This window comes from Ranitomeya imitator, chromosome 10, assembly GCF_032444005.1.
Source record: "Ranitomeya imitator isolate aRanImi1 chromosome 10, aRanImi1.pri, whole genome shotgun sequence".
In the NCBI taxonomy this organism is placed as follows: domain Eukaryota; kingdom Metazoa; phylum Chordata; class Amphibia; order Anura; family Dendrobatidae; genus Ranitomeya; species Ranitomeya imitator.
Window position 1 is genome coordinate 34663242 of NC_091291.1, and position 72089 is coordinate 34735330.

The 72089-nt window shown below is 47.3% G+C and overlaps 1 protein-coding gene across 1 annotated transcript; it reads right to left on the reverse strand.

Moving 5' to 3' along the window:
- Positions 1-1285: 1285 nt before the first annotated feature.
- On the reverse strand, positions 1286-29636 carry SNRNP70 (small nuclear ribonucleoprotein U1 subunit 70). Its single transcript, XM_069741955.1, has 10 exons — positions 29488-29636; positions 18389-18544; positions 18064-18126; positions 17670-17724; positions 17484-17548; positions 17275-17337; positions 16668-16749; positions 9828-9929; positions 9343-9430; positions 1286-2387 (listed from the first exon to the last, which is right to left on the reverse strand). Exons 2-10 carry the CDS (start codon positions 18533-18535, stop codon positions 1622-1624), a joined length of 1431 nt encoding a protein of 476 aa, XP_069598056.1. The 5' UTR covers positions 18536-18544; positions 29488-29636; the 3' UTR covers positions 1286-1621.
- Positions 29637-72089: the final 42453 nt, after the last annotated feature.

Consider the following 72089-nt stretch of genomic DNA (forward strand, 5'->3'; position numbering starts at 1 on the left):
TCAAGAAAACCATATCCTTAAGGGTAGAAACTTGCACCACAGAAGCTATTATTTTTGGCTCTTTTCCAACAGACTAGCTCCTCCTTATCAAATTATTTCTTTTTTCACCTAGGGAAGTAGAATTTCCTATTACATTTATTCATTTTTGGTTTTCCATCCTCCTAAAGCACTCCACCAGACATACCACAGTGGGTGACATGAGACCACCAGTCACCAGGAGGTGAGAGGGATGCATCCATCTGATCAGAAGATGGAAACAAGGGCCATCCAAGACTACAAACTGCTCTTAGAAGAGACTTTTGCTGAACAAGTAAATTCAGTCTGTAACACCTGGTGGATTAGAGGTCTTGTACATCATCCAAAGAGAGCAATTACTGCCGAAGGAGGTTATGGTCAGAAGAATTAAAAGAACTAGGAAGACCAGCAACCTGATGGCTTGATACTATCAAGAGAACATGATTAAACCCTAGAGGAGCTAGGTAGGCTTGCAAAAGATTTTTCTTCATACAGATCGATCATCCATCAAGTCGCCATGACTCAGAATTAAATCAAGCGTGGCTTAGAAAACAAAAAAAGAAAAAACAGGAACTCCTAAAAGAACAAGTTTCTCCAAATTTGTCCACTGACAGGAACTGAGGAGAGTTCCGGGAACAGTCTCCCCTTTAAAAAGATACTGAGGGAAGTTGGGTTCCTGTTTATTGCCCAGATTCACGAACGTTAAGGAACCAAGTCATTTCTGTGGTAGAGATCCTCAGGGCCATTTCTAGGATCGAAATAAAAGGCAAGCCAGAACTACCATGCCGGCCAGAGATGGGCCATAACTAGCGATGAGCGAGTACTCGTTGCTCGGGTGGTTTCCGAGTATTTGATAGTGTTCAGAGATTTAGTTTTAGTCCCCTCAGCTGCCTGATTTGCGACTGTTAGACAGCTTGATTACATGGGTGGATTCCCTAGCAACCAGGCAACCCCCACATGTAATCATGCTGGCTAGTAGCTGTATATCATACAGTTGCGTCAACAAAAACGAAATCTCCGAACACTAACAAATACTCGGGAGATCACCCGAGCAACGAGTATACTCGCTCATTACTAGCCGTAACTTAGACCTAAGCTGCACTGTCAGCCAACTGAGTATAGCGCACGAGGAGAGGTTATGGAAGGAAAAGAACTGGAGTAACCAGAAAGTGACCAGGAGTCACGAGCTATACCACAAAACATCCAGTCCATGACAGAGTATGACCCATTACTGGCAAAATAAATGAAAGCACATATCCCCAAAACAGACCAACATTAAAATGATTTTATTTTTGAGAGGCCGTAAAAAAGGAAATAAAATAAATGCAACTTTACACAAATTCAGGGATGATTGTGTTACATAAACATGTAAAACATACCCACCTACAAGACAAAAAAAAAAAAATTTGCAATGGTGAAGTCCGAAACTGATGGTAAATAGCATTACTGTTTAGTAACTGCACATGTAATCACGGTTGTGGGGGGGATCCAAGTTGTATTCACAAGCGAGAAACAGTGGATGTGGCTTCTTGAATGTACACTACGAAATCTGGCTACAGAAGAAAAAGTTCATTTGAGGATGGAGAGTTCGTCAGGTTAGACAAGGTCACTCCATAGGAGGCTCCATCATAAAGCCATTCTCTGTGGATAAATAGCCATCTCCAGACTGCATGGACTCTTGGTCTAAGTATATATCTTGGCTGGTCTCCTCAGCTTGCTCCTGAATCATACCGTTATCTGGAATTCTCTCCTCCCTTTTCTCACTGCGGTCACCACGGTCTCTATCCCGTTTGTGATCTCGGTCCCTGTCCCTATCTCTGTCCCGCCTGCGATCCCTGTCCCGATCCCTTTCCTTATCTCTATCGCGGTCTCTATGGCTGCGTCTCCTGTCTCGATCCCGGTCTCTATCTTTATCCCTGTCCTTTTCTCTATCCCTCTCTCGGTCACGATCCCTACTTTTCTCTTCTGCTGGCTCTGGCTTGTACTCAATTCCATCCAAGCCTGCATCAACACCCTGTAAGTCTTCAATAGTAACTTCAGCAGCTTCTTGACTTTCCCCTTCAACACGCTCCTCTTTCTTTTCCCGGTCACGATCTCTATCCCGTTTCCGGTCCCTACTACGACTCCTACGTTTGCGATCTCTGTCCTTATCCTTATCTTTGTCCTTATCTTTATCCTTATCCTTGTCCTTATCCTTGTCTTTATCCTTGTCTTTATCCCTACTTCTTTCCCTGCTACGTTTCCTTTCATCCTTTTCACGACTGCGGGACCTTCTCCGACGTTCCCTGGAACGGCTTCTACGCCTCTCACGATCCTTATCGCGCTCCCGACTCCTTTCTCGTCGGTCCCTTTCCCTTTCTCGGTCACGATCCCTGTTAAAAGAAGAGGAGCCTTAAAATCAATAGGTTCACATTGAGAAAAAAATGTATATATTTGGAAATTACTAGTGATGAGCAAATAGCATTGTGCTCGGGTCTCCTCGAGCATGCTCTCCGAGTATTTTGTAGTGCTCGGACATTTAGTTTTGCTCGCCTCAGCTGCATGGTTTACGGCTGCTAGCCAGGCTGAATACATGTGAGGAATGCCTGTTTGTTAGGGAAGTCTCACATGTATTCAGGCTGTCCAGCAGCTGTAAATCATGATGAAAAAAAAAAAAATGTCCGAGCACTGCAAAATACTCGGAGATCACCCGAGCACAATGCTATTCACTAACCACTGGAAATTACAAAAAAGGACAAAAGTGAATTATTTACAATACTAAGAGTGTGCGGAACAGGAAAGGGATTTGAATATTTATATAATCCTGGCCTACATTAAAAGGGGGGTTCCACTACTTTATGACCCCCTTTTCATATGCTAACAATCATTTTTTGTTATACTTTTCTCCTTCGCCTCATTGGGGGACACAGGACCATGGTTATGCTGCTGTCACTAGGAGGCTGACACTAAGCTGAGACAAAAAAGGGTTAGCTCCTCCCCTGCAGTATACACCCTCATGCTGGCATGCAGAGACCCAGTTTAAGCTTAGTGTCCGTAGGAGGCACACTGATTTTTTTCTCTCTTTTTTCATCTATTCCGGACGAAGGGGGCGACGGATTCTTCTAAGGTCCGATCTCCCCCGAACCAACAACAGGCGAGCACGGGAGTTTCACCTCACCGTATCCTCTCCTGCGACGTGGGAGCCACTGCCTGAGCTGTCCTTTTTTTGGGCGACGGTTTCTCCCCTAATGGGCCCCGATCTCCCCTTATACAGACGAGCACTGGTGTTCCTACCTCCAGTATCCTCCTCTGCAGCCAGGCCTTTTTATTGCCGGACATCTGCCCTGTCCACCAGGTTCTACCCTCGGCTGTACAGTGGCTTTATCCCAGTGGCGTCCGTGCAGACCACACTGCATCACCAATGTGACTTGTGACTCAGGTGGTGGACGGTTCCTCTCCACCCCCCATGTGGGGTAGGTGGATAGAAGGCTTCCCAACCCCTGCACCGTTCCTATATATGGCACCATGGTTCCCTCTCACCTCCATCTTCAGGGTAAGTGCCCGGTGGGGGGACTGGGGGGGGTGTCGCCGGCGGTCAGGAGGGCTCCTCATCCCTGGGCTCCATCTGCAGGCTTTTTGGGCGGTCCCTGTCCCTTTCCGGCGCTCGCGACCGCGCGCCGGGCCGAGGCCGCAAATTTAGTCCCCGGCTTCGGCCTAGCCGCTGGTCGCCGCCGCTAAGCTCCGCCCACTCCAGCCAGTGTCTGTGGCGCCGCCCCCCGCTCCTGGCGCTTCTCACAGCCGCCGAGATTTCTCTTCCTGATCTCGGCGGCCATCTTGGTCCCTCTCCTCAGCGCCGCAGCTCCTGCCTGTCGCATCTCTGGCGCGTCAGTGGCCCACGTGCAGCCGGCTTCCTCCTCTCAGAGTGAACACCCCAGCAGTTCGTCTCTCCTGGATAGCGGGACACAGGACCGGGGTAAGGAGACATCGTTAGCTCCCCTCTGCAGCGCCCTCTCAGTCACTGGTCACCTCTATATAGACCCTGTAATTTTGTCTGCATTAGCATCATGTCGCAGTCAAGGTCTAAAAAATCTTCTAAGGTGCATACAACCTTCTTTTCTGCGTGTACCACCTGCCAGGCCCCTCTTCCCAGGCCTCAAAGCTCTCCCCTCTGCTCTGCCTGCGATGCCCCGTGTGCCCAGGAGCCCTCCACCGCCGCCGACCCTGGAGTACCTAGCCCCCCCCCGTGGGTCGCCTCGCTTTCTCAGTCCGTGGATTTTTTAGCTAACGCCATCAAGTCCATTCAAAATCCTCCCGGGGAACGGGGCAATCCGCTACAGGTGCTAAGGGATCCCTCCATAGCAGGGGAATCGTCGGCCAGCAGGGGCCGCTCGCCTCTTAAAGAGGCACGGTCGTCCAGAAAACGGACCCGTACTACCTCTCCGGAGCGTTCTCCTCGTCACTCAGACTCTGGCAGCTCCACCTCTCGCTCACCCTCTTTGGGGGCTCGAAGCGTTCAGGACTCTGAACATGAGTCTGAAATTTCTTTGGATCCGGAGGCTCCGGAGTTCAGAGCCACGGTTGACTCCCTCATCGTAGCAGTCAATCACGCACTAAAGGTGGATGACGATTCTAATTCCGCTCCGGAACATGCGGTCTCCTTTTCCAGAACCAAGCGTTCTCACAAAGCTTTTGCCTCTCATCCAGCCTTCCTGGACATAGTCAGGCGTCACAGGGAACACCCAGACAAGCGCTTCACGGGTAAGAAGGTCTTGGTTTCCAAGTATCCCTTCTCAGCTGATCTCGTGAAAGACTGGACGGATCCCCCCACGGTAGATCCGCCGGTCTCGCGCCTGGCTTCTAAAACTCTTCTCTCAGTCCCGGAGGGCGCTTCAATTAAGAGTCCCACCGAACGCCAGATAGACTCTCTAGCTCGCTCGGTGTACGAAGCCTCTGGCTCGTCCCTGTCTCCCTCCTTCGCCGCGGCCTGGGTGTCCAAGGCTATGGTTTCCTGGGCGGATGCCCTAGCGAAATCCATTAATGAGCAGGACCTCCCCTCGGAGATGGCGGACCTGGCTAAGCAGCTAGCCATGGCCAGCGATTATGTTATGTTCGCATCTCTCGACGCGGCAAATTGCGCTGCTTCGGCGGCTTCCAACGCCATCACTATTAGAAGGGCCCTTTGGCTCAGAGATTGGCGCGCAGACTCTTCCTCTAAAAAATCCCTGATTTCTCTCCCTTTTCAAAGCGGGCGTCTTTTCGGCGAAAAGCTTGACCAGCTTATTTCCGACGCCACAGGGGGAAAGAGCAAGTTTCTTCCCCAACAGAGGCCCAAGGCGGCTTTCCAGCGCCAGCCTTACTTTCGTTTTCGGCCTTTTCGTACCAACTCTGCCTGGTCCAATCCCTCTGGCCTTCCCAGATCGGACCGCTCCGCCCGCGCAGACAGAGACGTTCGTCCATCCTTCAGACCTAATCCCTCCTGGCGCGGGAAACCGAGGCAGCCCCGAACCAGAGGTTCCAGACCTCCCAGATTCCCTTCTCAATGACTCGGGAACAGCGCCAGTCGATCCCAGAAGAGTAGGCGGTCGTCTACTCCTTTTTCAACAAGCCTGGCTCTCCGTCGTTCACGACGAATGGGTCAGAGATCTGGTATCGTCTGGCTACAAGATAGAGTTCTCCTCTCCCCCTCCCACTCGGTTCTTCCCCTCTCGTCTTCCCAGTTCGGGAGCTCAGTCTCGCGCCCTTCTTTGCGCCATCCACTCCCTCCGCCAGAGCGGGGTCATCGTGCCGGTCCCGGAACACGAGAGGTTCAGAGGCTTCTACTCAAACCTCTTCGTCGTGCCAAAGAAGGACGGGACCGTTCGTCCCATTTTGGATCTGAAGCTTCTGAACAGGTGCGTAAGAGTCCGGCACTTCAGGATGGAATCGCTCAGATCAGTCATCTCCTCCATGGAAAGAGGGGAATTTTTGGCCTCGATAGACATCAAGGATGCCTATCTTCACATCCCGATCTTCCCGCCTCATCAGAGGTTCCTTCGCTTTGCCATTCGAGAGGACCATTTTCAGTTCACAGCCTTGCCCTTCGGTCTCGCCACGGCGCCCAGGGTGTTCACCAAGGTCATGGCGGCTGTCATGGCCATTCTTCACTCTCGAGGAGTCGTCGTATTACCTTACTTAGACGATCTCCTCATAAAGGGCCCGTCGTTTCAGGCCTGCGAGTCAAGCGTCCACATTACCCTGGATTCGCTTTCTCGCCTGGGCTGGCTGATCAACTTAGACAAGTCATCTCCCGTTCCTTCCCATCGGATCTCCTTTCTGGGAATGATCCTGGACACTTCAAGGGGGCTGGTTTTGCTTCCTCGGTCCAAGGTCCAAGCGCTCCAGCAGGGAGTCCGTACACTCTGCCATCCTCGCCCGCGAACCATTCGGTTCGCCATGAAGATCTTGGGAAAGATGGTTGCGGCAATCGAAGCTGTTCCCTTCGCTCAACTCCATCTCCGCCCCTTACAACAGGCTCTGCTGGACAACTGGGACAGGAGTCTCTTTTCTCTCGACCTCCCTTGTCCCCTGTCTCCTCGGGTCAGACATTCTCTCATTTGGTGGACCCTGGGACCATCTCTTCTCCAGGGGAAGTCCTTCCTCCCGTTCCGCTGGTTAGTGGTAACCACCGACGCCAGTCTTCTTGGCTGGGGGGCGGTGTTTCTTCACCACTCGGCCCAGGGTCGTTGGACTGCTCGGGAATCCAGCCTCCCCATCAACATTCTGGAGATTCGTGCTATCAGACTTGCTCTGATTCACTTCCACGCTCTGCTTGCGGGTCACCCAATAAGAGTCCAATCGGACAACGTCACGGCGGTGGCTTACATCAACCACCAGGGGGGTACCCGCAGCAGGGCGGCGATGAGGGAAGTCTCTCTCATCCTTCGTTGGGCCGAGACCAACCACTCCATCATCTCGGCGGTGCACATTCCGGGAGTCGAGAACTGGGCAGCGGACTTCCTGAGCCGCCAGGGCCTTGCCTCGGGGGAATGGGAACTTCACCCAGAAGTTTTTCACCAGATCTGTCTTCGCTGGGGGACCCCGGACGTGGATCTGATGGCATCCAGATGGAACGCCAAGGTCCACAACTTCATCGCTCGATCTCGGGATCCCCAGGCCATTGGAGTGGACGCGCTAATTTCGCCGTGGCATCATTTTCAACTCCCATACGTGTTTCCTCCTCTTCCCTTACTGCCGAAGGTCATCCGAAAGATCAGGACGGAGGGAGGACCGGTCATTCTGGTCGCCCCAGACTGGCCTCGTCGCGCTTGGTACGCGGAGCTCGTTCAGCTCGTAGCCGACGTCCCCTTGCGGTTGCCAGACCGCCCAGACCTACTTCGCCAAGGACCGATCTACCATCAGAGCTCAGGGGCCCTACGTTTGACGGCGTGGCTGTTGAAACCTGGATTCTAGCTCGTGCTGGTTTCTCTCAGCAGGTCATTCCTACCATGCTAAGTGCTCGCAAGGCGTCCTCTGCCTCTATCTACCACCGCGTCTGGAAGACCTTCTTTTCTTGGTGCAGGCTCCGAGGGCTCCCTCCGCTCAGCTTCTCCATCCCTTGTATCCTGAATTTCCTTCAGTCCGGTCTGGATTCCGGTTTGGCCCTGAGCTCTCTTAAAGGTCAGATCTCAGCCTTATCCGTGCTGTTCCAGCGTAGGATCGCCACCAACCTTCAGGTCAGACTTTCATTCAGGGAGTCTCCCATGTTGTTCCTCCTTACAGGATGCCTTTGGAGACCTGGGATCTCAATTTGGTCCTGGGGGCTCTCCAGGAACCGCCGTTCGAACCCCTTCAAGACGTTCCGCTCTCTGTTCTCTCTTGGAAGGTTGCCTTCCTGGTAGCGGTGACGTCCATCAGAAGGGTTTCAGAGCTCGCCGCTCTATCCTGTCGGGTACCTTTCCTTGCCTTTCATCAGGACAAGGTAGTCCTACGTCCTTCTCCCGCGTTTCTTCCAAAGGTGGTCTCATCTTTCCACCTTAACGAGGACATCATCCTTCCCTCCTTTTGTCCGCAGCCTAAACATAGGGTCGAGAAGGCTCTCCATACTCTGGACGTGGTACGGGCTCTCAGGAGGTACATTTCCAGAACGGCACACTTCAGAAAATCGGACGCCCTTTTCGTGCTCCCGGAGGGTCACAGAAAGGGTTTGGCGGCGTCTAAATCCACGATAGCTAGATGGATCCGATCTGCTATCCAGGAATCCTATCGGGTCAGGGGCAGTCCTATCCCGGCGGGGATTAGAGCTCACTCCACTCGGTCGATGGGTGCTTCCTGGGCCATCCGGCACCAGGCATCAGCGGAGCAGGTTTGCAAGGCCGCAACGTGGTCCAGCCTGCATACCTTCACAAAGCATTACAATGTGCATATCCAATCCTCTGCGGACGCGGCCCTTGGCAGGCGTATCCTGCAGGCGGCCGTTGCGCATTGGTAGTCAGATGGTACATGAAGTTACGTGGTTGTATTGTTTCCCTCCCAGGGACTGCTTTGGGACGTCCCATGGTCCTGTGTCCCCCAATGAGGCGAAGGAGAAATAGGGATTTTTGTGTGTACTCACCGTAAAATCCTTTTCTCCGAGCCACTCATTGGGGGACACAGCACCCACCCTGGTAGCCTTACGGCTAGTTATCTTTTTTAGTCTTTGACTGTTGTTTGACATGTTATGTTCCAATGTTTTTTGATATATTGTTCTCATTATCCTACTGCTTTTGCACTTAACTGGGTCTCTGCATGCCAGCATGAGGGTGTATACTGCAGGGGAGGAGCTAACCCTTTTTTGTCTCAGCTTAGTGTCAGCCTCCTAGTGACAGCAGCATAACCATGGTCCTGTGTCCCCCAATGAGTGGCTCGGAGAAAAGGATTTTACGGTGAGTACACACAAAAATCCCTATTTTTTAATCTGCACTGTGTTTATGGGCTATGGACTTCAAGAGGCCTAAGTTGAACGGTCAGTCAAAAAAACTGTGTGATCCACATAACCCTTTATCATCACTGAGCCACCGCTTTTTACTCTACTTCCAATCTGGGCACCGAAATCGGACAGAATGAGAAGAGGAGGTCACTAATGGGGGTCAACCCAACCTTTCCATGATGGATACGAGTCTGAGCAGGCAAGCTCAGCTTATTGTTAGGACACATGAAAGGAGGTCATGCAGTAGTGGAAAATCCCTTTAAACTTTGAGGAGGCACTGGACAGTTGACAAATATGGTTAAAAAAAAAAGTTAATCTTAAAAACTTTCTTTTTGTAGGCCCCAATTAGTTTACAGTGGTCGGTTGTACACTTCTGTCATTATACTTATGGATATAATCCTTACCGCTCATCATATCTAGATGTATCATCTCTGCCAGAGTGCCGTATGTTAACATCTGCTCCCCCGCGTCTGGTGCCTCCGAGACCACCACCTAAAACATTCGGCAAGTTTAAAGATCGCAGAACATTTAATAAAAGGCATTCCTTTTACTTGTTACTAGTGAAATTAAAATTGCACCCATCTTAAAATTATGGTGTGTAAAAATGAATATAAAAAAACAATGTCAACGGCTCCACTGCCTTCCGTCGGGCTAGTAGAGAAGCCATTTTCAGATTCTTTGCATTGCTGCTGAGGGCAGTTTCCAAGATTAATAGGGAAATTTGTTAAACGGTAAATTTTGTCACGAGAAGTCTCCAATTTTAGGTGCTCTAGAATTTATAACTACAAAAATGTAAGTATTATACATGTTTGTTTTTTTATGATGCCATCTGTTTACAAACTGCAGCTCCTTCAAGGGACCAGGCAGCGACTGACAACGATGTTCTTACCAAGTCTGCGTGGGCGCCAGCCTTTCACAGTACGTCCTCTCTCAACATCAACCAACACACGCCTTCCATCAATTTTCTTTCCATCTGCATGCTTGTATGCCGCTGTAACACATTGTTTCCAGAAGGGGCAGAACAAAAGAAATTAGCCCGGGTGACCACTACATCTCCCCCTTTTCCCAGTACCTTAAAATTTACACAAGTAAAATAAAACCAGAATACTAAAACGCAGGACATCGAATGGGTTGCTCTTCCGCGCTGTTCGAGGAACGGTTTAGAGCCGGTGGTGCAGCATCTGGTGATCATACTGTCAATGTTCTTCACCGTCTTCAGCAACATACCCATTCTACATACAATACTCTGTACACTTCGACTCTTGATTAAAACCCCAAGCTAACGGGTTGAATTAAGTCGGGAATAAACATGTCTTCTTAAAGAGACCCGCGCCACTACTGGCCATGTCACTGGGATGGCGATGAGCTGCAAGCTATGTTAACCTAATCTCATACAACCCCTTTAAGTGTTTTGCATTTCATAGTAAAACATCCCAATCATAAGCGACTGAAGTTTTGAAAAACTGTGCTTAGGGCTAAAAGTGACCAATGCTTTAAATTTTTAGCTCATAAATCAATATAGGACACATGAATATAAGTAACTTTGTAATGTATTTTATCACAGAAATGTACTTTCTCAGTCAGGATCTTTAATTCTCAAATTTCCCAGGAAAAATCTGTATTTTTTACATTACTGCGATAAGATGACAGTTGGTGCTCTTAAGATTCTATGCAGATAGGAGGAGCCAGAGGCGGCTCCTTTCCTCTACATAAATGACAGTTGAAGCTAGTAAGATTTAATATAAATGGGGAGGAGTTAGACAGAGCTCCTCCCTTCGAAACTCATTTCCTATGTAGAGGGGAAGAGCTCCTCCCTCCATCTGCATAGAATCTTATGAGCACCAACTCATCTATTGCAGCAATTTATCATTTTGTCTTCACCGACACAAATTTTACACAGGAATTGAGAATTTTGAAAATGATCGATCAGTCCCGGCAAGGGAAAAAAAAAAGCAGATTTCTCTATAAGATGAATTACAAAGTTGCTTATTTTGATATGTATTACTAATTAAGGAAATAAAAAATTAAAACATGGTTACTCTAAGCCATAAAACATGTCGCTGTTACACTGCCCAATTTTTTTCTACTCACATTGTTGCAACTATCCAAATAAACGGCCATGTGATGTAGCAGAGGACTGGTATGTTCTTTGTCAGAAAGACATATATGACAGCCAAGGTAGCACTAACCTTAGGGAAGAGTCGGATGGATGGTCATATAACTCCGATGAGGATCGCAACGCAATGCTTGGACTGGCCGTCGGCTCTCATGACCCCGATGGCTTATATTTCTATGCAGCTGTTATGCTCGGGTCAGGAGAGCCGATGGCCGAACATTGCGTTGCGATCCTTGCCCAAGTTTTACAGCCGTCTGACTCTTCCCTTAGGAAAGAGATTCACTAAACGAAAAAAAATTGGATACAGGGAATCGTCTCAACCTTTGAGACATTTTCTTTTTTAACAGACTTCATAATATACCCCACCAGCTGAAAAGGAGAAAGCACATGTTATAAAATAGGTTTCCTATTCTCCAGATAAAAAGAACTTCAATGTATGCCAACTTGTGTGCTTTTATTTGGGTCCCAAAAACAAAACAAAAAAACAAAAAAAAACAACTTTATGTGTAAGGCAGCTACATGTTTACCTTCAATGTTCGCAGGTGTCTACAGAATTAAACACACTGGTAAGTGAAGCGCTACAATAATATATGGCAAGAAGCACTAGACAAGACCACTAAAGTAATTAAAAAAAAAAGTTTACCTGATGAAACTACTTACAAAAACCTTTTCAAATTACCGCCTCAAATTCAACGAATTTCATGACGATATCTTGGGAAATGAGGTTTGAATCTTGGAAGGTCCATTTTATTTTATTTTTTATGCATATGGTCAAAGCTGAGAAAAGCTTACCTGTCTCAGCTGCTCTACTTAGCTCCGGTATAATCATGATTTAAAAGCTGGATCGGCACCCGACAGATAAACGAGGGCTCCAATTAAAAGTCTCTGCTTCGAAAATTGGCAAACAACCTGCCATCTCCTAGTATAAGAGTCCATAGAAATGTCCTTTCTGCGGATTGAACCGCCCGTCGGATGAATTTTTGTTTGGCAGGAATGACCCGTACATACCGGCCAAACTTCCCGGAAAGTTCAGGAGGCTAAACTAAAAAACATGGGTCGACAACACCGAAATCTTCTTTCCTAGTGACAGTTTATGAACCTCTACCAAGATTACCAAGCTTGGTAGATGGAAACCTCAGCGGTAGGATAGTCCTTTACCCTGAGATATTGATCACCATTACCATACCATACAGTTAGAACTTCAGCGCTGGTAAGCTGGTACATATTTTAAATGCAAGCTTAGAAAGATCCCATGTCAACATTTGCAAGGACAGATCTATACCAAAAGTCTACAAAACTTTACGTTAGTGAATTGCATTGTGAGCAATTCCTTAAACAAAAAAAAATGCCTTGTATTGGAGCTGTTCCCTTTAAAAGGGCCAGATGAAATTCGGGTGGCTAGCTAGCAGTAGGGTCAGATGAAATTCAGGTGGCTAGCTAGCAGTAGGCAAATCAAAGGGACTCTCTTTTCAAAGGCAGACATGACATCACCCACTTTCAGATTTCTTTTCCACGCAAAGGAAAAATGTATGCATGCTCTCTTGAAAAGATAATTCCTTTGACGCCCCTACTTCAGTACTATTAGGGAAATTGCCCATATTGCAACTCCCTAACATACAAGTTTATCAAAAGGTGAACCTTCACGTTAAGTGGATGTAGAAACCTGGCCAAAGGACCGTAGTGGAGACAGAACGTTGTTCAGAACAGGTTGGATACAAGAGGGGGAAAAACTGTGAATAAGGGTGGAAGGGAAGGTTGGGGGGAGAGGGCGCATTGGTATTAATTGCATCCATAATCAAGGATGGGATAGAGGCCCAAGGAAGTTACAAACAAGAATACCAGGAACCTGATCAGGTTGTCGTGATTGTAACATCAGAATGAGAGGAGACAGTGCCTTACCACTGACCACAAACCTATTTCCCGCACCTACCCCTCTCCATCCAAGCAGTCTTCGGCTTCATCCTTTTAAAAAAAAGTGAAGATTTACCATTGCTGGTGGGCTGCCGATTCGTTATTGCCTCTATTTGATTGAAGCATCATGCGCCAATGAGAAGGCGAAAGGATGACTCCACGCAGTTCCTGTGGCTTACCTGGGCCCTAGGCCTCGCTTTGCTCAGGCTAACCTTACCTAGACATGCATTAATGCAACCAAAAACTTCTCGCTCTATGTCTAAAACCCTACAGTAATGAGCACGGAGGACTTGTGCTGCAAATTGCAACACTGCATCCCACAAGACACAGACTAACCGGGCTGCACCGTTACACGACTGTCACCACAAAGACAATGGAAACAGTGTGAACATGAACTAAAACCGGGGACTGCAGAACTACCCTAACCCAGGCCGTAACTTCATCCAGAAAATCTAGTTCAACTTTTTTAGTTACTATTTAAATGCATGTGTTTTGGTCTAAAAAAAAAATATAAAAATCATGTTTGATTTCACTTGATCCTTGCCGGTTGCAGAACGAGTATCAGTCGGTGAGTGCTTAACTCTTGTGTGTCGTCTTTGAGCTGAACTCGGTGGTCATGATTCAGCTTATTTTGTGATGACTTGTTCAGCAGCCGGCAATAGACTGTGCAAAACAAACCTAAGTTTGCAAAATACAAAATTTATACTGAAACCTAGTTGACAAAAACCCTCGACTAGATTTCATTACAAATTTAGCCCAAAATGCATTTTTTCTTCCGTAAAGCCCCCCTTAAATGCTCCTTTTTGCAACTATAGCTGGCTACAAGTAGGACATAGACAGACTGATGACTACCAGAACTCAAGCTTGTGATAACTATTGCTCCTACGTCCTCATATGCAAACGAACACATCAGGAAGCCATGTGGCCAAGATCCCAAATATGTTCAGAATGCCTATCTCTTCTATAGGCGTGATCTCAGCCTGTTCCCCCGAATGCTACATGTCGGACCATATTCTACCTCGGAAGCACTTTTTCTTGTGCTCCTAATGAGGGGTTTGTAGTGTTACGTAACAGCACAGAATTACTTTTAGGCTACGTTCCCATGATGAGTTTTTTACGCTACGAATTTTTGAACGAATGTAAGAAAGTAACCTATTTTACGTAATGGGAGCAGAAAATCTGCATCAAAAACTCTCCAAACGTTCATTGTGGGAACGTAGCCTTACTTAGAAATCTTACCTTTCCAAGTAGTATTGTAGGTAAATATTGCAAAGCAGAAGTCTTAGCACAAGTGGAGGCTTACCGGCCAAATCAATGGCCCGATTCTTTCATTGCAATCTAATTTTAGCTATAAAAAAACCCTTTAAAGCTCTACTGTAAGCAAACTAAGGCTCTGTGCACATTGCATTTTAAGCCCCACATTTAGAAAACAAGGTAATAGGGCTCCCAAAAAAAATCTCTATTGGTACAACTTTTTAAACTATGTAAGGAAAGTGCAACAAACTGCACTTTCCTACACAGAGGGCTATCAAAAACATAAAAATAAAAAAAAATAACCCCCCCCAGTGTGCTGTGTATTTAAACTATGGCTGCCGTGTGACATTGGAGGACTGTAAGCCTATACAGAAGCATGCCGGGAAGCCTTCTGTCATGAAATATTCATTGAGAATGTCTACCTCATACAGAAGGCTTGATCGCCGTGTGCACAGAGCCTTAGACAATTATGTGTTAAGATAATGGAACTAATTGTAATTGCTATAAAAAAAAAATGAACAAAAAAAAATCAGTGCAGAATATCTGTACGTGTACCTCAACAGTTTATCTTTGATGTATAGAATGGTGTGTCAACATAAGAAACACATTAGAACTCTTGCAGTAGCTAACTCTAGAACTACAGGTTTCTAGCCTCTGCTCTGATCTCATGTTACATGACCCTAAGATGAAATTTTAGGCAGGTCACTCAAGTCTCCTATTCGGGGTTCCGAAAAATTTTTATAAAATTAATAATAATTATAAAAATAGATCGGATTCAGTATTTCTTTGCAGAAAGCTGTGAACCTGTCACTAGATTTAGAAGGAATCAAAACATTTTTAAGAAAAGTTAGCAGTGGACTGTAGGCTGAGATGGGACTAGTCCGGCACGTCCGGTGGCTATTTTCTCCCATTCCAGGAGATTTCCAGGTCTTTTGCTATATACGGAGCAATTGCTGAGCCGAACTAGTCACATCTCTCCCCTGTGGTCCCTTTCCAAACTATGCTTTTGCGAAACGCGACCGAAAAGACTCCTGGCAGCAGTTAAACAGCTTCTTATATAGAAATCCTGGAGGGTTAAGTAGGAGACCTGATGGCGCCATTTTAAAAGGGTAATTCCACCCAAAACAAAAAAAAATTAGAAGTCTAAAACTAAAAAAAAAAAAAAAAAAAACTAAAAAAAAGATTTAATGCATTAATACTTTATGAGCTGGCAATGTATCTACCCGCTTACTGTATAAAGGAAAAATAATATCTGCAAAGCTAAAGACATCACGACTGAGCTAAGTTTTGGGTGGAGTTAGCCAGGACCAATGCCACTTTCACTGTCCTCCGTACCTTGACTGGCTGACCCTCCCTATTAGACATGGTGACAGTGATGGTGTAGTAAGTGACTTCTAGACTGATCTTGCTCGCCTGTGTCTCGTGTGTAAATGCTGCAAAGTCTTACCCATCATACAAACCCTTATACCAACCATACAATGAGATGTTGTAAAGGGGAGCATTAGCGTCAGCTGCAAGCCAGCAGTGGCAATTGCCATCACAATGGTGGCTGCAGTGGCAATAAGAACACAAAATTAATACACCCCACTCACAATTGGATACTTTTTTTTTGTAGAAAACAATTTACAGTACAAAGATGGGCAACAGATGGCTAATGTGGATCTTACATCTATGGTCATCAAGTGGAGTTGGGAAAGTAAGGTGAACTCCAACTTATACTTTAGGATTCAATGCATAAAACTATGTGGATTTAGGGCCTAATTCATGGCATTAATAACTACAGCAATGTTGCCCATCATAATGTCAATTTAGAGCAGGACCCGTGTTACATTAATCCCGAGTATATTTTCTTTTTAGCTTTATTTGGATTACAGCTAACCCCACTCTCTGACATCTGTATATTAGGGATTGCTCAGACAAGCGTATATTCGGTCAGGGTGCTCAGGCAGCACACTGACCAAATAACCTGAAAGCAAATTTTCACTATTTAAAGAAAAAACAAAAAGAAAAAGCATCCACCAGTCTGGTCTGTTTTACAAACCAGCATAGTGTATATGTCAAAAGCAGGACGCTCCTACACCGGTGAGCCGGACAGAGAAGCACAGCGAGCTAGTCTTGTCCACAAAAGGATTAGCTCTTTGTTGCTTTTTTTCCCCCCATCACGGACGAGATGAAGGATTAAACTGAAATTAACTACATGGAGAATTATATCCAATGGAAGTATAATAATAATAATAATTAAAAAAATGAAATAAAACACAGGGGATCAGCCAATAATAATGTCTTGCCTCGTGTGTTGAGTGCAGCGGTGGGATTAGTGGAAGTCGGGTACCCACATAATGCAATAACTTACCTTCTGGAAACAAACCCTTAAAGGGCTTTTTTTTGTTTTTTTACATATTTAGACTGACAAACATATGACAAAATAAATTATCAGAAGATACTCACAGTGCATGTCTCGTTCATGCTCATACTCTATAAAGGCATATCCACGGGGCTTTCCTGATCGCTTGTTATAAACCATGTGAATCTGTAGGTTTGGAAACAAAACGGATGTAAGTAATCTACTAGAAAAGCTACACTTCACCTAAAAAACTGACACAAAAGCACAAAGAAACAAAACTCTACATTATTGAAGATCAAATGTGCACTCAAAAGAAAGTTTAATTCTCAATGCAAAGTTGGATGGGAAATATGCAGATCATGGGTAAGTGCACAAAAAAAAATCTTTTAGATACGGATGAGTGGCATTTTTAGCGCTTACTCAGGCGGTGTGCACATATCCTAAAGTTGCAGCAGGTCCAGAAAAATATTCACTCAAATTGGCATGCTTTGTGCATTCTTAAATCAACAGCATGTCAAGTCTTTCTGTGGAATTTTCTTTTTACAGACGATTTATAAAAATGACAGGGAATGTATCTTAAAAATAAAAATCAAAGACTTTTTTGGGAGTGGGTGAAGGATGACGTTTCAGATGAACTAGAATATTAACAGAATACTAAAGCAATTGAGACAAGCAGCAATTTAAAAACTAATAAAAATAAATAAAACATACCCGTTTGATAGGTCCGTATACTTCAAATTCTCTTCGCAGCTTAGATTCTGTTGTGTCATAGTTCTGAAACATGATTTAAAAAAAAAAAAAATTAAAACAAAATACGGACAATAAAAATACATCTCGTCTAGTCGAAAACACAAGTACTCCCGAAACAAACTTTCCCCTCCAAATCAATAACAACCAGAGACGACAACATGGAAACTCACCACTCTGGCGACAAATAGCGTTTTGAAGGCATCTCCTTGAGCATTCGCATCATTGTGAGGATCCCCTGGTTGGGAAAGAGAAACGTGACGTTACAAAGTTTTTACATTAAGGATAAATAAGGAAGTTTTACCCCAAAACAAAATGGCAGAAAATATCTGGATGAAATATTGAGTCGAGACACTTACAAACTTTCAGCTCATTTTCCACTTCCTGTTGTCTTCTCTCAATCTTCTCTCGCCTCTGCGCAGGGGAAAATAGTTGGAAATATCTAGCAAGCCTTACTTACATGTACAAACCGTTATGCTGCCAGTAACCTTAATATCATTTATTTTAATGCTCAATACCATTAGTTTTTGCTATACTGTTAACATACCTACTATTACTACAGGTTTCTATAATTTTACTCCGCTGTCAAGAACCCTTTAGTAATTTAATGGTCTTAATATTCTTTTCTTTACAAGTAATGGATAATAATCAATCTATTGTAAAAGTTCTCGGAAAGACTAAATCAGATGTCACTGGTCTGTACTGGAATCAGCCAATGAACACTACAGATGTATAGTAACATGAAGCCTGTACCTTTCTTTCCATCCGCTCATCACGAGTCTCTGCTCTTGTCGGCGGTGGAGCATCTCTGGGGTCCTATGTAGAGTGGAAAAGAGTAGAGTAAGGCCTCATTCACACATACATTTTTTTGGAACGGCTTCCATCGAAGCGTGTCAAGTTTGGTCCTACTCTGGAACCCAACTTTAGCGTTTTCATGTACGGAGACTACTGATGTGGCACCCAACTTTTGCGTTTTCATGTACGGAGACTCCTGATGTGAAGGGACTAAACACCGGTGCCATATGCTGCCACATAGACGTGTGAATTCAGCCTAACGAAAAAGATTAATTTAGCTCACCTCAAATTCTCTAATGTAAGGAGCTATTCCACAGTACGGCTGGTTGTGGTGCTTTTCGTGAGGTAGTTTCTCCAACGGTGGCAGGTAAGGAACTGGATCTCTGGGAGCAAACAGAGCCAGCAAGTTGGGGGGCAAAAACTGCGTCATTTTGAAGACCTGGAAAAACACAAACAATTCAATGTGCAACCAATAACAAAGATAACAACCGTACTGTAGCTTTCTTCTAACTGTGCTTTGAGTAAAAAAAATATATATCAAAGTCTGATCAAAGTCATCAGTCTATACATGAGAACATCTGAATAAGCCCTAAGGCTACATTCACACATCAGGTTTTTTGCATCAGGCACAATCCGGCGAATGTTGGAAAAACCGATTCCGGCACAGATTGTGAAAAATTGATGTGACGGATCCGTTTTTTTTTTTGTGTTTTTTTTTCGACGGATCTGGCTAGCATATCTAGATTATTGGATAAAAAAAAAAATTTGCAGCATGCTCAGTTTTAAAAAAACATAATCGGGCGCCGGAATCCGTCATTTTCGGATCTGGCACCTTCCGGCTCCCATTCTAGCAAACAGCCGAAAGCGCCGGGCTTTTTCGTCGGAGATAACAAAAAAACGTTGCTATGGACGTTTTTTCCGGAAACAGCAGAAAACCGGACGAAACGCAATGTCATCCGGCGCAATCCGCCACTAATACAATTCTATGGGGGAAAAAACGGATCCGGCGGCAACATTCGCCGCATCCAGTTTTTTTTTTTATATTTAGCTGGTTTTAGCCTGACGGCGAAAACCTGATGTGTGAAAGTAGCCCCACACGGGAAGCTGCCAGGAATCAGTTCTCCAATTCTGCTTGTCTTAACGTTTCGGGGTATGTGAACACAATGCGTTTTTCAGGTAGATGAGCTCCGAAACCTGCCCGAAAAACGCTAACTAAAACAAAGAAAAAATAAACATGCATTTTTAAATAAAAACGACTCGCTGTTAAGACGTTCAAAACACTGAAAGTATGAATGGCTTTACATTTCCAAAAACACAGTGTGGTTAAAAAGAAGTGACCGGTCCATTCTTCAGGTGTTTTCTGCTCCCAAGACACGAATACTTCATACTATTGTCTCAAAAAACAACCATGTCCAAAAACTATGAAAAAAAAAAAATACACTCAGGAAACGAAAAAAAAAAAAAAACAACAACAAAAAAACACTTTTGTGCGTTTTTGGATTTTTCGACAATTCTGAAAATGCAACAACAATCCAAATTTCCTACAATAAATTTTTTTTTTAACAAATTGTGTCGAGTGGCACTAAAACATAAAAATGGCAATTAGAAGACTGCTACAGTGTATTTTGATGCCAACACCTGGGTGCACAAAAAAAAAATAAAGGTGAAAAAACACACTGTACGCTACATGGGTACATGGCCTCAAAATATTTACAAACAAACCTCCCCCCCCCCCGATGAAGACTGAGGCTATGTGCACACGTTGTGGATTTGGCTGTGGATCCGCAGCGGATTTGGCCCTGCGGATCCGCAGCAGTTTTCCATGCGATGTGCAGTACCATGTAAACCTATGGAAAACAAAAACCGCTGTGAACATGCTGCGGAAAAATCCGTGTGATTTACTGCGTATTTCCACAGCATGTCAATACTTTGTGCGGAAACACAACGTTTCTGCACCCATTGAGTGAGGCAAATCCGCAGATCAAAAACGCATGACAATCCGCAACAAATCCGCATCATAAACACACCTGCGTTTTCTACCAAGGTTTGCGGATTCTGTGCGGAAAAATCTGCAACGTGTGCACATACCCTAAAAGCCCTTAGTCTGAAGCGGAATACTTTAAGGGAAAAGGCAGAAACATTTCTGCAGTCAGATGACTTCCCAGATTCTGCCCTTGTGCTGCGGACAAAGGTCATCAATGGCAAACTGTTGTTTGCTGCATAAGAAGTCTCAGAAGAGTCTCAGAGCTACGTCACGTCTTGAACAAGGCAACTATTCAGCACGATAACAGGATTTTTGGTTGCTTACCGTAAAATCTGTTTCTTGAAGCCTCCATTGGGGGACACAGGAACCATGGGTGTATGCTGCTGCCACTAGGAGGCTGACACTATGCAAATAAAAAAATTAGCTCCTCCTCTGCAGTGTACACCCCACCGACTGGCATTAAACTCTTCAGTTAGTGAGAAAGCAGTAGGAGAAAGAACAAGGTTGAAAAACCATAACCACAAACTTGAGAACTGTAAACGTGAGAACAGTCAGAGAACATATAACAAAAACATTGGGAGGGTGCTGTGTCCCCCAATGGAGGCTTCAAGAAACAGATTTTACGGTAAGCAACCAAAAATCCTGTTTTCTTTATCGCCTCTCATTGGGGGACACAGGAACCATGGGACGTCCCAAAGCAGTCCCAAGGGCGGGAAAAAACAGACTTCCATCAGGTCAGAGGACTCACCACTGCCGCCTGCAGGATCCTTCTGCCTAGGCTGGCGTCCGCCGATGCGTAGGTATGGACCTTGTAAAATTTGGCGAACGTGTGGATGGAAGACCAAGTTGCCGCTTTGCAAAGCTGTAGGGCGGAAGCCCTGTGGTGCACCGCCCAGGAGGCGCCGACTGCCCGGGTAGAGTGAGCCTTAATCCCAGGAGGGGGCACTCTGTTCTTGACCCGGTAAGCCTCCAAAATTGCCGTTCTGATCCAGCGAGCAATAGTCGCTTTAGAAGCCGGCTGGCCTCTGCGCGTGCCATCAGGAATGACGAAAAATGAATCCGTCTTCCGGAAAGAGGATGTTCTATCCAGATAAATCCTCACTGCCCTGACTAGGTCCAGCTTGTTCAACGATCGCTCCAGAGGATGAGTCGGAGCTGGACAAAAGGAAGGTAGAACGATGTCCTCGTTGAGGTGGAAGGTGGAAACCACCTTAGGAAGAAAAGAAGGTGGAGGTCGGAAGACCACCTTGTCCTGGTGAATGACCAAAAACGGAGGGCGGCAAGACAGTGCCGCCAGCTCGGAAACGCGGCGAATGGACGTGATGGCCACAAGAAAGGCCACCTTCCAAGATAAAACTGATAGAGGAATCTCCCTAAGAGGTTCAAAGGGAGAAACCTTCAAAACGTCCAGTACCAGGTTTAGGTCCCATGCCTCCACAGGGGCCCTGTACGGCGGGACGGCGTGGGCTACCCCCTGAAAGAAGGTCTTAACCTGTGGCCGAGAGGCCAAGGTCTTCTGAAAGAGGATGGAAAGCGCAGAGACCTGACCCTTCAGGGAACTAAGAGCCAGGCCCGAATCCAGTCCTGCCTGAAGGAAGGCCAAAAGAGAAGGCAGGGAAAAAACCATAGGCGGCACGCGGTTGGACTCGCACCAACGGAAGTAGGCCTTCCAGGTGCGGTAGTAGATCCTGGAAGACGAAGGCTTCCGAGCCTGAATCATGGTGTGAATGACGCGGTCCGAAAGGCCGGACGCTCTTAGAACCGCGGTCTCAACAGCCACGCCGTTAAACTGAGCGACCGAGAATTCGGGTGGCAGATCGGACCCTGGGACAGCAGATCGGGCCTGTCTGGAAGGCACCAGGGAGCGTCCGCGAGAAGGTTGACGAGCTCCGCGAACCAAGCTCTCCTGGGCCAATCCGGGGCGATCAGGATGACCGGCACCCCTTCCGCTTTGATCTTCTTCAACAGTTTGGGAAGTAATGGAAGGGGTGGGAACAGATAGGGCATCTCGAACTGTGACCAAGGAATGGCCAGAGCATCGACGCCCACTGCGAGAGGATCGCGTGACCTGGAGACGAATTGTGGAACCTTCCTGTTGATCCGAGACGCCGTGAGATCCACATCCGGAGTTCCCCATCGAAGACAAATCTGATGGAAGACCTCCGGATGCAGGGACCATTCCCCCGCCGCGAGACCCTCGCGGCTGAGGAAGTCGGCGGCCCAGTTTTCTACGCCGGGGATATGCACCGCGGATATCACCGGAACCGTTGCCTCTGCCCAAAGGAGGATCTTGGACACCTCGGCAAGGGCCAAGGAGCTCCGAGTCCCCCCCTGATGGTTGACATATGCCACAGCCGTGGCATTGTCCGTCTGGATCCGGACTGGAAGGCCCCTGAGAATCCTTTCCCAATGGCGGAGGGACAGAAAGATGGCCCGAATTTCGAGGACGTTGATCGGCAGCGCGGACTCCTGCAGCGACCAACGGCCCTGAACCGTCAGGTGGCGAAAAACCGCACCCCAGCCGATCAGGCTGGCATCCGTTGTCACCACCTGCCAGTGAACCGGAAGGAAGGACCTGCCCTGGGAGATGAGAGGAGACGTCAGCCACCAGTTGAGAGACCGCTTGACCCGAAAGGAGAGTCTGATCGGCCGATCCAGGGAGAAGACCGACCTGTCCCACTGAGACAGAATGGCTTGCTGAAGGGGTCGAGAATGGAATTGGGCGAAGGGAATCGCTTCCAAGGTAGCTACCATCCTCCCCAGAACCTTCATGGCCGATCGGAGGGAGGGAGGCTGAGGACCCTGGAGCAAGAGAATGTCCCGACAAAGGGTGGATCTCTTGTCCTTGGGAAGGAAGACTCTGGACAGACGAGTGTCGAAGAGCATGCCCAGAAAGATGATGCGCTGAGAAGGAATAAGGCAGGACTTCTTCCGGTTGACCAGCCATCCGAAACGGGATAAGGTGTCGAGAACAATGGACAAGCTTTCGTGGGCCTGAGCAAAGGACGGAGCCTTGATGAGGATGTCGTCGAGGTATGGAAACAGAACCAAGCCTCTGACTCTCAAAATGGCCATCAGCGCCGCCATGATTTTCGTGAACACCCTTGGCGCGGTTGCGAGACCGAACGGCAGGGCGACGAACTGAAAATGATCTTGTTGCACTGCGAAGCGCAGGAAACGGTGATGTCCGGGAAATATTGGAACATGTAGGTAGGCGTCCTGGATATCTATAGAGCATAGAAATTCCTGAGCCTCCATGGAAGCAATTACTGAACGAAGGGATTCCATCCTGAAGTGTCTCAGGCGAACCCTCCTGTTCAACAATTTGAGGTCCAGAATGGGACGAACCTTGCCGTCTTTTTTCGGTACCACAAAGAGGTTCGAGTAGAAACCCGTGTACCGTTCCTTTTCTGGGACGGGAACGATTACCCCGGATTTGAGCAGAGAAGCGATGGCTGCGAAGAAGCCCGGAACCAAAGCGGGATCTTTTGGAGGACGAGATTGGAAGAAACGATCTCTGGGTCGGGAGGCGAACTCTATTTTGTATCCCGAAGACACAACTTCCCTGACCCATGCATCCTCTACTGCGGAAATCCAGACGTCCCTGAAACGGAGAAGACGGCCCCCCAACCTGGGAGTTGGGCTGGAGTCTTGCCGAGAGTCATGCGGAAGTGGATCTTCCAGTCCTGGGCCTGGACGATCTACCCTGGGAATAGCGAGGACGCCAGGACGGAGTGGGCCTGAAGGACACCGCCTTCTTCTCTTGACGTGCCTGTGGCCTCTGTTGCTGCTAGGAAAAGGAGTTTGACGCAGCGAAGCGACGAAAAGGCCGGAACGAGCGAAACTGCCGTCTAGGAGGAGGGCGACGAGGTTTAGCCTGGGGGAGAAGGGAACTTGTGCCCCCAGTGGCGTCCTTAATGATCTGGTCCAGCTGGGAACCAAAGAGACGAGAGCCCTGGAAGGGCAGACTAGTGAGGGACTTTTTGGAGGACAAGTCCGCCTGCCAGGCCTTGAGCCAAACGGTCCGGCGAATGGCAACGGCATTGCTGGAAGCCTGAGCCGCACAAGACGCGACATCCAGGGAGGCGGAAACCAGGTATTCACCAGCGTGGGAAATCTGGTTGGCAAGTTCCGCTAATTGCGCGGGAGGAGCCCCGTCCAGGATACCTCGCCGCAGATCCTTGGCCCATTTTGAGATGGATTTTGAGGCCCAAGTGGAAGCAAAGGCCGGGCATAGCGCTGCTGAAGCCGCTTCGAAGGCAGATTTTGCGAAGGATTCTATAACTCTGTCGTTAGAATCCTTCAGAGACGCTCCGCCGGACAGTGGGAGCACCGTGTTGGTGGACAGCCTGGACACAGGTGGATCCACCGAGGGAGAGACCGTCCAATTGGCGGTAAGATCTGGTGAAAAAGGATATAACACCCCCAGGCGTTTTCCCCTCTGAAAACGTCTGGTCGGATTCTCTCTCTCTCTGGTCAGGATTTCCTCGAATTCAGGATGAGGGGCAAAAAATCTTGAAGGTGGTTTGGCCCGTCTAAACGAAACCGCCTGATCTGCGGGTTCCGTAGAGGGATCCTTAATGCCGCAGGTTTGGTTTATAGCCCGAATGAGGTTCTGGACCGACTCACTCATGGTGGCGATTTGGCTAGGATCCAACTCCGACATCTCCTCTGAGGGCGCATCAGATAAAGCCTCGCCTGACTCAGGGGAGGAGGAACGGTGCGACCCCAACCGCGGGGGAGGGCCGTGCGGCGAGATGGAACGCGAAGAGGACTCAGACCGACGTTGCTGTCTGGACCTTTTGTGGCTAATCAAGGAGGGCTCGGGCGGCGGTTCCTGCGACCCGCTGGCCACTGCAGGGGTCTGCAGGGGTAACCGATCCAGCGCGGACACCAGGGTTTGAGACACCCGTGTTAAATCGGCCACCGATTGTGACAGAGAAGCGGCCCAGCCTGGGATGGGGGGATCACTCTCGGGCGGAACAGCCGGGGGATCCTGGGCGGTGGGAACAATCGGGTTGCTGCAGGACTGACACAGCGGGGAGGACTGACCTGAGGGAAGTTTGCTGTTACAGGACGAACATGCAAAGTACGTGACTAAGGCAGAAGATGAAGAGGTAGGGGGACGAGAGCGGCCCCCTTTAGAGGTAGACATTTTTAGGGACCCTGAAGATGCCAGTGGGTTAGGGGACAGTGGGCAGAGGGGGGTGTCAGTCTGCAGTGCAGCTACTCACGGACCCGGTCCTGGAAGATGTCCCACTTGTCCTCGGCGGAGAACTTCCCTGAGGTGCTGATTCTGCGATGCTGAGCCACAGAAGATGCGAGTGCTGCTGCTGTGAGAAGCGGTGCACACCGGCCGAGGGACCCACGAGGAAGGGGGTGGAGCCAGACGCAGAGGCGCCGGTGGGCAGGGCGCAGTATGTCGGGCGGGAAAGAAGCCCGCCCGCAGAACCGGAAGTGGGGAGCCGAGAAACCGGAAGTAGGCCCCGGCGTAAGCCGGGACCTAAATTAGAGACCGGCGCCGCCGGAGAAGGGAACCGCGGCGCCGGAGCAGCGCGCCGCAGAGTCCGAGAAGAGCGGCAGTCCGCCAAGGCTGTCCGAACGGAACCGGCGGGGCCGCGGCGCCAGAGGCAGGCCCCGGCAGAAGCCGGGACCCAAACTAGAGGCCGGCGCCGCCGGAAAATCGCGGCGCCAGAGAATCGCGGCGCCGGAGCGCCGCCTGAGAATAGCGGCGCCGGAGCGCCGCTGGAGAGTGGCGGCGTCGGAGCGCCGCAGAAAGCAAGCGGCACGGCACCCTGCCAAGGACGCCGTGCAGACACAGGACACACCGCGGCCGCCGAGAAGCGAGACCGCAAGGGGGAGCGGCGCGGCAGCCCGCCAGGCCGAGACTCCACAAGGGAGACACCGTGGCTGTGCGGCCGCCAATGAAGGAGAGCCCAGGAGGAACATGAGCCACAGCCCCCGTGGCTGTCCCTGGGATCCCCCCAAACAAACGCCATGAGGGAGGACCGGGGGACATCTGGAGAAAAGATCCCGGGGGAATGGAGAGCCCGCCAGGGGGAAATACTCACCTAAACATCCCACGCCGTTACTAACCTGAGGGGAATGAGACGTCCACGGAGCTGTGATGGACGTCCTCGTCTCCTCCGACCGACAGGCTCTGGTAGGCGAGTGGGTGGGGGACGGAGCCAGGACCGGACTTCTGAGCACGCTTCTGTGCTAGGATCTTGGTCCTGGAGAGGGATCTATGAGAATACGGGGTGGCAGTACACGCCGTACTCATAGTCCGTATTGTGGGACTACAGGTGTGACTGCTCACCCTGTATCCCTCTGGAAGAAAACCTGAAAAGAAACGACGCACATTGAGGTAGATAAGGGTCTAATGAAAGACCTGTGTCCACCTCCTACTGACACTAAGCTAAACTGAAGAGTTTAATGCCAGTCGGTGGGGTGTACACTGCAGAGGAGGAGCTAATTTTTTTATTTGCATAGTGTCAGCCTCCTAGTGGCAGCAGCATACACCCATGGTTCCTGTGTCCCCCAATGAGAGGCGATAAAGAAAAGGCTGCAATGTTGCCTTGTGGGAGCAGAGGGTTCGTAATGCCGATTAGGGCTGCTACAGACCCAAACTCTAAAGTCCTATATATGCCCACGGGGCTGTCGTGTTGCAATCCGTCCTTGGACAGTTTTGCGGTACGTTGGATCCCTTCAATCATTAGAGATCTCGAAAAACCTCACACTGCACATCACTGATGAGACAACTATATGCTGGGCTTGTGCAGCGCTCAATTCCTGGCCTAGTCCGTCTGGGAGACCTACAGAATCTTTTAAAGTCTAATGTGGACATGGATGGACTTCAAAAGCCCCTTAAAGGGATTATCCAATACCTGAACAGTGATGAGCGATCTAAGGATTAGATATTAATTTATATATTAAAGAAAAAAAACAAAACAGAAAGGGTCCAACATCGCACCCCCCAATAATCAAGTGTTGTTATCCCTGCCAGTGACAAAACATCACAGCTCTGTGCACCATGTAGATGCCGGGTACTGCAGTTCAGCTCCTGTTCTCTACAGCTGGTCTGCAGCAACAACGCCGATAGGACAAGTGTCATAAGATAAAGAAACAGGAAAATTGATTCATAATATCTTAAACCCCAAGTGCCATTTTCTTACTTTGCATTGGAATAATCTTTAGGACTCGGCTCACACAATATTATTGCCATACAGAAAAAATAACGCCAAAAAGCTGACAAGTTGTAGATCAGCGGCCTGTACCCCGTCCAACACACAGGATGAAGGGCCTCAGATTTACATTCTATAGGTCTCCTGTAATACCACTTTACCCCGGACACAACACCAGAACCCCCGGCTCTAGACCAGGTTAACGCTGGCCGAACCCCCCACCAGGTCTAACTCCAATGGAATCCCCCAAAGATCCTAATCAGGGCTAACCCCGGCAGAGGCACGACACGTCCCGAGCCAGCTGCCACACGGCCTAACACGGACGCCCGCCCTTTCGGGCTAATTACTCGCTCCCTCAAGCTCACAACCTGTCTATATCCGACAGACCCCACTCACGATCCCAAGCGGTCTACCACACAGAAGTCCCTCCAAGCTCCCAACCTGGCTATATCCGACAGACCCCCATCTAGCACTTACTGTAGCTCCCACCCGGTCTAACACGGACCACCAGAGCCAAGGCCAGGGGTCCCCCCGGATCCCACCTGAGCCAAGGCCAGGGGTCCCCCCCGGATCCCACCTGAGCCAAGGCCAGGGGTCCCCCCCGGATCCCAACTGAGCCAAGGCCAGGGGTCCCCCCCGGATCCCACCTGAGCCAAGGCCAGGGGTCCCCCCCGGATCCCACCTGAGCCAAGGCCAGGGGTCCCCCCGGATCCCACCTGAGCCAAGGCCAGGGGTCCCCCCGGATCCCACCTGAGCCAAGGCCAGGGGTCCCCCCGGATCCCACCTGAGCCAAGGCCAGGGGTCCCCCCGGATCCCACCTGAGCCAAGGCCAGGGGTCCCCCCGGATCCCACCTGAGCCAAGGCCAGGGGTTCCCCCGGTTCCCACCTGAGCCAAGGCCAGGGGTCCCCCCGGATCCCACCTGAGCCAAGGCCAGGGGTCCCCCCGGATCCCACCTGAGCCAAGGCCAGGGGTCCCCCCGGATCCCGCCAAGGCCAGGGGTCCCCCCGGATCCCACCTGAGCCAGGGGTCCCCCCGGATCCCACCTGAGCCAAGGGTCCCCCCGGATCCCACCTGAGCCAAGGCCAGGGGTCCCCCCGGATCCCGCCAAGGCCAGGGGTCCCCCCGGATCCCACCTGAGCCAGGGGTCCCCCCGGATCCCACCTGAGCCAGGGGTCCCCCCGGATCCCACCTGAGCCAAGGCCAGGGGTCCCCCCCGGATCCCACCTGAGCCAAGGCCAGGGGTCCCCCCCCCCCCCGATCCCACCTGAGCCAAGGCCAGGGGTCCCCCCCCCCCGATCCCACCTGAGCCAAGGCCAGGGGTCCCCCCCGGATCCCACCTGAGCCAAGGCCAGGGGTCCCCCCCGGATCCCACCTGAGCCAAGGCCAGGGGTCCCCCCGGATCCCACCTGAGCCAGGGGTCCCCCCGGATCCCACCTGAGCCAAGGGTCCCCCCGGATCCCACCTGAGCCAAGGCCAGGGGTCCCCCCGGATCCCGCCAAGGCCAGGGGTCCCCCCGGATCCCACCTGAGCCAGGGGTCCCCCCGGATCCCACCTGAGCCAGGGGTCCCCCCGGATCCCACCTGAGCCAAGGCCAGGGGTCCCCCCCGGATCCCACCTGAGCCAAGGCCAGGGGTCCCCCCCCCCCCGATCCCACCTGAGCCAAGGCCAGGGGTCCCCCCCGGATCCCACCTGAGCCAAGGCCAGGGGTCCCCCCCGGATCCCACCTGAGCCAAGGCCAGGGGTCCCCCCCGGATCCCACCTGAGCCAAGGCCAGGGGTCCTCCCCGGATCCCACCTGAGCCAAGGCCAGGGGTCTCCCCGACCCCAACCTGAGCTAAAGCCCGGGGTCCCCCCCGACCCCAACCTGAGCTAAAGCCCGGGGTCCCCCCAGATTCTACACAGGTTAATGCAGGGGGAGCCCCCAGCGCCCACCCGAGCTAACGTTGGGAGACCCCCAGCTCCCATCACAGGTCACACCAGGCCCCAGCCTACTCCTGCCCGGGTGTGGAGATTCTGGGCACAGGGGGTCAGTGCTAGCTCCGGGGAACTATAACTCTCAGCATGCTCTCCCAGTAATCCGCCTCCTATTACACGTGTATGTGAGGGGTGACCAGGCCTCAGTCACGGCTGTACACGGCCGCCATACGTTCCCGCCCAGCACCGTCGCGGAATAACCCCGCCGCCGCCTCACAGCCCCCGACTGCCCGCTCTTACCGAGGCGCCGTCCGCTGTGGCGCCGCTCCAGCCCCGCTGTCCTCAACGCTCGCCCGCGGTCTCTCCGTCCGTGTCACCAGCAGTACAGCTAGGCCGCACGGCGTGTGAATAGGCCACAAGGCGTCATGCGCGCGAATCCATCCGCCAACAAAAAAAACAGCGCCTAAAACTGAGCCACGCCCCCTCCGGTCCTACATTCGTATCTTCATAGTCTGTGGTATTCCTCCGCTGTGGTGACGTAGTCTGGAAGAGTCCGCGCTCTGGCCGGTGTGTGTGACCGGGGCCGGAACGTCAGCTGCGGTTCTGCTCTGCCCGGGAAGCCGATTGTTCCCTTTTCTCCTCAGTAATTGCTCTGTATATAATTATGTCATTGGTGACAACCAGCATGGCAGCGTTCTTGCCTCCTCACTGGTTGTCACCTTTTACCTCATTTTTGGCGTTCACCGTATGAGGTAAATTTTATTTTATTTTTCGACACTTAAACAACCGACGATAGCAAAAATATTTTTATTTATTTTTAGATTTTACGTTGCGGGAAAAGGAAGGTAATATTAATTTACATATATTTATCATGCGTTCGTATTTTTTATATAGTATAGATTTTAGCTTTACAGTTTGAATATTTTAAATTTTTTTTATTTTTTTATTTTTTTTCCTCCTTGTTCGTGAAAAAATTACTGAGTGACTAATATAGGAGACCTCTAAAAATATAACTTTCTGTTAAGGGTCGTGTTCCCGCCTCTGCACAGGGGGAATCTCAAGCCATCTCCGCTGCGGTCTCCCATTCTTCTCCTGCCGCAGAGGAACCTGTCTCGTTCAGTCCCACTCTGTACAAAGAGTTACTGCTGCTTTTCCTGCTTCTGCCATTGAAGTCAGTGCTGGGCAGCGGCGAGCAGACGCTTCTGGGACTACGTCCTGCTTTTCTCGTTCTGAGCATGCCCAGAGTAAGAGCTCTCAGTGGAGATCGAGGGTCACATGATCAGGTACTGCAGCTAAGTCCATTGGTCCTTCAGGAAGGTCCTGTAGGTGCTCACGTTCTGTGGCAGCCTCTCATTGGTCCTTCTAGGAAGGTCCTGTACGTGCTGCAACTATTTAAGGCTCGCACGGCCATGCGCTAGTATCGTTCTATGTTATGTGCTTTGCGCCAGTGTGGTCATGTGAGTTTGTGTTCAGGGACCCGGCTGAAATAAGCCCCTAGAATGCTGCCACCTCCGGTGAGGAGATTTTGTGTGAATGTATTCAGGGACCTGGCTGAAATAAGCCCCTAGAATGCTGGCACCTCCGGCGAGGAGTTTTGTGTGACTGCTCTCAGTTGGGTAGCTAGCCTGTGCCTCTGTGAAGTCTAACAGGGTGCAGTGCTTTGAGTTCACGGCTACTCTGTGAAGTAACAGAGTTAGCTCATACCGCCATATAGTTCCGCCGTTTACTAGCAGCATGTTCTCCTGCACGGTGGACCCCGGGCTGCGAACGCATCTATTATAATAAAACCTCTATATTTACTCGGTGGGTTCCGCTAGCCCTAACAGAATACTAGCGCCAGGGTCTGGCTAGTAAATGGCGGACATTCAGCAATCCTTGCGGTATATCCAGCAGCTGGAGTGTAGGTTGGCGGCTCTCGAGAGCTCAACCTCAGCTGTGGATGTTACCGCAGTTGCTGTACAGGCTGCTAGCATGGCTGCAGCAACCTTGTCCATTGCCACCCCTGTTCCGACATTATCTCGCCTCCCGCTGCCAGAAAATTTTTCTGAAGATAGCAAATCTTGTAGGGGATTCGTGAGTCAGTGCTCTATTTACCTCAAGCTCCTGGCTGCACGTTTTCCCACAGAGCGGGCTAAAGTGGGATTTATTGTGTCTCTCTTGTCGGACAGGGTGTTGGAGTGGGCTACGCCGCTGTGGGAGCGTGGTGATCATGTGGTGCAGAGTGCTCCGCTGTTCCTGAGCACTCTGAAACAGGTCTTTTTAGGACCTCGAGTCACCCATGACACGGTGCTCCAACTGCTGGCATTAACTCAGGGTGTGTCCTTGGTCAGCCATTTTGCCATCCACTTCCATACTTTAGCTTCTTAGCTGGAGTGGTCGGATAAAGCCCTTATCCCCATATTTTGGAGGGGCCTGGCTGATCACGTGAAGGACGCTCTGGCCACTAGGGAGATTCCTGCCACACTGGAGGAGTTAATAACTGTCTCTACTCGTATTGACCTCCGTTTTAACGAGCGGAGGATAGAGCGAGCCCAGTGTAGGCAGAGGTTTCGGCTGGCTCCCTCCGCCAAACCTCTGGAATCTCTGGTCCTGGTTCCTGAGTCACATAAGGCCATGGAAGTGTCACGAGCGGGATCTAAGTCCCGGACCGCTTGTGCACTCAAGGTCTGTCATGTTTGCCAGCAGTCAGGACATCTTGCCAGCAGATGTTCCCAGCAGTCGAGGAAACGTCAGCGTCTAGTGGTAGTAGGTGGAGGTACACTAGACACGGCGACGTTTGCCTCCAAATTGTCCTTTAAGGGGACAATTATTATAGGCTCATCTCCCCACTCGGTAGAGCTCTGCGTGCATTCTGGGGCGGAGGGCAATTTTATGTCTTCTGCCTTCGCCCAACGTCACGCAATACCCCTGGTTATGCTAGCTCAACCAGTAACGGTACGAGTGGTGAATGGGTCGACACTACCCTCACAGATAACACACCAGACCATCCCTTCTACTCTGTCCATGTCGCCATCCCATCAGGAGATTATATCTCTGCTGGTCATTCCTGAGGGAATTGATGAGGTCTTGTTGGGGATACCTTGGCTACGGTACCACTCTCCTCATATCGAGTGGTCTTCAGGCAGAATTCTGGGATGTGGTGAATCTTGTGGGGGTAGGTGTCAGAGGGAGTGCGTTCATGTTGCTACTAGAGAGGTACCCGCAGATCTATCCACTCTCCCCAAGCAATTTTGGTCCTATGCGGATGTGTTCTCCAAAAAGGCGGCGAAGACCCTTCTGCTCCATCGCCCCTATGACTGTCCTATTGACCTCTTGCCTGGTTCTGAGCCTCCCCGGGGTCGAGTCTATCCGTTATCTCTCCCGGAGACGGAGGCAATGTCTCAGTACATTCAAGAGAATCTGGCAAGAGGGTTCATCAGGAAGACAGTGTCACCTGCTGGGGCTGGGTTCTTCTTGCAGAAGAATGGGGAACTACGTCCATGCATAGATTACAGGGGTCTCAACGCCATCACCGTTAAGAATAAGTATCCTTTGCCCTTGATATCTGAGCTCTTCGATAGGCTTCGGGGAGCAAGGGTATTTACTAAATTAGATCTGCGGGGTGCTTACAATCTGATTCGCATCCGTGAGGGGAACGAATGGAAGACGGCTTTTAACACCAGGGATGGGCACCTTGAATATCTGGTGATGCCCTTCGGGCTCTGTAATGCCCCAGCTGTTTTCCAAGACTTTGTGAACGACATCTTCCAGGATATGCTCTCCACCTCGGTCGCAGTCTATCTGGATGATATTCTCATCTACTCTCCAAATATTGACTCCCACCGGAGAGATGTTTGCAAAGTCTTCGACCTTCTACGGGCAAACTCCCTCTATGCCAAGTTGGAGAAGTGTATGTTCGAGCAGGAGTCCTTACCTTTCCTAGGCTATATCATCTCCGCCCAGGGATTGGCTATGGATCCTGCCAAGCTACAGGCTGTGATGGACTGGCAGGAACCTCATTCTCTTAAAGCGGTGCAGCGCTTTATGGGGTTCATTAATTATTATCGCCAGTTCATTGCGCACTTCTCAACTTTGGTAGCTCCCTTGGTTGCCCTCACCAAGAAGGGAGCAAGTCCTAAATTGTGGTCTGAGGAGGTCTCCAAGGCCTTTAACTCCATAAAGTCACACTTCGCTAGCGCTCCCATCCTACATTGCCCCGATGTAGATAAGCCATTTATCATGGAGGTGGATGCCTCATCTGTTGGTGCTGGAACAGTCCTCTTCCAAAAGGATTCTCAAGGTCGGAAGTATCCTTGCTTCTTCTTTTCTAAGACCTTCTAACTAGCAGAGAGGAATTATTCCATCGGGGACAGGGAGTTGCTAGCCATGAAGTTGGCTTTCTCGGAGTGGAGACATCTCTTGGAGGGAGCTCGTTTTCCCTTCCAAGTCTTCACAGATCATAAAAATTTGGTGTACCTGCAGACAGCCTAGCGGTTAAATTCTCGCCAGGCCAGATGTTCCTTGTTCTTCTCCCGGTTTCATTTCACTCTCCATTTTCTTTCTGGGGAGAAGAACATTCGTGCCGATGCTCTCTCTCGCTCCGTTGTATCATCTGTGGAGCCTCGGCTTATTGTCCCCACCGAGAGCCTGAGAACTGTGGCCCCGGTTTCGCTAGAGTCTGTGCCTCCGGGTAAGACTTTTGTACCATCCAGTTTGCGACCGGAGGTTCTCTCTTGGGCACACTCGTCCAGGGTGGGTGGACATTTTGGTTCCAAAAGGACATCTGAGTTACTGGCAAGGACATACTGGTGGCCGCATATGGCTCGTGATGTCGCAGACTATGTTCGGGCGTGTGTCTCTTGCGCCAAGTACAAGTACCCTTGGCAACGGCCAGCTGGGTTGCTTTACCCTCTGTTGGTGGCGGACAGACCCTGGGAGATGGTCGGGATGGACTTTGTGGTGGGCTTACCCAAGTCTCATAGCTGCACCATTATCTGGGTGATCACCGACCATTTTTCCAAAATAGTTCATTTGGTGCCTCTTCCACGGCTACCTTCTGCACGGGCTCCGGCAGCCTTGTTCATCAAGCATATCTTTCGCTTACACGGTATGCCGGACAAGATTGTCAGTGACCAGGGTCCCCAGTTTGCGTCTCGATTCTGGAGAGAGCTTTGTCGTCTACTCAGTATTGAGTTGAATCTCTCCTCGGCTTATCATCCCAAGACGAATGGGTTGGTTGAGAGGGTCAATCAGACTCTGGTCACATATTTAAGACCTTTTGTTTCTGCCAGGCAGGATGACTGGGCATCATTGTTACCGTGGGCAGAGTTTGCCCTTAACAACGCTGTAGCCGACTCCACCGGTCAGACTCCTTTCCTCCTTAATTATGGCCAGCATCCACGGGTTCCTGTGCCTATGCCCATGTCCTCTGCTGACTCCAGGGTGGCAGACTGGGCAGTGGAGGCACGAGACATTTGGGACCGCACTCAGGATGCCATCCGGGCCTCCAAGGAGAGAATGAGGTCCTCTGCCGATGCACATCGGCGCCCTGCCCCGACCTTTACTCCTGGCGACTTAATGTGGCTCTCCGCTCGTAACATCAGGCTGCGTGTTGAGTCCACTAAGTTTGCACCTCGCTACTTGGGTCCCTTCAAGGTCCTCGAACAGGTTAATCCTGTGGTCTACCGTCTAGTCCTTCCTCCATGCCTAGGTATCACCGACACCTTTCATGTGTCCCTCCTTAAGCCCGTATACATGTCCCGGTTTTCTGAGTCATCTGCTGGGACATCGGGTTCATCTAAGGACGATTACGAGGTGAACGCTATTTTGGGGTGCAAGGTAGTACGTGGCAAAAATTTTTATTTGGTAGACTGGAAGGGTTACGGTCCTGAGAGCCTGCTGAGCACATTCGGGCTTCGCAGCTCATTGCTGTCTTCGAACGTAGCGAGGCCCAAGGAGGGGGGCGGTAATGTTAGGGGTCGAGTTCCCGCCTCTGCACATGGGGAATCTCGGGCCATCTCCGCTGCGGTCTCCCATTCTTCTCCTGCCACAGTGGAGCCTGCTCAGCGGAGACGTCAGTCCCAGCGTCTCGCTCAGTCTGACTCTGTACAAAGAGTTACTGCTGCTTTTCCTGCTTCTGCCATTGAAGTCACTGCTGGGCAGCGGCGAGCAGACGCTTCTGGGACTAAGTCCTGCTTTTCTCGTTCTGAGCATGCCCAGAGTAAGATCTCTCAGTGGAGATCGAGGGTCACATGATCAGATATTGCAGCTAAAGCCATTGGTCCTTCAGGAAGGTCCTGTAGGTGCTCACGCTCTGTGGCAGCCTCTCATTGGTCCTTCTAGGAAGGTCCTGTACGTGCTGCAACTATTCAAGGCTTGCACGGCCATGCGCTAGTATCGTTCTATGTTATGTGCTTTGCGCCAGTGTGGTCATGTGAGTTTGTGTTCAGGGACCCGGCTGAAATAAGCCCCTAGAATGCTGGCACCTCCGGCGAGGAGTTTTTGTGTGCATGCATGACCACTGACCGCTCTCAGTTGGGTAGTTAGCCTGTGCCACTGTGAAGTCAAACAGGGCGCAGTGCTTTGAGTTCACGGCTACTCTGTGAAGTAACAGAGTTAGCTCATACCGCCATATAGTTCCGCCGTTTACTAGCAGCAGGTTCTCCTGCACGGTGGACCCCAGGCTGCGAACGCAACTATTATAATAAAACCTCTATATTTACTCGGTGCGTTCCGCTAGCCCTAACACTTTTAATGTAGACAATTAAAATGATAGATCACAAACACCGTACAATTAAAAAGCGGACTTTAGTCAGAGCCCATTTTGGTGAAGTCGGAGTCATGGAAATTGAGAAGTCGGAGGTTTGGCTTATGGACTGTTCGGCGCCGGGATTCTCACTGCACAGGATAGATCCTGAGCCATGGGAGCTGCTCAGCCAAGATGTCGGCCTTTTGCCCAGACTCGTGCTGTTTGCTTGGTTACTGCTGGCTCTCTTGACAAAGCTATAATAACTAGCAATAGGCAGCGGCGAACAAACGTTCCAGAGGCTAAGTCCAGAAATCACTCTACTGAGCATGCTCGTGAGGTGGCGACTTCTCATTGGTGGTTGGTCGTCAGCTGCTCGGGTAACGTGGCGGTTCCGGATTGGTCCACGAGCAAGGTCCTGTCTGACTGGGCTTGAACAGGAACGTATAAAAGGTTTCCTGGAGCGCTAAGATAATTTATTTTTTTTCATATGTGTGTGTGGAACATAATGGTAGTGTGGACTTGTCTGCATGTGCTCAGGGCAGGTGTATAGCCTTTAGAATTCTGGCACCTCCGGAGAGGAGTTTGGGTGAATTCAGGACAGGTGTATAGCCTTTAGAATTCTGGCACCTCCGGAGAGGAGTTTGGATGAATTCAGGACAGGCTTATAGCCTTTAGAATTCTGGCACCTCCGGAGAGGAGTTTGTGTGAATTCAGGGCAGGTGTATAGCCTTTAGAATTCCGGCACCTCCGGAGAGGAGTTTGTGTGAATTCAGGGCAGGCGTATAGTCTTTAGAATTCCGGCACCTCCGAAGTTGAGTTTGGCTGAATTCAGGGCAGGCGTATAGCCTTTAGAATTCCGGCACCTCCGGAGAGGAGTTTGGGTGAATTCAGGACAGGCGTATAGCCTTTAGAATTCTGGCACCTGCGGAGAGGAGTTTGAGTGTATTCAGGACAGGCGTATAGCCTTTAGAATTCCGGCACCTCTGGAGAGGAGTTTGGGTGAATTCAGGACAGGCGTATAGCCTTTAGAATTCCGACACCTCCAGAGAGGAGTTTGGGTGCGTGCACACGCTGTGTTTGTGTCCACTACCTGTTCCCCTGCCCCTGTGAGAGTTACATTCTCCTGTGTGGCTAACAGTTTGAGTTTAGCGCCATGCCTGTTGCTGTGTGCGAATGACACAGCTCTACTGCAGAGCACCTTTTCCGTTACTGTGTGTGAGTGACAGTCTTGAGTTCTATACATTGAGTGGCTTTTAACTCAGTGTGAGCCAGCTATCGCTCGCTGTGTGCTCTGCCAATGTTCACATTAGCTGCAGTTTTCCATCTCTGCTCGGTGGACCCCGGGTTGCGATCACACTTCATTATAATTAGGACGATCCACAAACCCTAAAATTGACCCACAGCCCTGGCAGGGCTGTGCAGTCGGAGACCATTTTTGTGGAGTCGGTGTCATAGAAATTGAGGAGTCGGAGTCAGAGGTTTGGCTTACTGACTCCACAGCCCTGGTTTAGGTTCACCCTACAATAAGGGCCATTATCTTAGCACTTGCCTACCAGCAGAGGTTATGAAAAATAGATATTGGCGTGCACACCGAGGTATTTCACTAACGGAGGTGCCAATTGAGGGGATTGGTGAGGTCCCTCATAGACTATATAGAATTAATATAAATTGCACACTCCTTTTGAATGCAAACAAGATTTCTTTTATTACATAAGAGCAACCTTTGCGTGTCAACGTGTTTCGGCCAAACAGTATGCACACTAAAGCAATCACCCGGCCCGGGACATGTGGAATAGAGGCTTTTCAACCTACTCATGGATATCTCTTGAACAATACCCTCCAAACATTACATATTGCTCCGCCAGGGAAGAGAAAATCTCTGTCTAGAAGAGAATACTGACTGAATGCAACTGTCGTGAAAAAGGCCTGTTTGGCCGAAACGCGTTGACACTCAAAGAGTTGAGTAGGTGAGTGAACCATTGGGCATCATTCAGGTCCTGGTAGATGATGTAACAAATTTTTTTCCCCATTAGGCTGTCTCCTGTCAAAAATTGCCTGCCAGCGGAGGTTGTCATCAGGGTTGGACTGGCAATTCTGGCAAATGCCAGAAAGGCCTGTCTGGTCGTGGGCCGCCTTGTCTGCTACATTGTTAATGGAATTGGTGACCTCAAGACACCCATACTGTTAAGAGTTGTAATGGAGCACAAAGTCACTGCCTCCGTCACTTTTCCCAGCAGGCCACAGGTATCATTAGAAATATTTGCGTTCAGGAGGGCTGCGGATGGCTGCGTACTTCCTCCCTGAAGCTCGGCCTACGTTCCGCCTACTTCTGTATGTGTCCTGCATTTCCCTGCATACGTATCTTTAACATTGGGTATGCAGGGACATGCGTTGTATGCATTCGGCAATTTGACACGTGCGGCGACTGCATGGAAACGCAACATGGTGCGTTTTCGTGCAGTCGCCACATATGGACTCATCCGCATACAACGCATGTCCCTGCATACCCAATGTTAAAGATAGATACGCAGGACACATACAGAAGTAGACAGCGTAGGCGTAGCTTCAGCAAGGAAGAAGGGAGGAAATATGCAGCCGACAGCAGTCGACAGCCCTCCTGAACGTAAATGTGAAACCAACCTATCCTCCTCCCTGTTGTTAGTGTTTTTGTATGATAGAGGTTTTCTGTTATCTCTGTTTTGTCTTTATGTCAGGTTTACCTTTCATTTCTGTCGGGGGAGGGGATAGGTTAGGGTTTTTATAGGAGTGTACTAAGGTCGGAGACTTGGACCTCTCCTCTAAGAGTACCACCAGGACAGGGATAGTTAGGGTCTCAGCTCCAGGGACAGTTTGAGATACTGATTTGGCTTTTTGTTAAAGTCACAAAGTGCAAAATATTTAAATAAGTGCAAAATGAATCTTCATCTCATCTATCCATTAACATCTTAGAAAACTACAGGTTGGTCTAAAACATTGGAGAATAATCATTGAGATAATGTAATTCTGTGGATCACCAGCTCCTCCTCACTATGCTCTGCTCCATCAGCCTCAAGGACACAAGTTCTCTCCTGGTTCTCCTCCTACCTCTCTGACCACTCCTTCACTGTTTCTTTTGCTTGCTCCTCCTCTCCTTTTCCCCTTTCTGTTGGGGTTCCTCAAGGATCAGTCCTAGGCCCCCTCCTCTTCTCTTTGTCCAATAGGGGCAGTATACAATCTGTAGATTTGGTTTCCACTACCATCTCTATGTAGATGACATTCAATTATACATATCTACTCATGACATCATGCCTGCATGATTACACATCACCAGTGATTTTCTTACCGCTGTCTCTAAGATCATGTCCTCCTTCTATATGAAACTGAACCTGTCAAAACCTGAACTCCTTGTGTTACCTCCCTCCAATAACCTACCTATTCCCGACATTGCCATCTCCGTGTGTGGTTCTACCATTACTCTCCAGCAGCATGCCCGCTGTCTTGGGGGTCATACTTGATTCAGATCTTTTGTTGGGCATTTAGGAAATAGCGACCACAATATTGTGCAGTTTCACCTGTCTTTCACTAGAGGGACTTGTCAGGGAGTCACAAAAACATTGAACTTTAGGAAGGCAAAGTTTGAACAGCTTAGAGATGCCCTTAATCTGGTAGACTGGGACAATATCCTCAGAAATGAGAATACAGATAATAAATGGGAAATGTTTAAGAACATCCTAAATAGGCAGTGTAAGCGGTTTATACCTTGTGGGAATAAAAGGACTAGAAATAGGAAAAACCCAATGTGGCTAAACAAAGAAGTAAGGCAGGCAATTAACAGTAAAAAGAAAGCATTTGCACTACTAAAGCAGGATGGCACCACTGAAGCTCTAAAAAACTATAGGGAGAAAAATACTTTATCTAAAAAACTAATTTAAGCTGCCAAAAAGGAGACAGAGAAGCACATTGCTAAGGAGAGTAAAACTAATCCCAAACTGTTCTTCAACTATATCAATAGTAAAAGAATAAAAACTGAAAATGTAGGCCCCTTAAAAAATAGTGAGGAAAGAATGGTTGTAGATGACGAGGAAAAAGCTAACATATTAAACACCTTCTTCTCCACGGTATTCACGGTGGAAAATGAAATGCTAGGTGAAATCCCAAGAAACAATGAAAACCCTATATTAAGAGTCACCAATCTAACCCAAGAAGAGGTGCGAAACCGGCTAAATAAGATTAAAATAGATAAATCTCCAGGTCCGGATGGCATACACCCACGAGTACTAAGAGAACTAAGTAATGTAATAGATAAACCATTATTTCTTATTTTTAGTGACTCTATAGCGACAGGGTCTGTTCCGCAGGACTGGCGCATAGCAAATGTGGTGCCAATATTCAAAAAGGGCTCTAAAAGTGAACCTGGAAATTATAGGCCAGTAAGTCTAACCTCTATTGTTGGTAAAATATTTGAAGGGTTTCTGAGGGATGTTATTCTGGATTATCTCAATGAGAATAACTGTTTAACTCCATATCAGCATGGGTTTATGAGAAATCGCTCCTGTCAAACCAATCAAATCAGTTTTTATGAAGAGGTAAGCTATAGACTGGACCACGGTGAGTCATTGGACGTGGTATATCTCGATTTTTCCAAAGCGTTTGATACCGTGCCGCACAAGAGGTTGGTACACAAAATGAGAATGCTTGGTCTGGGGGAAAATGTGTGTAAATGGGTTAGTAACTGGCTTAGTGATAGAAAGCAGAGGGTGGTTATAAATGGTATAGTCTCTAACTGGGTCGCTGTGACCAGTGGGGTACCGCAGGGGTCAGTATTGGGACCTGTTCTCTTCAACATATTCATTAATGATCTGGTAGAAGGTTTACACAGTAAAATATCGATATTTGCAGATGATACAAAACTATGTAAAGCAGTTAATACAAGAGAAGATAGTATTCTGCTACAGATGGATCTGGATAAGTTGGAAACTTGGGCTGAAAGGTGGCAGATGAGGTTTAACAATGATAAATGTAAGGTTATACACATGGGAAGAGGGAATCAATATCACCATTACACACTGAACGGGAAACCACTGGGTAAATCTGACAGGGAGAAGGACTTGGGGATCCTAGTTAATGATAAACTTACCTGGAGCAGCCAGTGCCAGGCAGCAGCTGCCAAGGCAAACAGGATCATGGGGTGCATTAAAAGAGGTCTGGATACACATGATGAGAGCATTATACTGCCTCTGTACAAATCCCTAGTTAGACCGCACATGGAGTACTGTGTCCAGTTTTGGGCACCGGTGCTCAGGAAGGATATAATGGAACTAGAGAGAGTACAAAGGAGGGCAACAAAATTAATAAAGGGGATGGGAGAACTACAATACCCAGATAGATTAGCGAAATTAGGATTATTTAGTCTAGAAAAAAGACGACTGAGGGGCGATCTAATAACCATGTATAAGTATATAAGGGGACAATACAAATATCTCGCTGAGGATCTGTTTATACCAAGGAAGGTGACGGGCACAAGGGGGCATTCTTTGCGTCTGGAGGAGAGAAGGTTTTTCCACCAACATAGAAGAGGATTCTTTACTGTTAGGGCAGTGAGAATCTGGAATTGCTTGCCTGAGGAGGTGGTGATGGCGAACTCAGTCGAGGGGTTCAAGAGAGGCCTGGATGTCTTCCTGGAGCAGAACAATATTGTATCATACAATTATTAGGTTCTGTAGAAGGACGTAGATCTGGGGATTTATTATGATGGAATATAGGCTGAACTGGATGGACAAATGTCTTTTTTCGGCCTTACTAACTATGTTACTATGTTACTATGTTACTATGTTCGCTCGATACATCCGATCACTAACTCATGTCATCTACACCTCAAAAACATCTCTAGAATTCGACCTTTTCTTACTTTTGACTGCAAAAATTCTTACTGTTGCTCATAATCATTCTTGTCTGGACTATTGTAATTCTTTACTAATCAGTCTCCCAATAAATAAAATAAAAAATAAAATAAATACCAAACTCTCCCCTCTCCAATCTGTCCTGAAACAGCAGACAGGATCATATTTCTTGCCCACCACTACACCGATGCCTCCACTCTGTGCCAGTCGTTGCACTAGTTGCCCATCCGCTACAGAATACAATATACATTTATCACTCATCCACAAAGCTCTCCACGGTTCAGCACCACCCTACATCTCCTTTGTCTCAGTCTATCACCCTACCTGTGTCCTCCTTTCTGCTAATGACCTATGAGTAACATCCTCAATAATCTGAACCTCCCACTCCCGTCTCCTAGACTTCTCACGTGCTGCGTCTTTGAAATGCATTACCCAGAACACTTCGATTAATCCCAAATACTCATGGCTTTAACCCCCGGGCCATTTTTCATTTTTGTTTCTCGCTCCTTTCCTTCCCAGAGCGATAACTTTTTTATTTCTTCCATCAATATGGTCATGTTAGGGCTTGTTTTTTGCAGGACGAGTTGTACTTTTGAACGACACCATTCGTTTTACCATATAGTACACTGGAAAATGGGAAAACATTCTAAGTGCTGTGAAATTGCAAAAAATAAAGTGCAATTCCACAATTTTTTTTCTGCCATGTTCACTAAATTCTAAAACTGACCTACCATTATGAAAAAGTTTATTAAAAAATCGCACCATTTTCCGAGACCCATAGTGTCTCCGTTTTTCGGGATCTGGGGCTGGGTGAGGGCTCAGTTTTTTGCCCTCCAGCCTGATGTTTTTATGGATACCATTTTGGGGTAGATAAGACCCTTTTGATCGCCTGTTATTGCATTTTATTGTAATGTGGCAGTGACCAAAAAAACGTAATTTTGACGTTTTCTGTTTTCTTTTTACACCGTTTACCGATTGGATTAATTCTTTTTACATTTTGATTGGGCAATTCTGAATGCAGCGATGCCAAATATGTGTATTTTTTCGTATTGTTTTATTTTGAATGGGGCGAATGGGTGGTGATTTGAACTTTTTTATATTTTTTTAATTTTCAAAATATTTTTAAAGCATTTTTTGACACTTTTTACTTGCTTCTATAGTCTTTTTAGGAAACTTGAAGCTGCGATACTCCGATCGCCTGTGCTACAGCCCTGCGATGTGTAGCAGAATTGATCATCTATGAACACCTGCTCACGGGGTGGTGCTCACAGCAGATCAGCAGTGACAACCTCCTGCTGATCCCTGGTTGTCATGCCAACCCATCGACGCCCCACGATCATGTGACAGGCGCCGATGGGTGGCGCTACTGATGCTCTTCCGATGCGATCATGTTAAATGCCGCTGTCAGAGATTGAAAGCAGCATGTTAACAGCCGCGGGTGGATTGCGATTCCATCCACGGCTGTTAGGGGCACATAACAGCTGATCAACGCAGCTGTCATGTGCGGGAAAAGATGCGTGTTCAGCGCCGGAGCCTGCATTAAAGTGGGAGATACAACATATGACGTATTTATATGTCATATGTCGTGAACGGGTTAAGCGTGTCCTAAAAATGCATTTATTAAGACTGGCCTATCGCCTCAACATATGTATCTAGCTATCCTTGTTTTGCCCTTACAAATTTTTCTCCAAAATCAGGACCCTTGTATCATCCGCTTACATACCCTACATGCACTTAATAGCCCTCTGTGTCCGTACACATAGTGGCTGGTAACCTGTTCATGCAGCATTAGGTGGACACCCTGTTTATTACATTGATGGCTGGACCGTACAATACAAGCAATTGTTACCGTCCACCCAGAGGCGTAGCTAGAGCTTTTGCCGCCCGGGGCTGTTCCCGAGTTTGGCGCCCCCCCCCCCCCCCCGGCTCAATGCACACAAAGGTTACCAAAAACGGTTTTACCTGTTTTGTAGAACTTAAACTGGGCCTAATGGTGTCACCCCCACATGCCACACCTGTGACTTAAAGGGAACCTGTCACCCCGTTTTTTGAGATTGAGCTATAAATACTGTTAAATAGGGCCTGCGCTGTGTGTTCCTATAGTGTATGTAGTGTACCCCGATTCCCTATGTATGCTGAGAAATAACTTACCAAAGTCGCCGTTTTCGCCTGTCAATCAGGCTGGTCAGGTCGGGAGGGCGTGGTGACATCGCTGGTTCTTCCTCAGCTTTACGTTGGTGGCGTAGTGGCGTAGTGGTGAAGACACGAGTTTGCATCTCGGCTTTGGGAAAATGGCCGCCGCGATCTCTAATGCGCACGCGCGGCATCCCGCGGCCATTTTCCTGAAGCCCCGTGCAGCAGAGCACTCGATCTGCGCACGCGCGGCCCCAGGAAGATGGCCGCCCCCACCGATGCAAGGGATTACAGCGCAGATCGCGCGCTGCTTGTTCACCACTACGCCACTACGCCACCAACGTAAAGCTGAGGAAGAACCAGCGATGTCACCACGCCCTCCCGACCTGACCAGCCTGATTGACAGGCGAAAACGGCGACTTTGGTAAGTTATTTCTCAGCATACATGGGGAATCGGGGTACACTACATACACTATAGGAACACACAGCGCAGGCCCTATTTAACAGTATTTATAGCTCAATCTCAAAAAACGGGGTGACAGGTTCCCTTTAATACCACCACACCATGACCAGGCCACATAGTGACCGAATAATACTACATACAAGGGACAAATACCACAACACCATTTCCAGACCACATATTACCACCACATAGTGACTGAATACTACAATACTGATCAGTAATAAAAAAAAAACCACAATACTATCACCATAACTGCCAGTATTCACAGGAGATCTGTACTTAGTATGCAGTATCTGTGTAGAGGTAATACAGTGATCACTGGTGACATTATACACAGGACCTCTATATAGTATACAGTGTATAGTGTCAGTGTATAGGTAACACTGACTCACCAGTGACGTCTCTAGGTGAAGTCCTTCATCTTTCATCCAGCACAGACCGCCATCATTCCTTCCAGCCAGGACTCGTTTCTGCAGGAAATAACACAGTTATCTCGAGCTCCGCTTGCAGAACACATTACTTAATTTTTCACAACTTCTACATTACATCACATGAAGAAAAAAAGGTGATATAGTGTCACTCTGCACAGTAACAGGACCGCCCCCCCATTTAAAACAGTATACTCAAAAAATAAAATAAATACATCACTGCAGTAATAATATCCCTTAATTAGCCCCTATGGTAATAATATTCCCCACCCTGGCCCCGTTTCTCATTCCTGGCTCCAGCCATATGTTCTCGCATCCTGCCCTCATGAGTATCCATTCTACCCCATATGATCTCCACATCCTGCCCCACCAGCCTCCATCGTATCCGTCCTGCCCCATGATCCAATCCTGCCCCGTGTCTCCAATCATGCCCCGTATCTACATTCTGCCCATGCCTCAAGTCCTGCCCCCAGTGTGTCCAGCATATTACCCCCATGTTGTCCAGCAATCTGCCCCAGTGTGTCCAGCATATTACCCCCATGTTGTCCAGCAATCTGCCCCAGTGTGTCCAGCATATTACCCCCAGTGTGTCCAGCAATCTGCCCCAGTATGTCCAGCACTGCCCCCAGTGTGTCCAGCAATCTGCCCCAGTGTCCAGCCTTTCCCCAGTGTGTCCAGCAGTCTGCCCCAGTGTGTCCAGCATATTACCCCCAGTGTCCAGCATTGCCCCAGTGTGTCCAGCATATTACCCCCAGTGTGTCCAGCAATCTGCCCCAGTGTCCAGCATTGCCCCAGTGTGTCCAGAAGTCTGCCCCAGGGTCTCCAGCATTGCCTCAATGTGTCCAGAAATCTGCCCCAGGGTCTCCAGTATTGCCCCAGTGTGTCCAGCAATCTGCCCCATGGTCTCCTGTATTGCCCCAGTGTGTCCAGCATTCTGCCCCATGGTCTCCAGTATTGCCCCGGTGTATCCAGCAATCTGCCCCATGGTCTCCTGTATTGCCCCAGTGTGTCCAGCATTCTGCCCCATGGTCTCCAGTATTGCCCCGGTGTGTCCAGCAATCTGCCCCATGGTCTCCAGTATTGCCCCAGTATGTCCAGAAGTCTGCCCAGGGTCTCCAGCATTGCCTCAATGTGTCCTGAAATCTGCCCCATGGTCTCCAGTATTCAGTGTGTCCAGCAATCTGCCCCATGGTCTCCAGTATTTCCCCAGTGTGTCCAGCATTCTGCCCCATGGTCTCCAGTATTTCCCCAGTGTGTCCAGCATTCTGCCCCATGGTCTCCAGTATTGCCCCAGTGTGTCCAGCAATCTGCCCCATGGTCTCCTGTATTGCCCCAGTGTGTCCAGCATTCTGCCACATGGTCTCCTGTATTGCCCCAGTGTGTCCAGCATTCTGCCCCATGGTCTCCAGTATTGCCCCAGTGTGTCCAGCAATCTGCCCCATGGTCTCCTGTATTGCCCCAGTGTGTCCAGCAATCTGCCCCATGGTCTCCTGTATTGCCCCAGTGTGTCCAGCATTCTGCCACATGGTCTCCTGTATTGCCCCAGTGTGTCCAGCAATCTGCCCCATGGTCTCCTGTATTGCCCCAGTGTGTCCAGCATTCTGCCACATGGTCTCCTGTATTGCCCCAGTGTGTCCAGCATTCTGCCCCATGGTCTCCAGTATTGCCCCAGTGTGTCCAGCAATCTGCCCCATGGTCTCCTGTATTGCCCCAGTGTGTCCAGCAATCTGCCCCATGGTCTCCTGTATTGCCCCAGTGTGTCCAGCATTCTGCCACATGGTCTCCTGTATTGCCCCAGTGTGTCCAGCAATCTGCCCCATGGTCTCCAGTATTGCCCCAGTGTGTCCAGCAATCTGCCCCATAGTCTCCCGTATTGCCCCAGTGTGTCCAGCAATCTGCCCCATGGTCTCATGTATTGCCCCAGTGTGTCCAGCAATCTGCCCCATGGTCTCATGTATTGCCCCAGTGTGTCCAGCAATCTGCCCCATGGTCTCCAGTATTGCCCCAGTGTGTCCAGCATTGCCCCAGCCCCAGACAGTCAGACATAATGAAAAAAAAAAAAAAGTAAAATCCTCACCTCTCCCGTTCCTAGCGCAGGTCCAGTGCAGTCAGCGTCTCTCCAGCCCTGCGACGCTCAGGACAGAGAGGCAGAGCGGCGCGCACAGTAGTGACGTCATCGCGCCCTCTGCTCTGAGACGTCGCAGAGTCAGAGGACGCTGCAGCTGCCGGCGCCGCAGGAACCAGGAGAGGTGAGTATAGAGCGGGGGGCGGGGTCCGGTGGTGGGGGGAGCTGGCCCTGGTCGTGGCGGCAGACGGCGCCGCCCGAAGATTTAAAGGGGCGTCTTTTTTTTTTTTTTTTTTTTTCTTCTCCTGCAGCGCCGGCCGCCCCCCGCATTGTGCCGCCCGGGGCGGACCGCCCCCCCCGCACCCCCCTTCCTACGCCACTGCGTCCACCTTTCGTGTCGCCCCTATATCCTCATAGGTTGTAAACTTGCAAGCAGGGCCCTCACTCCAGTTGGTTATTGTTATTCTGTAATGTCTTTTATTGTCTGTAAAAGTCCCCTCTAAAATGTAAAGTGCTGCAGAATTTGTTGGCACTAAAGAAATAAAGTTATTATTATTATTATTATTATTATTATTATTATTAATAATGCATATAATAGTAAAACCTGCAAGTATTGGGTCACTTATAATTAGCTATTCATAAATTCTATGGAGTCGCTTGAAGTGTCTTGAATAAGAAAATTCAAATTGGGATAGGTGTGATTACAATGTGTTCACAATCCAAGCAAAAAGAAAATAAATATTGTCAAATTATTCTTTTCTTTTTCACCCTTAGTTTAGCCACTAGGTGGCACTGTTTGTTCACTTATGTGGGTCTGTGCTTGTGAGTAAAAATACATAAATATGCACACTAAATGGGCAGAGGTATTAGTACACCTCTTCTAAAGATCTCACTGAATTGGGTCCTGTAATAAGATGTCACCATTGCACCAAGTCACTTTGTGAAATTTCTTTAAATATTAAATTGACTTGTAGTGAAGTGATTGAAAAGTGGAAGTGTTTAGGAACGTCAGCAACAAAGTGGCAGGACTACGTAACATTACAGAGCGGGGTCACCGAGTGCTGAGGAGCAGAGGGCAGAAAAGTCACCACCGCTCTGCTGACTCCATAACGGCAGAGTCCAGACCTCCTCTGGTATATACAGTGGGGCAAAAAAGTATTTAGTCAGTCAGCAATAGTGCAAGTTCCACCACTTAAAAAGATGAGAGGCGTCTGTAATATACATCATAGGTAGACCTCAACTATGGGAGACAAACTGAGAAAAAAAAATCCAGAAAATCACATTGTCTGTTTTTTTAACAATTTATTTGCATATCATGGTGGAAAATAAGTATTTGGTCAGAAACAAAATTTCATCTCAATACTTTGTAATATATCCTTTGTTGGCAATGACAGAGGTCAAACGTTTTCTGTAAGTCTTCACAAGGTTGCCACATACTGTTGTTGGTATGTTGGCCCATTCCTCCATGCAGATCTCCTCTAGAGCAGTGATGTTTTTGGCTTTTCGCTTGGCAACACGGACTTTCAACTCCCTCCAAAGGTTTTCTATAGGGTTGAGATCTGGAGACTGGCTAGGCCACTCCAGGACCTTGAAATGCTTCTTACGAAGCCACTCCTTCGTTGCCCTGGCGGCGTGCTTTGGATCATTGTCATGTTGAAAGACCCAGCCACATTTCATCTTCAATGCCCTTGCTGATAGAAGGAGGTTTGCACTCAAAATCTCACGATACATGGCCCCATTCATTCTTTCATGTACCCGGATCAGTCGTCCTGGGCCCTTTGCAGAGAAACAGCCCCAAAGCATGATGTTTCCACCACCATGCTTTCCAGTAGGTATGGTGTTTGATGGATGCAACTCAGTATTCTTTTTCCTCCAAACACGACAAGTTGTGTTTCTACCAAACAGTTCCAGTTTGGTTTTATCAGACCATAGGACATTCTCCCAAAACTCCTCTGGATCATCCAAATGCTCTCTAGCAAACTTCAGACGGGCCCGGACATGTACTGGCTTAAGCAGTGGGACACGTCTGGCACTGCAGGATCTGAGTCCATGGTGGCGCAGTGGGTTACTTATGGTAGGCCTTGTTACATTGGTCCCAGCTCTCTGCAGTTCATTCACTAGGTCCCCCCGCGTGGTTCTGGGATTTTTGCTCACCGTTCTTGTGATCATTCTGACCCCACTGGGTGGGATTTTGCGTGGAGCGCCAGGTCGAGGGAGATTATCAGTGGTCTTGTATGTCTTCCATTTTCTAATTATTGCTCCCACTGTTGATTTCTTCAGTCCAAGCTGGTTGGCTATTGCAGATTCAGTCTTCCCAGCCTGGTGCAGGGCTACAATTTTGTTTCTGGTGTCCTTTGACAGCTCTTTGGTCTTCACCATAGTGGAGTTTGGAGTCAGACTGTTTGAGGGTGTGCACAGGTGTCTTTTCATACTGATAACAAGTTTAAACAGGTGCCATTACTACAGGTAATGAGTGGAGGAAAGAGGAGACTCTTAAAGAAGAAGTTACAGGTCTGTGAGAGCCAGAAATCTTGATTGTTTGTTTCTGACCAAATACTTATTTTCCACCATAATATGCAAATAAAATGTTAAAAAAACAGACAATGTGATTTTCTGGATTTTTTTTTCTCAGTTTGTCTCCCATAGTTGAGGTCTACCTATGATGTAAATTACAGACGCCTCTCATCTTTTTAAGTGGTGGAACTTGCACTATAGCTGACTGACTAAATACTTTTTTGCCCCACTGTACATCAGCACAAATATTGCACTTCATGGCCGAGCAGCGGCATGCAGCCTTACATCACCAAGCACAACGTTGAGCGTCAGATGGAGTGGTGTAAAGCCGCCACCACTGGTCTCTGGGGGAGACGAGATCTGTGCAGTGACGGATCACACTTCTCTATCTGGCATTTGGGTTTGGTGATTCCAGGAGAACGTTACCCTCTGACTGCATTGTTCCCGCTGTAAAGATGGTGGAGGAGGATAATGCTATGGGCTGTTATCAGGGGTCGTCCGAGGCTCCTTAGTTCCAGTAAAGGGAAATCTTAATGCTTTAGCAAAAGACATTGTGGATAATTGTAGCCTCCAGCTTTGTGGGAACAGTTTGGTGAAGACCCTTCTATGTTCCCCATGACTGTGCTCAGCGCACAAGGTCCATACAGACATAGGGGGAGAACATGAGTGTCCGCACGGAGCCCGTACTTCAGACCCATCCAACAGCTAGACCGGAGTTTGTGTGCCGACCTTTCCCCAACATCAGGGTCTGACCTGATACCCACAGATGCCTCCAAAATCTTGTAAAAATCCTTCCTGGAAGAGCAGGAGCCATTATATCTGCAGAGGGACCAATTCCATATTAATGTCTGTGGACTTAAGCAATGTAACAAAAGTCCCTGTAGGTCTATTGTGTTGGTGTCCCAATACTTTTGTCATATGGTGTTTGTCCATCATTATCTTTACGATTGATCAAAATAACATTTTAAAGATAATCTTCATGATTCTCCAAATGTTTAAATGTACAGTAAATGGTTGTTCCACTTTTTGTTATGTTTAAAAATAGGTTATTACTTTGTACAGTAGTTGTAATATTAGGCGTTGAAGTTTGTACTCACTTAAGCTTCCATTAACCCCTTTCTGACCTCGGATGGGATATAGTACGTCCGAGGTTAGATCCCCTGTTTTGATGCGGGCTCCGATCGAGTTGTGCCAGCTTCTAGTCTCCCATGGAGCCTATTGAAGCATGGCAAAAGTTTAAAAAAAAATGTTTTAAAAAATATGAAAAAAATAAAAAATATATAAGTTTAATCACCCCCCCTTTCGCCCTATTCAAAATAAAACAATAAAAAAAATCAAATATACACATGTTTGGTATCGCCACTTTCAGAATCGCCTGATTGATCAATAAAAAAAAGGAGTAACCTGATCGCTAAATGGCATTGCGAGAAAAAAATTTGAAACGCCAGAATTAAGTTTTTTTGGTTGCTGCGACATTGCATTAAAATGCAATAACGGGCGATCAAAACATCGCATCTGCACCACAATGGTATCATTAAAAACATCAGCTTGTTGCGCAAAAAATAAGCCCTCACTTGACCCCAGATCACGAAAAATGGAGATGCTACGGGTATTGGAAAATGGCGCAATTTTTTTTTTAGCAAGCTTTGGAATTTTTTTTCACCCCTTAAATTAAAAAATAACTAGACATGTTTGGTGTTTATGAACTCGTAATGACCTGGAGAATCAAAATAGCAGTTTTAGCATTTAGTGAACATAACAAAATAGCCAAACAAAAAAACAAATGTGGAATTGCACTTTTTTTGCAATTTCACTGCACTTGGAATTTTTTTCCCCATTTTCTAGTGCATGACATGCTAAAACCAATGATGTTGTTCAAAGGTACAGCTCATCCCGCCAAAAATAAGCCCTCGTATGGCCATATTGACAGAAAAATAAGAAAGTTATGGCTCTGGGAAGGAGGGGAGCGAAAAACGAAAATACCCACGATCATGAAGGGGTTAAAATGTAAAATGAATGGTGTCATCCAAAACTACAACTCACTCCACACAAAAAAACAAGCCCTCGTATGAATATGTCGACATGAGAATAAAAAAGTTGTGGCTCTAGGAAAACGAGAAAAAAATAAAAGCTCAAAAATGAAAAATTGCTTGGTACTGAAATGTTTTATTGAGCTAAGATGGGAAAAAATTCAGCAAATTTTTGTTGTGTTCACCATGAGGCATAAATGGTAACTTTTATTCTGAAGGTTGATACTAGTAAAAAGGTGTATGTGGAGGGGTGAAAACCTGGGACCAGGTAAAAATCACTGTGAAGGGAAAGAAAAAAGAGGTGAAAGTAAAAGCAAAAAAATGGGGAAGGAGAGCAGGAGTTGCGGATGTACAAAGGTATAGGAGATCACCTTATGACCCAGTAAGAAGATTGCGGTGTGCCTCACTGCAATGCAAAATGGAAACCAGCAGTACCAGCTTTTAAAGGGAACCTGTCACCTGAATTTGGCGGGACCAGTTTTCGGTCATATGGGCGGAGTTTTCAGGTGTTTGCTTCACCCTTTCCTTACCTGCTGGCTGCATGCTGGCCACAATATTGGATTGAAGTTCATTCTCTGTCCTCCGTAGTACACGCCTGTGCAAGGCAAGATTGTTTTGCGCAGGCGTGTACTACGGAGGACAGAAAATGAGCTTTAATCCAATATTGCGGACAGCATGCAGCCAGCGGGTAAGGAAAGGGTGAATCAAACACCTGAAAACTCCCCGCCAAATTCAGGTGACAGGTTCCCTTTAAGCAAAAGCATGTTCCATATAGAAGAAAATATATGCTCTGTGAGCATATATTTTTGAGAGAGAAGGGTTCTGTTGTTTTCATAGAAGAGTGATGCAAGCACGACCAGCTATAACTATCGAAGAAGAGCCTTCTTGTATATTCGCACTGGAATCATGCATTGATGGAAAAGAGCAACGTTCAAGGACATTGAGGCCAGTGACCCATCTAATAACAGACGCCACAAAGTCCCAAAATTGTGAGAGGATCCAAAGAGTGTGGACAAGGGTACCTTCTGCCTTGTCACAATGCCAGCACATATTTGGAATGGAGAGATGTAATATGGAAGGAACTTTATACCAGTAAGATAAATTTGTTTCTAGTCTCTTGGTAATGAAAACTAATTGAGGATTTGTGTGCTAGAAGGAGCACATGCTGTCTCTGGTCAGGAGTGAGAGTTAAGTTAAGGTCAAACTCCAATTGAAGAAGTGGGAGGTTGATCTGGAGGGACAATCAACATCTACGCTGGAGTGGACAAGGATGGTCACCGGGGAGTCTAGACAAAGTTCTTCAAAATATAGTATTAGAGATATTGGATTTTGCAGATTCAGATTAAATCATATTGAAAAAGATCAGGTTTTGGGAGAGAAACACATGTAATGTTTCAGATGAAGCTAAAATGATTTGAAGTTGAAGAAGACGACACATTATGTCGGTAGATTTGGAAGGATAGTTGCGCTAAGTGGCAAGAATTTTGCGATCCATAATTTGAACCCTCTAACTTGGTGGGTTTCATCATAATGTTCTTTGAAAAGCCTTCAATGGGGAAAAAGAAAGGTAGAAGTAGGCTATTGATCTAAATGCAGGACAAAGTTTTACATCAAGGACGGTGATTCAAGACTAGATCTGATGGCCTATCCCTAATTTATGGAGAGTCTCAGAAATGTCCGGTGATCCTATTCATCATCCATCAAGAGTGACATCGGGGGTCAGATTTAGAAGATCTTGTGTTAATTCTAGAAGTGTCAATCTTATAGCTCGGCATTAACCCATCTTGAGTTGGATGTATAAGCTCTTGCAATAGTATGATAAGTCGGGTAGCCACAATTGTAGTTGGCAATAATGTCACACTAGTAACAGAGCAACTTGGTCAATGCAATCCATGGAAATATCTGCTTCTAAAGGGGCAGTCTAAGACTATGTTGAACATTTTTAAAAATCACCAAGAGCAAATTATCTGGGATAACTGGAATGCCTAAGAGTTCCATATTGTTGCGATAGCCTTTATTCTCCTGGTCATCTGAAAGCAAGGCAAAATATTGTATCTGTGTATGGAAGGGAGCAATTGTAGCCTCCAAGGTCATAATTCTGTTTTCTAAGGGAGAAAAGGTATTATGAATGCAAGTGACATGCATATCTAGGTGGTCTAAGTCACCCATTAGCTGGAATATCTTTTACTTGTGGCCTTGTCTAAGTCAGAACCGATAAAGAGAGCCAGGACTTGGTATCTAGGAGACTGGAGCTCTTTGTGGGCCCAAAGTCACCACTACTTAGACACTGACCTTGGCAAAGAGGCTTGAGAACAAAGGAGTTGTTGAATTTGCTTCTGTGGATGGTGGTAGAGATTTCATTCTACCTTGTCTGTTGCAAGATATCCTCGGTGTTCTTTAGTGGTAGCACTGGAGCAGCAGTGTAGTGGAGGAGGATGTCGTGTGACGCAGAAAAGCAGGCTGCTTAGGCTGTAGGCTGATGGGGAGTAGTATATGTGGTCTGGTTTAAGCATGATCCTCAACTTTTTAGGTTTCTGTTCATACCAAAGATCACTGGTGGAGAAGTAGGGGTTGTAAATGAATGGTGGAACCATAGTGCAAAGTTCGCGAGAGAAACATTCTCAACTGTAGCTAAGCCACTTTCTGTGCCGGCTACATAACAAGACATCCTTATAGTTCAGGTCATTATCAATGCATCAAACAGTTTTGTGGTTGGAAGATTGGATTGTTTTCCTGTTTTTTAGAATTTTTTTTTAAATCTTTTCCACTGCAACACTACTGTTTTCCAGTAAAACATAACTGAAAAAGGTAAAGCCGCTGCATCAAAGCAATTGTTACTGTTACTCTTTTTTTGTCCTGGGTCTGATGTTGTATGATATGTATCTGGGGACTCATAGTTTTATGTTCCTTGGTCTCATTCCTGTCTCATTGTCTCTGTTTTTTGCTTTTACAGTCTAGTTATCCTTTGATTTGTTGCTAGTTATGACCCCGTCTCGTCTGCTCCTAAATACAGTCTTGTCTTGTACTTCAATAAATAGAATACTTACCTCACTCCCCTTCCATATCATATTCATTGGTGTAGTGACGGCCACAAGCCCCCTTTGGCTTGTTGGCTGCGCTGTCAGCAGCCTGGTGTGGGCCAGCACAATGACATGATTAGGCTGCCCCACTTGGTAGGAAGGACTCTTCTCATAGACTACATCATGGATTTTATCCTGAAAAATAACGTCCAAGGGCAATTATTTCTGGAGCGGTAGTAAAGATCAGCACTATTCCGTGTGCACAGTATTTGTAGGTCCGGTTATTCACATAATACAGTCATTGGCACTTTTAAAAAATCCCATTAATATCTCCTTAACAGGAAAGGAGAGAAAAGGTTGCTTTCTGTGTTTAGCATGTATAAACTGTCCTCTTATGCTAATAGGTGTATTGTTTTGTTAACGTTGTTACTTATGACTGTTGTGTTTGAAACTGGTAAACTGTAAAGCGCTGCGGAATATGTTGGCGCTATATAAATAAAGATTATCATTATTATTATTATTAATAGGTGCATCTTTTAGCAGCCACCCCTGTAGCCTAAAAACATACGAAATGAAACATTTTCTGACCTGTAATTCGGACTATGTCATCTATCTTCTTCAATGCTCCTGTAGTCTGTGGTATATCCGTGAGACGACGTGTGATTTCAAAACTCTGATAAATCACCACCGATATACCATCGGAAAAAAGAGATCGGACCTTCCGGTATCCAAACACTTCGCTGAGTGTAAACACACAGAGAAACCTCTTCGGTTCAGAATAAAAAATACAATTCCGCAGCAGAGGCGAGGAGGCGATAGGTCTTCTCAAACATAGGGAACTAAAATGGATTTATGAGTGGAATACCCTTAAACCAATGGGTTTAAATGTGGATTTTAAAGTCCACTCTTTTACCTAATAATAATTTGCATCTCTCTCTCTCCCCCCTTCCCTTCATGATGTACCATGTCCTTATTAGTATATATGGGGATATTGGTATCTCCTAGAATATTTCAACATTTTAATATTTTTTTTTAGTTTTTGTATAAATCATGTTAATTAAAGCAAGTAAACAATGCATAGACAAAATAGGATAAAAGCATAAACGGTCCAATTAATAAGATCACACCTATATTTCTAACATAAGGTTAATGGCATATAATTTTCAGGACCTTTATTGAACAAAACCAAGATTATCTCTTCTGTTGATAACATTAGTTATTATTATTGCAATAATCAGTAAAAGAATCAATCATAACGCCATAAACTAAGTTATATGTATTAGCATAAATCGAAATATGCAAAGGAAAAATTTTTAAAGAAAAAAAAAAGGGAGGAAATGAGAGAAGAGAGGAGGAAGAGGGGAGAAAAAAGAAGGGAGATGAAGACAAGTAGGTATATTGTGCGAAGTTGGGAAAGAGAGGACTGGATTCCACGAGCGGATCCATATCCCCAACTAACAGTGGGGAAGGATAGTAAATTATATAAATCAGTTCCAAGTCCTGAAGGCAAGTTAAATCAAGTGTACCGTGTCCAAAATATGCAAACATCTGAGATTACTTCAGATGTGAGTCAGGATCTAGATAACCAGAGATCTAGTTCTGGGGTTTCCCTAAATGCGATCTAGGGAGCCCAAGTTTTGTAAATTTTTTCAGAATCCCCGGTAACTTGGTTTATCAATCGTTCCATTCTGTAAATATCATTAAGTTCTGCAACAAATTCAGGACGTGAGGGAAATTTTCCCTGTTTCCAGTACCGAGGGATCAAGTTCCTAGCGGCCGTAAGGAAGTGTCTAAGGAGACTCTTCTATAACCTGGATATCGACAAGTCACATAAGGACAAAAGGGCTAGTTCTACTGTGGGTCGGACCTTACAGATAGATTATAAAGATCAAAAATTGACAGCCATAATTTCATTATAGGCGGGCAATCCCACCAGATATGAACATATGTTCCTTTTACTTCTAAGCATCTCCAGCAAGTATCTGGAATCACCGGGAACATGGCATGCACCAAGGGAGGGCATCTATACCACCTTGATGAGATCTTATAGCTCCTCTCCTGCGAAACAGAGCACAACGAGGTCCTAAATGTAAATAGAAGGATCTTGTCTCTCTCCTCTTGAGATAGAGTTATCCCCAGATCATTCTCCCATTTTGAAAAAAATATTGGGAAATTGTGCGTCAGAGTTTGACCTCTTTGGAAAAGATTATATAGCAGAGACACCGTGTGGACCGGAGGCTCCCCAGTGATACAAAGTTCTTCGAAAGGAGTTAATGTTCTAATAATATTATTTTGTTTAGATATCGTGTTTATGAAACTTTTTAATTTTTCGTAGAAAAACCAAGTTCCAGTAGGCGTCTCTTTGCCCTGATATATTTCATGTAGGGATGTGATGCCGATTTGATTTAAATAGTCATAGATGATAGGTCTTGAGTCTCTACACTTATTCAGGTAAGTCTCCCTGTGAAACCCCGCGGGGAAATTAGGGTTATCGTATATTGGAGTTAATGGTCCAGGAGATGTTGAGGTTTGAAGTCCCCTACCGTTCTGTTTGATAAACAAGATCATGTTTCTGGTCATAAAGGGCAGGTGAAGCCCTCTCCTCCCTTCTCCTTTTGTGGACCATAATTTTATTAGAGGGTCACAGCCATTAAGGTCACATTCCAGGTTAACCCACTTCTTACTGTTCCCACTGTGATATAAGTCCAAGATGCAAGTTTCTATCGATGCACGGCTATAAACCGCAAAATCTGGCAAACCAATTCCCCCCATCTGCTTAGATCTGCTTAATAAAAAGTATGATGTACGTGGTCTAGTATGTGACCAAGTAAATCGGGTGATTGCCTAAGACAAGAGAAAAAGGTAGCAGGTAAGTATAATGGAATTGTTTGGAAATAGTATAGAAGGTGTGGCAGTAAATCCATTTTAATTACATTAGCTCTGCCAAACCAAGACAACTCGCTCCGCTTTATGTAGAGCAGTTTTAAAGTTTGCGTCATATAACCCAGCGATTTTAGCTGCTATTAATTTTTTTTTAGTTTTTCATTGTGATGTGTATGTTTATTTTTTCAGATACATTCTCACTGCATAAGGATCACCATCACGTTATATACTTACCCAAAAGGATACAATGTCATATGGAAGACATAAAATTTATGTATATTTGCTTTATTCTTTATTAAAAGTATTTTTTTCAATTCAAAAATGAATTAATTTATGTTTATTGTTGCTTGTCTTGTCATAGACTGTCAGCCAAAGTTAATGAATAATGGAGAACTATGACATTTACTACCGCCGTATTCATGTTTGTAATCTGTACTTTGGGGATATATTGTGTTCGGATAAGTAAATATACCCCTCTTTACCTTTATGGACACCTTGGTTGAGGGATGTTGGTCCAAGAGGGCTACATGCCTCCCATTAGTGCCATAGTTGTCTGTAAGTGACCCAGACAGGGGACTGTCCAGTATGCCATTTTAATAATAATAATATATAATAATAATAATTTTTATTTATATAGCGCCAACATATTCCGCAGCGCTTTACAAATTATAGAGGGGACTTGTACATACAATAGACATTACAGCATAACAGAAATACAGTTCAAAACAGATACCAAGAGGAGTGAGGGCCCTGCTCGTAAGCTTACAAACTATGAGGAAAAGGGGAGACACGAGAGGTGGATGGTAACAATTGCTATAGTTATTCGGACCAGCCATAGTGTAAGGCTTGGGTGTTCATGTAAAGCTGCATGAACCAGTTAATTAATTTTTTTTTTTTTTTAATATAGGCCACACAGGGATCGTTAGGTTAATGCATTGAGGCGGTAGGCCAGTCTGAACAAATGAGTTTTTAGGGCACGCTTAAAACTGTGGGGATTGGGGATTAATCGTATTATCCTAGGTAGTGCATTCCAAAGAATCGGCGCAGCACGTGTAAAGTCTTGGAGACGGGAGTGGGAGGTTCTGATTATTGAGGATGCTAACCTGAGGTCATCAGCGGAGCGGAGGGCACGGGTAGGGTGGTAGACTGAGACCAGAGAGGAGATGTAGGGTGGTGCTGAGCCATGGAGTGCTTTGTGGATGAGGGTAGTAGTTTTGTACTGGATTCTTGAGTGGATGGGTAACCAGTGTAATGACTGGCACAAGGTAGAGGCATCGGTGTAACGGTTGGTGAGGAATATGATCCTGGCAGCAGCATTCAGGACAGATTGGAGCGGGGAGAGTTTGGTAAGAGGGAGGCCGATTAGTAGAGAGTTACAATAGTCCAGACGAGAATGAATAAGTGAAACAGTAAGAGTTTTTGCAGAGTCGAAAGTAAGAAAAGGGCGAATTCTAGAAATGTTTTTGAGATGCAGGTAAGAAGAGCGAGCCAGTGATCGGATGTGGGGGGTGAATGAAAGGTCAGAATCAAGGATGACCCCAAGGCAGCGGGCATGTTGCTTTGGAGTAATGGTGGAACCGCAAACGGAGATGGCAATGTCAGGCAAAGGTAGGTTAGTAGAGGGAGAGAACACGAGGAGTTCAGTTTTTGACAGGTTTAGTTTCAGATAGAGGGAGGACATGATGCTAGAGACAGCGGTAAGACAATCACTGGTGTTTTCTAATAAGGCAGGCGTGAGATCAGGAGAAGAAGTGTATAGTTGGGTGTCGTCAGCATAGAGATGGTACTGGAAGCCAAATCTACTGATTGTTTGTCCAATAGGGGCAGTATACAAAGAGAAGAGGAGGGGGCCTAGGACTGATCCTTGAGGAACCCCAACAGTAAGGGGAAGGTGAGAGGAGGAGGAACCAGCGAAACATACAGTGAAGGATCGATTTTAATGGTTAATACCAATACGTAGTGTTCATAGGAAAAAAGGGATTAGTTCCAGCTCCTTAAAATTCTTCTTTATTTCATCATTAAAAGAAAATGCACAAGGTGTACATGCTCCCCTAAGTGTATTCCAAACACGGACCAGGGCAACGCGTTTCGATCTCACCGATCTTTGTCAAAGCCATATCAATGTCTGTATATCACCTCCCTATATACAAGGAAGTCTCCAATAGAAAACACAATTGTTACCACGTGACATATTGAAAAGGTCCTTCTTGTTTTTCAATCTCTTACTATCAGAGCAAAACACACTAGGTGCGATTTTATTACCAATTGTTGGTGCTCTTCTAGACACACACTTTCAAGTCCAGGGAATAGAACAAGTCAGGACGCCGGCTCGAGGGGGAGATATTAGACGATGTCTCCTAACTAGAGAGGCTTACTGGATTTACCACCTGAATACTAGATTCCCGGAAGGATTAAACAAACGAAATGAATTAGTGCTGCATTATTGCTGACATATCACATGTGATTGATTTTATGAATTTGTATTTATTTTTAACAAGAAGGACCTTTTCAATATGTCACGTGATAACAATTGTGTTTTCTATTGGAGACTTCCTTGTATATAGGGAGGTGATATACAGACATTGATATGGCTTTGACAAAGATCGGTGAGATCGAAACGCGTTGCCCTGGTCCGTGTTTGGCATACACTTAGGGGAGCATGTAAACCTAGGGCATTTGCTTTTAATGATGAAATAAAGAAGAATTTTAAGGAGCTGGAACTAATCCTTTTTTTCCTATGAACACTATGTCTGCTTGCTACGGAGTTCTGGGCACCTGGGGTGGTTACTGGTGAGCTGGCTTTTTCCGCTTGATTTTTGATACCAATACCCCTATTATGACGCTACCCTATCTGTGCTAAATAGGCGCTAACTTAAAAAGAAGGATGAGCTTTGGAAATATTTGTGAAGAAAGTGGAAGCCTCAATATATAATTAGATAAAATACCTCAGTCTGCCACATTAAATATGGCGCAGACGTGTCCTGATTGTGAAAGTGCGCATGCACATATTAAATAAGCACAACAGTAAAACACCCTACGGAATTATCTATATTATTGTCTAAGGGGTACTTCCGTCTGTTTGTCTGTCACGGAAATCCCGCATCGCTGGCACAGTCCGGCCACGAATTCGCCCTTCCCTACACCCCTCCATTCAGTGCCTACTCCCCTCCAGTCAGTGCCAGTGTGTCGCCCCAACCCGGACCAACTTTTTACTATTGATGATGCCTATGCAGTATTAATAGTAAAAAGATATAATGTTAAAAATAATAAAAAAAAGTTTTAAAAAATCGTGCTATTCTCACCTTCCGGCATCAGTGAGTATATAACTATTTTTTATTTTAATTCTTTTTTTTAACAGGGATATGGTGCCCACATTGCTATATACTACGTGGGCTGTGTTATATACTATATGAGCTGTGTTATATACTGCGTGGGCTGTGCTATATACTACGTGGGCTGTGTTATACACTACGTGGGCTGTGCTATATACTACGTGGCGATTTTTTACGAGATTTGAAAAACACTTCGCTGATTGATCGTGCACAGCCACGACCAGTGACAGGCGCAGTCCAGCCGCGAATTGATGCGGGATTTGAACCACGCTTCGCTGATTGGTCGCGCCCTGCCGGCCGCGACCAATCAGCGATATTGGCGCGGGATTTAAACACCGCTTTGGTGATTGGTCGTGCCTGGCCGGCCGTGACCAATCAGCGACAGGCGCAGTCCAGCCGCGAATTGGCACGGGATTTGAACCACGCTTCGCTGATTGGTCGCGCCCGGCTGGCCAATCGGGGATATTGGCGTGGAATTTAACCCCCACTCACAGCGCGACGTACATACATACCGTACATACATATTCTATAATACCCGATGCATTAGAATCGGGCCACCATCTAGTATATTTATAAACAATTAAAATTCATATATATAATCAAATAAAATAATCGTGATGTACTGTAAAAGGAGTGGAAACCACTCAAGGAAAGAAGCTAGTCGAGAACCTAAAACATGGTAGTCCAAGAGATATCCGGATAGGAGATATATGATAACAAGATATACAGTGGGGCAAAAAAGTATTTAGTCAGTCAGCTATAGTGCAAGTTCCACCACTTAAAAAGATGAGAGGCGTCTGTAATTTACATCATAGGTAGACCTCAACTATGGGAGACAAACTGAGAAAAAAAAATCCAGAAAATCACATTGTCTGTTTTTTTAACATTTTTTTTGCATATTATGGTGGAAAATAAGTATTTGGTCAGAAACAAACAATCAAGATTTCTGGCTCTCACAGACCTGTAACTTCTTCTTTAAGAGTCTCCTCTTTCCTCCACTCATTACCTGTAGTAATGGCACCTGTTTAAACTTGTTATCAGTATGAAAAGACACCTGTGCACACCCTCAAACAGTCTGACTCCAAACTCCACTATGGTGAAGACCAAAGAGCTGTCAAAGGACACCAGAAACAAAATTGTAGCCCTGCACCAGGCTGGGAAGACTGAATCTGCAATAGCCAACCAGCTTGGACTGAAGAAATCAACAGTGGGAGCAATAATTAGAAAATGGAAGACATACAAGACCACTGATAATCTCCCTCGACCTGGCGCTCCACGCAAAATCCCACCCCGTGGGGTCAGAATGATCACAAGAACGGTGAGCAAAAATCCCAGAACCACGCGGGGGGACTTAGTGAATGAACTGCAGAGAGCTGGGACCAATGTAACAAGGCCTACCATAAGTAACACACTACGCCACCATGGACTCAGATCCTGCAGTGCCAGACGTGTCCCACTGCTTAAGCCAGTACATGTCCGGGCCCGTCTGAAGTTTGCTAGAGAGCATTTGGATGATCCAGAGGAGTTTTGGGAGAATGTCCTATGGTCTGATAAAACCAAACTGGAACTGTTTGGTAGAAACACAACTTGTCGTGTTTGGAGGAAAAAGAATACTGAGTTGCATCCATCAAACACCATACCTACTGTAAAGCATGGTGGTGGAAACATCATGCTTTGGGGCTGTTTCTCTGCAAAGGGCCCAGGACGACTGATCCGGGTACATGAAAGAATGAATGGGGCCATGTATCGTGAGATTTTGAGTGCAAACCTCCTTCTATCAGCAAGGGCATTGAAGATGAAATGTGGCTGGGTCTTTCAACATGACAATGATCCAAAGCACGCTGCCAGGGCAACGAAGGAGTGGCTTCGTAAGAAGCATTTCAAGGTCCTGGAGTGGCCTAGCCAGTCTCCAGATCTCAACCCTATAGAAAACCTTTGGAGGGAGTTGAAAGTCCGTGTTGCCAAGCGAAAAGCCAAAAACATCACTGCTCTAGAGGAGATCTGCATGGAGGAATGGGCCAACATACCAACAACAGTATGTGGCAACCTTGTGAAGACTTACAGAAAACGTTTGACCTCTGTCATTGCCAACAAAGGATATATTACAAAGTATTGAGATGAAATTTTGTTTCTGACCAAATACTTATTTTCCACCATAATATGCAAATAAAATGTTAAAAAAACAGACAATGTGATTTTCTGGATTTTTTTTTCTCAGTTTGTCTCCCATAGTTGAGGTCTACCTATGATGTAAATTACAGACGCCTCTCATCTTTTTAAGTGGTGGAACTTGCACTATTGCTGACTGACTAAATACTTTTTTGCCCCACTGTATCTTTATTCAAGAAAATAGAGAAAAAACAAAAATGGCAAAAAATGGCACAATGTGAATGTGCATGTACCAAGATACATAAATGGTTTCACATAAAAAGGCAAATAAAAAATCTTAGATAACGTATATACTCGAGTATAAGCTGACCCGAGTATAAGCTGAGGCACCTACTTTTGCCACGGAAAACTGGGTAAGCTTATTGACTCGAGTATAAGCCGGGTATGCATTGTCCCCCTCATCCTTGTCCTGCTATGTGTGGCGGTAAGCTTATTGACTCGAGTATAAGCCGGGTATGCATTGTCCCCCTCATCCCTGTCCTGCTATGTGTGGCTCCCCTTGTCCTGTCCTGGTATGTGGCTCCCCATCCTGTCCTGGTATGTGGCTCCCTCTATCCTGGTATGTGGCTCCCCTGTCCTGGTATATGGCTCCCCTTGTCCTGTCCTGGTATGTGGCTCCCCCTGTAATGTCCTGGTATGTGTGGCTTCCCCTGTCCTGTCCTGATATGTGTGGCTCTCCCTGTTGTACGCATTGCTCAGCTCCCCGTCCCACATTGCTCAGCTCCCCCGGTCCTGCATTGCTCAGCTCCCCTTTCCCGAATTGCTCGGCTCCTCCGTCCCCCATTGCTAGGCTTTTCCCCTTCCCCTGGTTGTATGCATGGCTCACATTGCCCCCCCTCACCATCATACTCACCGTACTCGCGCCTGCATCTCCGTTGTCACGGTGCTGGCAGTTCTCCTCTGCTCAGCGGTCACGTGGTACTGCTCATTAAGGTAATGAATATGTGGTCCACGCCTATGGGAGTGGAAACGCGTCCATATTCATTACTGTAATGAGCTGTACCACGTGACTGCTCAGCACAGGAGAGGAGAGCTGCCGGCGCTGTTGCAACGGAGATGCAGGGATGGAGATGCAGCGAAGGAGGGTGATTATGATGTCTTCTGTCAGCCTGCAGCTGTCACTGTGCCACAGCCACCGGCTCCTGTTGCTGCTATGCCGCTCCACCTCCCCCGCCAGTGTTCTGGTATGTGTGGCTCCCCCTATCCTGTCCTGGTATGTGTGGCTCTCCCTGTTGTACGCATTGCTCAGCTCCCCCATTCCACATTGTTCAGCTCCCCCAGTCCCGCATTGCTCAGCTCCCCCGATCCCGAATGGCTCGGCTCCTCCGTCCCCCATGGCTCGGCTCTCCCCCTTCCCCTGGCTGTATGCATGGCTCACATTGCCCCCCCTCACCATCATACTCACCGTACTCGCGCCTGCATCTCCGTTGTCAAGGTGCCGGCGGCTCTCCTGCTCAGCGGTCACGTGGTACCGCTCATTAAGGTAATGAATATGCGGTCCACGCCTATGGGAGTGGAAACGCGTCCATATTCAATACTGTAATGAGCGGTACCCGGTGACCGCTCAGCACAAGAGAGGAGAGCTGCCGGCGCTGTGGCAACGGAGATGCAGGGATGGAGATGCAGCGATGGAGGGTGATTATGATGTCTTCTGGTAGCTTGCAGCTGTCACTGTGCCACAGCCACCGCTCCTGCCACTGCTATGTCGCTCCACCTCCTGTTATGAAAGGCAATTCAGTACTACAATGGACATAGTGGTCAGAGCACATACAGTGATCTGACAATAACCCAAAATCATAGAACGAGCTCTGAGACGTGGGAACTCTGCAGACCGCAATCCCTAATCATCTCCAAACAACTAACTCTGCCTATGCAACTCGGCACAGCCTGAGAAACTAACTAGCTTGAAGATAGAAAATAAGCCTACCTTGCCTCAGAGAAATACCCCAAAGGAAAAGGCAGCCCCCCACATATAATGACTGTGAGTTAAGATGAAAAGACAAACGTAGAGATGAAATAGATTCAGCAAAGTGAGGCCCAACTTTCTTAACAGATCGAGGATAGAAAAGGTAACTTTGCGGTCTACACAAAAACCCTAAAGAAAACCACGCAAAGGGGGCAAAAAGACCCTCCGTACCGAACTAACGGCACGGAGGTACACCCTTTGCGTCCCAGAGCTTCCAGCAACAAATTAGACAAGCTGGACAGAAAAAATAGCAAACAAATAGCAAAGAAGAACTTAGCTATGTAGAGCAGCAGGCCACAGGAATGATCCAGCGAAAAGCAAGTCCAACACTGGAACATTGACAGGAAGCCAGGATCAAAGCATTAGGTGGAGTTAAGTAGAGAAGCACCTAACGACCTCACCAGATCACCTGAGGGAGGAAACTCAGAAGCCGCAGTACCACTTCCCTCCACCAACAGAAGCTCACAGAGAGAATCAGCCGAAGTACCACTTGTGACCACAGGAGGGAGCTCTGCCACAGAATTCACAACAGTACCCCCCCCCCTTGAGGAGGGGTCACCGAACCCTCACCAGAGCCCCCAGGCCGACCAGGATGAGCCACATGAAAGGCACGAACAAGATCGGGAGCATGGACATCAGAGGCAAAAACCCAGGAATTATCTTCCTGAGCATAACCCTTCCATTTAACCAGATACTGGAGTTTCCGTCTAGAAACACGAGAATCCAAAATCTTCTCCACAATATACTCCAATTCCCCCTCCACCAAAACCGGGGCAGGAGGATCAACAGATGGAACCATAGGTGCCACGTATCTCCGCAACAATGACCTATGGAATACGTTATGTATGGAAAAAGAATCTGGAAGGGTCAGACGAAAAGACACAGGATTAAGAACCTCAGAAATCCTATACGGACCAATGAAACGAGGTTTAAACTTAGGAGAGGAAACCTTCATAGGAATATGACGAGAAGATAACCAAACCTGATCCCCAACACGAAGTCGGGGACCCACACGGCGTCTGCGATTAGCGAAACGTTGAGTGTTATGCTGTGCTATCAGGCAACACAGTGTGCAGTAATCAGCGCACATACAGTGATATGGCAATAACCCAAAAACAATAGAACAAGCTCTGAGACATGGAATCTCTGCAGACTGCAATACCTGAACCTATCCTCACACAACTAAAAGCAGCAGTGGATTGCGCCTAACACTACCTATGCAACTCGGCACTGCCTGAGGAGCTGACTAGCCTGAAGATAGAAATACAAGCCTGACTTGCCTCAGAGAAATACCCCAAAGGAATAGGCAGCCCCCCACATATAATGACTGTTAGCAAGATGAAAAGACAAAACGTAGGAATGAAATAGATTCAGCAAAGTGAGGCCCGATATTCTAGACAGAGCGAGGATAGCAAAGAGAACTATGCAGTCTACAAAAAACCCTAAAGCAAAACCACGCAAAGGGGGGCAAAAAGACCCACTGTGCCGAACTAACGGCACGGCGGTGCACCCTTTGCGTCTCAGAGCTTCCAGCAAAAGAGAATAGCACAGCTGGACAGAAAAAACGGGAACAAAAACAAAGTAACACTTATCTAGCAGAGCAGCAGGCCACAGGAAAGATGCAGTAGCTCAGATCCAACACTGGAACATTGACAAGGAGCAAGGAAGACAGACTCAGGTGGAGTTAAATAGCAAGGCAGCCAACGAGCTCACCAAAACACCTGAGGGAGGAAGCCCAGAGGCTGCAATACCACTTGTGACCACAGGAGTGAATTCAGCCACAGAATTCACAACAGTACCCCCCCCCCTTGAGGAGGGGTCACCGAACCCTCACCAGAACCCCCAGGCCGACCAGGATGAGCCACATGAAAGGCACGAACAAGATCTGGGGCATGGACATCAGAGGCAAAAACCCAGGAATTATCCTCCTGAGCATAACCCTTCCATTTGACCAGATACTGGAGTTTCCGTCTAGAGACACGAGAATCCAAAATTTTCTCCACAATATACTCCAATTCCCCCTTCACCAAAACAGGGGCAGGAGGCTCCACAGATGGAACCATAGGTGCCACGTATCTTCTCAACAACGACCTATGGAATACATTATGTATGGAAAAGGAGTCTGGGAGGGTCAGACGAAAAGACACCGGATTGAGAATCTCAGAAATCCTATACGGACCAATAAAACGAGGTTTAAATTTAGGAGAGGAAACCTTCATAGGAATATGACGAGAAGATAACCAAACCAGATCCCCAACACGAAGTCGGAAACCCACACGGCGTCTACGATTAGCGAAAAGCTGAGCCTTCTCCTGGGACAAGGTCAAATTGTCCAGTACCTGAGTCCAGATCTGCTGCAACCTGTCCACCACAGAATCCACACCAGGACAGTCCGAAGACTCAACCTGTCCTGAAGAGAAACGAGGATGGAACCCAGAATTGCAGAAAAATGGAGAGACCAAGGTAGCCGAGCTGGCCCGATTATTAAGGGCGAACTCAGCCAACGGCAAAAATGACACCCAATCATCCTGGTCAGCAGAAACAAAACATCTCAGATATGTTTCCAAGGTCTGATTGGTTCGTTCGGTCTGGCCATTAGTCTGAGGATGGAAGGCCGAGGAAAAAGATAGGTCAATGCCCATCCTACCACAAAAGGCTCGCCAGAACCTCGAGACAAACTGGGAACCTCTGTCAGAAACAATATTCTCAGGAATGCCATGCAAACGAACCACATGCTGGAAGAACAAAGGCACCAAATCAGAGGAGGAAGGCAATTTAACCAAGGGCACCAGATGGACCATTTTAGAAAAGCGATCACAGACCACCCAAATGACCGACATCTTTTGAGAAACGGGAAGGTCAGAAATGAAATCCATCGAAATATGTGTCCAAGGCCTCTTCGGGACCGGCAAGGGCAAAAGCAACCCACTGGCACGTGAACAGCAGGGCTTAGCCCTAGCACAAATCCCACAGGACTGCACAAAAGCACGCACATCCCGTGACAGAGATGGCCACCAGAAGGATCTAGCCACTAACTCTCTGGTACCAAAGATTCCTGGATGACCAGCCAGCACCGAACAATGAAGTTCAGAGATAACTTTACTAGTCCACCTATCAGGGACGAACAGTTTCTCGGCCGGACAACGATCAGGTTTATTAGCCTGAAATTTCTGCAACACTTTCCGCAAATCAGGAGAGATGGCAGACACAATGACTCCTTCCTTGAGGATACTCGCCGGCTCAGATAACCCCGGAGAGTCGGGCACAAAACTCCTAGACAGAGCATCCGCCTTCACATTTTTAGAGCCCGGAAGGTACGAAATCACAAAATCAAAACGAGCAAAAAATAACGACCAACGGGCCTGTCTAGGATTCAAGCGCTTGGCAGACTCGAGATAAGTAAGATTCTTATGATCAGTCAATACCACCACGCGATGCTTAGCTCCCTCAAGCCAATGACGCCACTCCTCGAATGCCCACTTCATGGCCAGCAACTCTCGGTTGCCCACATCATAATTACGCTCAGCAGCAGAAAATTTCCTGGAAAAGAAAGCACATGGTTTCAACACTGAGCAACCAGAACCTCTCTGTGACAAAACCGCCCCTGCTCCAATCTCAGAAGCATCAACCTCGACCTGGAACGGAAGAGAAACATCTGGTTGACACAACACAGGGGCACAGCAAAAACGACGCTTCAACTCCTGAAAAGCTTCCACAGCAGCAGAAGACCAATTAACCAAATCAGCACCCTTCTTGGTCAAATCGGTCAATGGTCTGGCAATGCTAGAAAAATTACAGATGAAAAAACAGATAAAAATTAGCAAAGCCCAGGAATTTCTGCAGACTTTTCAGAGATGTCGGCTGAGTCCAATCCTGGATGGCCTGGACCTTAACCGGATCCATCTCGATAGTAGAAGGGGAAAAGATGAACCCCAAAAATGAAACTTTCTGCACACCGAAGAGACACTTTGATCCCTTCACGAACAAGGAATTAGCACGCAGTACCTGGAAAACCATTCTGACTTGCTTCACATGAGACTCCCAATCATCAGAGAAGATCAAAATGTCATCCAAGTAAACAATCAGGAATTTATCCAGATACTCACGGAAAATGTCATGCATAAAAGACTGAAAAAACAGATGGAGCATTGGCAAGTCCGAACGGCATCACCAGATACTCAAAATGACCCTCGGGCGTATTAAATGCCGTTTTCCATTCATCTCCCTGCCTGATTCTCACCAGATTATACGCACCACGAAGATCAATCTTAGTAAACCAACTAGCCCCCTTAATCCGAGCAAACAAGTCAGATATCAATGGCAAGGGATACTGAAACTTAACAGTGATCTTATTAAGAAGGCGGTAATCAATACACGGTCTTAGCGAACCATCCTTTTTGGCTACAAAAAACAACCCTGCTCCCAATGGTGATGACGATGGGCGAATATGTCCCTTCTCCAGGGATTCTTTCACATAACTGCGCATAGCGGTGTGTTCAGGCACGGACAAATTAAATAAACGACCCTTAGGGAATTTACTACCAGGAATCAAATTGATAGCACAATCACAATTCCTATGCGGAGGTAGGGCATCAGACTTGGGCTCTTCAAATACATCCTGAAAGTCAGACAAGAACTCTGGGACCTCAGAAGGGGTGGATGACGAAATAGACAAAAATGGAACATCACCATGTACTCCCTGACAACCCCAGCTGGTTACCGACATAGAGTTCCAATCTAATACTGGATTATGGGTTTGTAGCCATGGCAACCCCAACACGACCACATCATGCAGATTATGCAGTACCAGAAAGCGAATAACTTCCTGATGTGCAGGAGCCATGCACATGGTCAGCTGGGCCCAGTACTGAGGCTTATTCTTGGCCAAAGGTGTAGCATCAATTCCTCTCAACGGAATAGGACACCGCAAAGGCTCCAAGAAAAATCCACAACGTTTAGCATAATCCAAATCCATCAGATTCAGGGCAGCGCCTGAATCCACAAACGCCATGACAGAATACGATGACAAAGAGCATATCAAGGTAATGGACAGAAGGAATTTGGACTGTACAGTACCAATGACGGCAGAGCTATCGAACCGCCTAGTGCGCTTAGGACAATTAGAAATAGCATGAGTGGAATCACCACAGTAGAAACACAGCCTGTTCAGACGTCTGTGTTCTTGCCGTTCAACTTTAGTCATAGTCCTGTCGCACTGCATAGGCTCAGGTTTACTCTCAGACAATACCGCCAGATGGTGCACAGATTTACGCTCGCGCAAGCGACGACCGATCTGAATGGCCAAGGACATAGACTCATTCAAACCAGCAGGCATAGGAAATCCCACCATGACATCCTTAAGAGCTTCAGAGAGACCCTTTCTGAACCAAGCCGCCAGTGCAGATTCATTCCACAGAGTGAGTACTGACCACTTCCTAAATTTCTGACAATATACTTCTACATCATCCTGACCCTGGCATAAAGCCAGCAAATTTTTCTCAGCCTGATCCACTGAATTAGGCTCATCGTAAAGCAATCCAAGCACCTGGAAAAACGCATCAACATTACTCAATGCAGGGTCTCCTGGCGCAAGAGAAAACGCCCAGTCCTGTGGGTCGCCGCGCAAAAAAGAAATAATAATCAAAACCTGTTAAATAGGATTACCAGAAGAATGAGGTTTCAAGGCCAGAAATAGCTTACAATTATTTTTGAAGCTCAGGAACTTAGTTCTGTCACCAAAAAACAAATCAGGAATAGGAATTCTTGGTTCTAGCATAGATTTCTGATCAATAGTATCTTGAATCTTTTGTACATTTATAACGAGATTATCCATTGAGGAGCACAGAGCCTGAATATCCATGTCCACAGCTGTGTCCTGAAGCACTCTAATGTCTAGGGGGAAAAAAAAAACTGAAGACAGAGCTGAGGAAAAAAAAAAAAAATGATGTCAGGACTTCTTTTTTCCCTCTATTGAGAATCATTGGTCTGGCTCCTTGTACTGTTATGCTGTGCTATCAGGCAACACAGTGTGCAGTAATCAGCGCACATACAGTGATATGGCAATAACCCAAAAACAATAGAACAAGCTCTGAGACGTGGAATCTCTGCAGACTGCAATACCTGAACCTATCCTCACACAACTAAAAGCAGCAGTGGATTGCGCCTAACACTACCTATGCAACTCGGCACTGCCTGAGGAGCTGACTAGCCTGAATATAGAAATACAAGCCTGACTTGCCTCAGAGAAATACCCCAAAGGAATAGGCAGCCCCCCACATATAATGACTGTTAGCAAGATGAAAAGACAAAACGTAGGAATGAAATAGATTCAGCAAAGTGAGGCCCGATATTCTAGACAGAGCGAGGATAGCAAAGAGAACTATGCAGTCTACAAAAAACCCTAAAGCAAAACCACGCAAAGGGGGGCAAAAAGACCCACCGTGCCGAACTAACGGCACGGCGGTGCACCCTTTGCGTCTCAGAGCTTCCAGCAAAAGAGAATAGCACAGCTGGACAGAAAAAACGGGAACAAAAACAAAGTAACACTTATCTAGCAGAGCAGCAGGCCACAGGAAAGATGCAGTAGCTCAGATCCAACACTGGAACATTGACAAGGAGCAAGGAAGACAGACTCAGGTGGAGTTAAATAGCAAGGCAGCCAACGAGCTCACCAAAACACCTGAGGGAGGAAGCCCAGAGGCTGCAATACCACTTGTGACCACAGGAGTGAATTCAGCCACAGAATTCACAACAGTTGAGCCTTCTCCTGGGACAAGGTCAAATTGTCCACTACATGAGTCCAAATCTGCTGCAACCTGTCCACCACAGTATCCACACCAGGACAGTCCGAAGACTCAACCTGTCCTGAAGAGAAACGAGGATGGAACCTAGAATTGCAGAAAAATGGCGAAACCAAGGTAGCCGAGCTGGCCCGATTATTAAGGGCGAACTCAGCCAAAGGCAAAAAGGACACCCAGTCATCCTGATCGGCAGAAACAAAGCATCTCAGATATGTTTCCAAGGTCTGATTGGTTCGTTCGGTCTGGCCATTAGTCTGAGGATAGAAAGCCTTGGAAAAAGACAAGTCAATGCCCATCCTACCACAAAAGGCTCGCCAAAACCTTGAAACAAACTGGGAACCTCTGTCAGAAACGATATTCTCTGGAATGCCATGTAAACGAACCACATGCTGGAAGAACAATGGCACCAAATCAGAGGAGGAAGGCAATTTAGACAAGGGTACCAAATGGACCATCTTAGAAAAGCGATCACAGACCACCCAAATGACTGACA

Coding starts and splice junctions, on each gene's coding strand:
- SNRNP70 (XM_069741955.1), bottom strand. CDS start 18,535: ATGACGCAGTTTTTGCCCCCCAACTTGCTGGCTCTGTTTGCTCCCAGA. Junction 17,338..17,483: donor CGCTATTTGTCGCCAGAGTG/GTGAGTTTCCAT, acceptor ATCATGTTTCAG/AACTATGACACAACAGAATC. Junction 9,431..9,827: donor CTGGCGCCCACGCAGACTTG/GTAAGAACATCG, acceptor CGAATGTTTTAG/GTGGTGGTCTCGGAGGCACC.